The sequence below is a fragment of the Ruditapes philippinarum genome, unplaced genomic scaffold (assembly GCF_026571515.1).
Source record: "Ruditapes philippinarum isolate M1 unplaced genomic scaffold, ASM2657151v2 ctg3510_1_1_1_1, whole genome shotgun sequence".
Classification (NCBI taxonomy): domain Eukaryota; kingdom Metazoa; phylum Mollusca; class Bivalvia; order Venerida; family Veneridae; genus Ruditapes; species Ruditapes philippinarum.
The window spans coordinates 133,973-185,699 of NW_026853379.1; the positions used below are offsets into that span (position 1 = coordinate 133,973).

At 32.9% G+C, this 51,727-nt stretch overlaps 2 protein-coding genes across 2 annotated transcripts; both read left to right on the plus strand.

The window, feature by feature from the left end:
- Window positions 1–1,679: 1,679 nt before the first annotated feature.
- On the plus strand, window positions 1,680–6,569 carry LOC132736703 (uncharacterized). Its single transcript, XM_060723894.1, has 3 exons — window positions 1,680–1,864; window positions 4,302–4,490; window positions 6,169–6,569. Exons 1-3 carry the CDS (start codon window positions 1,738–1,740, stop codon window positions 6,567–6,569), a joined length of 717 nt encoding a protein of 238 aa, XP_060579877.1. The 5' UTR covers window positions 1,680–1,737.
- A 222-nt stretch (window positions 6,570–6,791) lies between these two features.
- On the plus strand, window positions 6,792–27,919 carry LOC132736702 (exonuclease mut-7 homolog). Its single transcript, XM_060723892.1, has 13 exons — window positions 6,792–7,509; window positions 8,332–8,405; window positions 8,784–8,980; window positions 10,092–10,355; window positions 15,161–15,297; window positions 15,775–15,884; window positions 17,344–17,449; window positions 18,086–18,217; window positions 18,548–18,726; window positions 19,118–19,276; window positions 23,384–23,437; window positions 25,278–25,406; window positions 26,060–27,919. The coding sequence occupies exons 1-13, from the start codon at window positions 6,801–6,803 to the stop codon at window positions 26,483–26,485; spliced, it is 2,676 nt and encodes an 891-aa protein (XP_060579875.1). The 5' UTR covers window positions 6,792–6,800; the 3' UTR covers window positions 26,486–27,919.
- Window positions 27,920–51,727: the final 23,808 nt, after the last annotated feature.

Sequence of the window (51,727 nt, forward strand, 5' to 3'; positions counted from 1 at the left end):
CAAGAAAATTTTGGACTTGTAAGAGGCTAAAATGACAACAGGTCGATTATAAGGTAACGTGTAACCAACACTGAAAAGCCTTTGACTCCATCTCAATCCATTGACAAGTTGTAGCACTTTAAAATCAATTTTGATGGAAAAAATGAACGCAAAATACTGATTTTTTTGACAATTTTGAGATGTCCCCTCGTTGCCATGGTAAAAGGAAATAAGACTTAGCATGTTGTTACAAAGGCAATGGTCCAGTCAACATTTGTGCCATGTTTGATTAGTATTGAAGCAGTTTTTATAGTTTTATATAGCAATTTGAACTTGTAACGGGAGACTTTTCAATTAAAACAGCCATTTTTCACAAAATGCTGAATGCACTGATGGGTAAATCACGGTCCGCATCGTCTGGAGTCACGGCAATCGCAACTTTTCGGCCCTTTCCGTCCGTCTTCGGATAAGGACCTCGAACACAATTAAAGTGTAATAGATGACCAAATTTACTTTATATAAGTACTATATACATCTATTTATTTTTTGATATCTTAATTTCCATCATGGTAGTACTAATACTATAGATACAATCACTTTTGAAACACCATACGATCACTTTCGAAACACTATGCGATCACTTTTCCTGTTTAAAGTTAGGTAATATTATTACGCTGCTTAACACAGAAGTACTTGGAATTATTTGGCATTTTTGCCAACGTAAATTTATCCCATTCTGTATGTTAATTGCTATTAACAAGTGTTCTGTCAACGGACACGTTTATGACGTCACTTTATGACGTCAAACTTAAACGAACTTTTGGACGTGAAGGTTGACATGATAAAAGACCAAAAGCGCTCTGACCACCATTATTGCGGTAAGCCGTTGTTTTTATTTCTAGAAAGTTTTCAGATTTTCTTTTATTTCCCCTATCTTATTTATTTTACTGTATATGTAATTATAAACTAAAATAACTTAAATATTTAATACAATTCATAAAAGTTACATTTGCCTTTATTCTCATTTCTTTTGTTTAATTTACACAAACAGTCCTGTAATATCGAACCAAAAGACTGTTCCCCGTTTACAATAGTATGAATACACAGAACGAATGCGGTATTTCGGCCAAACCTACGCTTAGAAACAAAACATGTAAACAAATAGTAATTTAATGCTGGGGGTTGTTGACAAGTGTATTTCCAATATATGCAGTGAAAGTCCACCTAAAATAAGCGAATTCATAGCTACAAAAGCAAACAATACATTATTTATATATTTATTATTATGGTACGTTGTAGAAACCGAATGTACAAAAAACCAACCTGTTGACATTTAGTCGGGTGTGTTTAAACCTGTACTGTACATCAGTGGGCATATCTAAATTACAAATTGGTTTCAGACATATTTTCAATCATAAGAGTACCGAAACAGACATTACTTTTCTTTTGGATGTCAAATATATACATTCGTTTTGTATTATCTCTGTTTCTGTTTACATCTGAAACCACTTGGTAGTACTTTCAATCCGTATTGTTTCCGAGGTTATTATAGATTATAGCCGATGATGTTCCGATTGGGGTCAACGGCCCGCCCTGTCCCAAAATATGGTCCGACCTGTCTTAGTCACGGTTCGCTCCTGTGTCACGCCCGCCCGACGGTCCTTCTTGTCCGTTATTCGCTATTATGTGGGTAACTTAATTTAGGTCCATGCAACCTAAAGAACAACAACAACAAATTTTCGGGAATTGTGGCCCGAAATGATCGTTTTTTTCCATTTGCTTCTAGCATTTGTAAAAGAGTTTGTTACATTTAAAAAGGATAAAAAAGATCAAGCGGTTCAAGTGTCGGAGAAGTATTTCATCAGGATCGAAACTCTTTTAAATGGTACAGCTCCGATTGTGAAGTATTTGTAGAAGTCGGATGTACATTTTTGGATAGATTCCATTTAATTCTTATTTGCTCCAGTGTTTCTTTGCTTGATTTGGAATTGTTGTAAACGGATCTGTCTGCCAATTTATATTCATTTTAATCAAGAAATAATTTAATCAGGCTTCAAAAACTTTAAAATCGGCTGTTTAACATTTCACATTGGAAGTGGCTAGCCACATGCAGACACGGGCAAATGTTCTACTTCTAGCCGTACGTGACTCGTGACAATTGCTTTTTCTTGGTTAAAATCCTCGTTTAATGACATGTTTAAAGACATAAACAGTGTTCAATCTAGAGCGCGCCATTGCGCCATTGACCCCCTGAAAAGGCCGCCGGCGCAAAACAAAATCAACTGTGGGCCCGACGGGCGCACTCATAGAAAATGCCCCAAATGACATTAAAATGCTTTCTTAAACCTGATTAAGTACATAAAAGAAGTTTCTTGTGAATAATATTAATAAATACTGAATTCAAAACTGAAGTTAATGTATTGAAAAACAAGAGCATGTTGGTAAGATAGTTTACCGCACTCGGTAACCCATTTAAAACCTTTATCGCTACGCTCTCTCGGTCCGCGTCTGTAAATAGTATGTAGACTTGTTCTTCGTTGTACCGTAACTATTACTTACTTTTGAGTCACAGTTTTTATAAGCAAAACAAATCGTCACAGATAATCCGATACGTGCGTGTAGTTATAGTTTTTCCACGGTCAAAACAAATAATTATGTAATAACTTTCCAAAGGAAAAAAAAATATATACCGTATATATTTGTGAAAAGTGCGAGTTAATTATAGAGAAGTGTGCATAAATTACTACGAACACGCCTTCATCCAATTAAAAAAGTCTTAAAGATGGAGCAATCAAACACGATTGGCTTAGGGAGTGTCTGACAATCGAGTAAATTAACTTTGATTGGTCTTTGGCTGGTCGGCGCTAAAACATTGTGCATATCATTAATCAATACAGACATCTTAAGCGTGACGTAAGAACTGCTGCCCTGACAAAAGATCAAAGGTACCGGTATGTCAATATACATTGTCTTAGCACCTGTTGACACTTTGTTTTTCGCTTGGATATATTGAGAAGAGTAAATGTTTTTACCGACTTTTGTAAGTTTATATTCTTCATAAACTAAGCTAATTTCAAATATGATTTTCCTATATATATCGGGCGCTGATTAAAAAACTGAACATTATTATCAAATATCCCTGGTAACATTAAAATAAGATTCATATTTTTCTTTGAACATTATGTAATCGCGTTTCTTTACCAATCAGTTCTTAAAATTGAGCCTGTATCAACGCTAATTAATGTCATTTTTTTTAGTTGAGTTATTTTGGAATTTTGCAACCGTTTTTGGTCTAAATATGGTACGTGAACAAGTAACTTAAAAGATACAATACCTTATTTGAATTTGATGTTCATTGTGTGGGCCCCCTTTTTTCTCAAATGACCCCCTTTTGAAAAGTTTATGGGCCCGAAGGGCCCCCTGGGAATTTGTTCTAGATTGAACACTGCATAAAATAGCATATGCATTTTCGACTCATAATAAAATCACAGACTCCATGCGTATTGGTTGGACAGAACGCAAAATTATTTTGGTTTTAATTAAATGTTGATTTTCATATTAAAAAGAGATGTTTAAATGTTTATTCTGATTGCATCTAGGAGATAATTTTATTTTCTATTGATTTACACCGGAAAAGTCATTGTAAGTTTTATTTAATAATAATTTATAAAGGTTTTATTATACTAGGGTAATCGTGTTTACATTTTGGAGTCTGCAATCTTTACTTTATTGATACTTGATGGTATACGGTATTTTTCATATATGTAAAAATTGTTTGAAAACCATTTTTATCGTTGTAATAGATGTATTATTCGTGTTTAAATATTAAAATAGTTTTGATAGAGTGTTTACAGGGGCGTATCACGTTGGGGGCAGGATCTGACCCCCCCCCCCCCAAGTGTCTATGAATAAAATAGCATATGCATTTTCGACTTTCATATAATTTTGAAAATGCTGTACGGCTAGACAATAAGTATGCCCTAGCTAGCTGTACATGAGTCATGACTCGGGTAAAGCAAGAATTTTTGGTTTTTGGCCAGCCACTTCCTTTCACATGATAGTTATATGGGGATATATGCTTCACTTTACACAATGGAGTGCTTCATGGATGAATATGAGCGTGCCAGATTCCTGGCAACTATATCGGTGGACTTTCCCAACAGTGTCAGCATACCTATCCTGTCACAGTATAAAATAAGGGTGCTGAAAACCTTACGACAGCCTACAAGATCTTGACATTTAGTGTTGGACAGTGTTTTGAGTCTTGCTTCATTTGAAGTGCTAAATATATTTTGTAAAGTATAAATGATATATTTTTTCAGCTATAAGAAAGCACAATAAGGATCAGCGACATTCTAGTAAAGGTCATCATACAAGAAGAATAATGTACCAGGATCTCTATTCAGACTCAGACTCTGATGATGGTTTTGTGCTGTCCTCAGAAACTAGTTCTGGCTTGTTGGAAGATAATACAACATTTATACCTGAACCTCATCATGTAAACATTCCAGGTAAGGCCAACAAAAGTAATACTTCTACTCTAGTTCCAGTCTGAGGCCAAGAAAAAGGCAAGTAGGTAACGGATAGTTAGTGATGAATTGTAAATCACAGCTGTTACTATACAATTATATATTGACAATCTATCCAATATTCAATCAGTTAAGTCGTTTTTAGCCAATAATAAATGGAAGAGGAAATTGTACTTTAAATTTATTTTAGCTATTAATGCTTATTCATTTTAAGGTTGGTACATTTTCAACAAGTCTTGATCTTTCTTAGAAATTCAATAAAAACGATATGACCCACTGGGGTCACTCCCAGGAATATTTTAACCTAAATTCAAACAGCAGGGTAATCACCATGGAAAATTTGTTCAAGATAAATCAGGGCTACTTAAAATTGTAGCAAATTTCACAACAGTCTATTCAACGTTTTTCAACAGTTTTTTCAAGATTTTAAAAAAACTTACACTAAATGTTATAACATATGTACAGTACAATACATTGGTATGATTACTGTTTATGTGTATAAAAAGGGCAGTTAAAGGTGTCACTTCTTAGTACCCTATTTGTGGTGCAAAATCATAAATGCGTCCAATCTTTACAGCCATTTTATATTCCCCACTATATAATATTAGCAAATATGGAAACTTGTCTAGATCTGCCAGCTGGTAACGCTTACAAAAAAGTTATCCTACAGTCATCACATGAAACAAATTGAGCAATAAGATTTTATTAATAAGGACCCCCATGTAAGGTCTGATGAATATTTAGTGGTACATCATATAAATAAATGTGTTAAATACACCTAGAGCTGACGTAAATGGTAAAACTCTGTAGCCAATACTTTATAGAAAAAATAACGTGCTTAAAAAAAATTTTACCACTATTTTAAACAAGTGACTATTTTGATATAGTTAAAGTTGGACAATTTATATTGTGTCACTTAAAACAAACAGTTTCTCATTGTTTTTGTGATAACATCTGACAATTAATCAAGTATGGCATTCCTGCAAGTGTTGAAGTTAATACAACAAGTGACTTTATGTACTTAAGTTAGACATGACATCAGCGCCACAGAATTAAGAATGTGTTTGAATAAAGGTTGTGATTGAAAATTGTTTGGGGATATTTACTAAATATTGTTAAAGACTAGTTTTTTAACAGTCTTTCGGTGTGTTGAATTTGAATCAGATGATGATCATAAGATTACAAAATGTCAACAATTTGTTTTGTCAGACTACACACACGTGTAGGCATGTCCAAGCAACAAATGTATATACATGTATCACATCTGAAGATGTGCCTAGCTTTTTACATGCACCACATGTGTAGCCATGCCCAGCTATATACATATTCCACATCTGTAGCCCTGCTTAGCTATACATGTTTTGTGTTTGCATCTATATATAGGCTATTCATTTTACAAGTATTCCTTTCTATTATAATATATTTTCACCCTATTTTGATTTGAAATTACCCAATAAAAATGTTGAGTAAACAGAATTTTGTGAGTATTTGATTTGCAAAATAAAGACACAAATATTTCTACTCCATATTTGATAATCTAAAGATTTATAGTATCCCTCTTTTACTATATATGTGAGTATAATATTCAGTTTTGAAATATCCCAAAAAGCATTATTAAAAACTACATAGCATATGAAATTTCTGACATTGTTACTTACAGAGGAGGTTGATAGACCTGGTGCCGGAAAGAATCTAGTTCCAACTACTGTAAAACAAGGTTTGGAGAAACAGTCACTGAGTCATCATCTTGCAGCTCAAGCCACACAACATAAACCCGTTGGCCGGGGTTTTGGAAAGGGCCTTGTGTCAACGAAACCCCAGCATGAAATTGGTGCATGCAAGACAAAAGGGACACCAGATACTGAAGGAAATGTTAAGCAAAGAACTGCTTCTTCTAAACCCAGTACCGGATCTTACGGAAGAGGTCGCGCAAGAAAATTACAAGCAAATATTTCTCAGGGAAAAGACAGTGTAGGACATTTTTCTAGTAAAGTTCAAGATAGGGATGATACAAATATACATGGTAAAGTTGTTGAAGAACAAAGTGTTGGAAATAGTTAAGATAATGTATTAACAGAGCCCAGTAGTCATCAGTCTGGTCAATATTCAGAGTGGGTAGAGGAGACAGTACAAAGTTCAGAACAATATACAATAAAACCACGGTATGTTCCTAAACAGTTTAAAGCAGAGACCGTTAGTTTTCAAGATGTAAGGCAAGCCAATCCTGATGTGTCAGTCAAATGGTTGGCTCAAAAACTCGCCCAGAAACCAGTGCAACAGAGTGAACAAGAAATGCAGCAAATCATCACTAACTTAGAACACATGTGGACAGATGATACTAGAAAAGACAAATCTAACAGAGATATTGCACAATATCTGTCCAACATGCTTTTCAGATCATGTAACCCATTCGCGTTAGTTTTATTTCTGATTGACAAAGCTAAAGACACTCACACTGCCAAGACTACAACCCTGTCTTTTTTCATGATGAAGGAGTTTGATAAATGGTGTAAAATGAATAATAGTAAACTAGACATAGAAAAACTTATCTCTAAAGATATACAAATGAAAATCTATGATATTTGTACTAGAAATCACATGACCATGTTCGATATGGCCGTCCGATGTTTTCATTTGTGTTACCATGGAAATGATCATTTTCTTCCAAGGATTCGAAAATTCATAGAGAATAAGAAATTCAAAGAGGCAGCCCATTGTGCAGGTAAACTTGGATTGCAGCACCATTTTGATATGAGTGAGATAGTTCTACCACTGATTCTACAGGACAAAGTTAATTTACTTGAGGTTTATGTCAGCGGCTTTCCAGAGCATCAAGAGATGCTCGTCCGATATTTAGATCATCTTTGTGACAGGGAAACTGATTTAGATCTGGTACAAAGCTCTATACCGAAGGTGTCCGGGGTGAAGATGGACAAATTTCAACGGAAACCTCTTAGTAAACTTGCTGTGAGGCTGCTTAAACTGTATAAAATACCACAAGGTAGGAAACATTTTTGTTCATGATTGTAATATATGTCATTATGTGTATGGGGCATCACTGACTACAAACGATTTGCCCCTCACATCAGATTCTGTGAGTTCGAATCCTAACATGGACTTTTGATATTTGTGTGAAGAAGCTATCAAGTAGCTTACAAGAAATCAGAGGTTCTACTTAGGTATCTATTCTTGCCTGAAATAATGCATGGAAGAGCAGCTTCTGAGCTATTCCGCTTCCAGTAAAGCTGGAAAGTCACCTTATGACCTTTACTGTAAATACAGTGTTGGTTCAACTTAAATCCCAACCAAATAATAAATAAAAAGTTGTATATATATTGTTAATAGCAGGGATTGAAAATTCCACTCCTTGGCTTGTATTTACACATACAATTTGTAGCAGGATAAGTAGAAAAATTTTCTTGCAAATAGAGTTTAGCATTTACTCATCAGGCAGAATGAGTGGCTATAAAAATATTTTTCGATCTCTTAATAGACTTGTATTTACATTTTTAAAACTTGTCTTTTCAGTATCATTTTTACAATATGACTTCAGTGTAAATTATAGCAAATATGATTTTATTTCACATGTTGGAAAAATCACTGGGTTTTACTATGAACAAAACTTTCTTGTATTTAAAAATGCACGAGATTTCAAATATTTTACTTAACAGGTTCAAAAAGAAAAGTAAAACTTATTTCTTGTGACTTTAGAAAAGACTATTACATGTACTTGAAATTAACTTGCATGGAAAATAGACCTGAATACTTACTTGTACATTTAACTTTTAAAATGTCACCCCGTAATTAAGACTTCTACTTTCAGACATGTGTCCAAATATTTCCAATGTTAGAGGTCTTGGTGCCTTGAGATATCTACTTCACAAGAGATTTATTGAGGTAAGACAAGAGGTTTATTGAAGGTAGTTATGAACTACCCAAAACCTTAGCTTGCACTACCATAGATTAAGGTTTCATTACTCATAGACTAAGCTTTCACTACCCTAGACTAAGGTTTTATCACATATAAACTAAGCTTTCAATATATATAGACTGAGCTTTCATAACACATAGCTTTTATTTCATAAAAAATAAGCTTTTATAACAAATAGACTCAGTTTTTGTAACCATAACTTGAGCAATAATTATACATAGACTAAGCTTTTATGGCACATAGACTTAAGCTTTCATTACACATAGATTAAGCTTTCATAAAGATGAAAGATTTCTTCTTATTTACTGTGATGCTAAATTTAGAATAAATGTGTGTTAATACAGAAAGGAATGGGTGCAGGGAGCTGGGAGGAGATGGTGAGAGGAGCTGTGGGGGATAATGACTTCATGAAGGAACAATTAGTGGAGCAACTTGCACTCTATAATGAGTTGGAGGAGGCAGCTAAATGGGCGAGTGTTTATAATCTCAGTGATTCTGTGATCCCAGAGGCTGTCTGCAGTGTTAGAGATGACCTGATCAGGTATACTTTCCTGTATTTAAAGCAGCGTATCTCCAGAAGTGTTAAATTATCTTTTTTGAAAAAAAGACATGTTCATGGTAAGGTATTGTGAGTAGGCTTCGTCCATCATACTTTGCCTGCTGGGTGTTGTGCATCATCAAATTCAAGCCTACTCTATAAAAATTGCTCAAATGGTTCTGGTCTGTTGAACAAGATGGCTTGCAGAGCTAAAAATAGAAATTTGCTTTAAAATACATCTTCTCCTCAGAGGCTTGATAGATTTTGATGAAAATTACAGGAATTATTTTAAGGTGGTCCATTATTAAAATGCAGAAATGATTCAGGTATGCTGATAAATATGGCTGTCGAAGTATAACACCTTTAAATGACATCTTTTTCTCAACCACTGGGTAGATTTTGCTGAAACTGTACAGCAATGATTTGTAGGTTTAAATAAATATTGCTTAAATCATACCAAACAAGGAATTTTCTAAAAAAGTCAAATCTTATCCATGTAGACGGTAGACCATACACTCTGCTCAGGAATCAATGGCCCTCTTTTTAGTTTTCGTTAGTTTCTCAATTTTAGCTTCACTCAAAGAAAAATGGAGAGCAATTGGACTTACCCAAGTGTTGGTGCTCCCGTCACATTTCAGTTAGTTTTCGGGTGCAAGTTAGTATCTTTATAACTACAGAAGGGAATGGGTTGAAACTTCCCACTTATTTAAGAGGAAAGTAAAAGGTCACTGTCCAAGGCGCATCACTCTAACTTTGATTTTGACAGAATTGTTGCCCTTTTTTTAGCTTTGAACATTCTACATTATCCAGTCTTGTTTTACTATCAGGCACTATGAATAGTTGAGTATTTTGCCTTACTGCCAGCTCTTGTTTATTTTGAAATATTCGACAAAACCAACATAATGGGTTTGCGACCAGCATGGATCCAGACCAGCGCAGTCTGATCAGGATCCATGCTGTTCGCTATCAGTTTCTCTACTTGTTATAGGGTCTGTAAGCGAACAGCATGGATCCTGATCAGACTTTGCGGATGCGCAGGCTGGTCTGGATCCATGCTGGTCGCAAACCCATTATGTTGGTTTTGTCATGGCGCGGCTAATATTTTTTTTTATAGTAATAAAGCCAACAATTCAGAGAACAACATTTCTATGCAACAAGATTCTGCTTGTGGTGACACGGAAGAGGATTGGGAAAACTCATGTTATACTGAAGCAGAGATAAACTTGAGCTATTATCAGCTTAATCTACCATTGGAGAACATAGAAATTGTAGACACACTGGAAAAATATGACAGCTGTATGACGCGCCTGACACAGCCGGGTAGTGTGGTGGGAATAGATTCCGAGTGGCGGCCAGCATTCTGTGGACAGATACAGAAGTATGACTTTTCTTTTGTTTGGTTTTGAGTATATCGGGGACCAAAGCCATGTGTTAACATAGTCACACCCTCTTGTTATAGCCCTGTTTTCGAAATTTTGTTAGGTTCTGAGCATTTGTATTTCCCAAATTGTTGGCCCTGGAAAAATAAAACACATATGTAAAACATGTAGAATTGGATAAATACCATCCAAGCACAATGATTTATTGCATGTATTCTGTATCAAATATATCATATCATGAATATGTTTTAAAATTTCATGCTATAATAGCGTCAACGCATGTTTATTTCGTGTTATAAAGTCTGCAGAGTCCTTCAGAACGTCCTACCGGGCTCTGGCACCAACTGTTCCTCGGGACACTGCAGATGTTATAACACGGAAAAACGTGCATTAAGCCTATATTAATTCAAAGTGTGTCATCATGCAATCTTAAAACTAATTAAATACAGAATGAATAAGTTTATATTGATATAGATTCAATACAATTGACTTGCACAATTCATCTTTCTCCTGGCACAGAAAAGCAGGAAGGTGGCGCAATCTAAATATATGGTATTCCTGGGTGGCATTATTAACAGAGAAACTGTTTATGTATTACAGGGTGGCATAAAATATATATTAAGGAGAGAAACTGTTTATATATTACAGGGTGTCATAAATTACATTTAGACCAGTAACTGTTTTTATAATTATGGTTAATGTGGCTTATTTACATTGTACAAAAACTGTTTATATAATACAGTGTGGCACAATATTTACTAAGGAATTTTTGTTATATACTGGTATATGAATGTGTGGCACAATATATATTAAGGAGAGAAACTGTTTGTATATTACAGGGTGGCACAATATATACTAAGGAGAAAAACTGTTTGTATATTACAGGGTGGTACAATATATACTAAGGGGAGAAACTGTTTGTATATTACAGGGTGGCACAATATATACTAAGGGGAGAAACTGTTTGTATATTACAGGGTGGCACAATATATACTAAGGAGAGAAACTGTTTATAAATTACAGGGTGGAACAATATATACTAAGGAGAGAAACTGTTTATATATTACAGGGTGGAACAATATATACTAAGGGGAGAAACTGTTTGTATATTACAGGGTGGCACAATATATACTAAGGAGAGAAACTGTTTATATATTACAGGGTGGCACAATATTTACTAAGGAGAGAAACTGTTTATAAATTACAGGGTGGAACAATATATACTAAGGAGAGAAACTGTTTATATATTACAGGGTGGAACAATATATACTAAGGGGAGAAACTGTTTGTATATACAGGGTGGCACAATATATACTAAGGGGAGAAACTGTTTGTATATTACAGGGTGGCACAATATATACTAAGGAGAAAAACTGTTTATATATTACAGGGTGGCACAATATATACTAAGGAGAAAAACTGTTTATATATTACAGGGTGGCACAATATATATACTAAGGAGAAAAACTGTTTGTATATTACAGGGTGGTACAATATATACTAAGGGAGAAACTGTTTGTATATATTACAGGGGGTGGCACAATACTGTTTATAAACTAAGGGGAAATAATTAAGGAGAGAAACTGTTTGTATATTACAGGGTGGCACAATATATACTAAGGGAGAAACTGTTTATAAATTACAGGGTGGAACAATATATACTAAGGAGAGAAACTGTTTATATATTACAGGGTGGCACAATATATACTAAGGAGAGAAACTGTTTATAAATTACAGGGTGGAACAATATATACTAAGAGAGAGAAACTGTTTAGGGAAACTGTTATATTACAGGGTGGAACAATATATACTAAGGGAGAAACTGTTTATAAATTACAGGGGAACAATATATACTGGAAACTGTTTATATATTACAGGGTGGAACAATATATACTAAGGGGAAACTGTTTATAGATTAACTGTATACTGAAACTATATTACAGGGTGGTACAATATATACTAAGGGGAGAAACTGTTTGTATATTACAGGGTGGCACAATATATACTAAGGAGAGAAACTGTTTATATATTACAGGGTGGAACAATATATACTAAGGAGAAAACTGTTTGTATATTACAGGGTGGAACAATATATACTAAGGAGAGAAACTGTTTGTAATATTACAGGGTGGCACAATATATACTAAGGAGAAAAACTGTTTATAAATTACAGGGTGGCACAATATATACTAAGGAGAAAAACTGTTTATAAATTACAGGGTGGAAACAATATATACTAAGGAGAAAAACTGTTTATAAATTACAGGGTGGAACAATATATACTAAGGAGAAAAACTGTTTATAAATTACAGGGTGGAACAATATATACTAAGGAGAAAAACTGTTTATAAATTACAGGGTGGCACAATATATACTAAGGAGAAAAACTGTTTATAAATTACAGGGTGGCACAATATATACTAAGGAGAAAAAACTGTTTATAAATTACAGGGTGGCACAATATATACTAAGGAGAAAAACTGTTTATAAATTACAGGGTGGCACAATATATACTAAGGAGAAAAACTGTTAATATATTACAGGGTGGCACAATATATACTAAGGAGAAAAAATGTTTGTATATTACAGGGTGGAACAATATATACTAAGGAGAGAAATTGTATATATATTACAGGGTGGCACAATATATACTAAGGAGAGAAATTGTATATATATTACAGGGTGGCACAATATATACTAAGGAGAAAAAATGTTTATAAATTACAGGGTGGCACAATATATACTAAGGAGAAAAAATGTTTATATATTACAGGGTGGCACAATATATACTAAGGAGAAAAAACTGTTTATAAATTACAGGGTGGCACAATATATACTAAGGAGAGAAATTGTTTATAAATTACAGGGTGGCACAATATATACTAAGGAGAAAAACTGTTTATAAATTACAGGGTGGCACAATATATACTAAGGAGAAAAAATGTTTATAAATTACAGTGTGGCACAATATTTACTAAGGAGAGAAATTGCATATACAGTACAGGGTGGCACATTATATACTAAGGAGAAAAACTGTTTATATATTACAGGGTGGCACAATATATACTAAGGAGAGAAACTGTTTATATATTACAGGGTGGCACAATATATACTAAGGAGAAAAACTGTTTATATATTACAGGGTGGCACTATATATACTAAGGAGAGAAACTGTTTATATATTACAGGGTGGCACAATATTTACTAAGGAGAAAAACTGTTTATAAATTACAGGGTGGCACAATATATACTAAGGAGAAAAAACTGTTTATAAATTACAGGGTGGCACAATATATACTAAGGAGAAAAAATGTTTATAAATTACAGGGTGGCACAATATATACTAAGGAGAAAAAATGTTTATAAATTACAGGGTGGCACATATATATACTAAGGAGAAAAAATGTTTATAAATTACAGGGTGGCACAATATATACTAAGGAGAAAAATGTTTATAAATTACAGGGTGGCACAATATATACTAAGGAGAAAAAATGTTTATATATTACAGGGTGGCACAATATATACTAAGGAGAAAAAATGTTTATAAATTACAGGGTGGCACAATATATACTAAGGAGAAAAAATGTTTATAAATTACAGGGTGGCACAATATATACTAAGGAGAAAAATGTTTATAAATTACAGGGTGGCACAATATATACTAAGGAGAAAAAATGTTTATAAATTACAGGGTGGCACAATATATACTAAGGAGAAAAAATGTTTATATATTACAGGGTGGCACAATATATACTAAGGAGAAAAAATGTTTATAAATTACAGGGTGGCACAATATATACTAAGGAGAAAAAAATGTTTATAAATTACAGGGTGGCACAATATATACTAAGGAGAAAAAATGTTTATAAATTACAGGGTGGCACAATATATACTAAGGAGAAAAAATGTTTATAAATTACAGGGTGGCACAATATATACTAAGGAGAAAAAATGTTTATAAATTACAGGGTGGCACAATATATACTAAGGAGAAAAAATGTTTATAAAATTACAGGGTGGCACAATATATACTAAGGAGAAAAAAATGTTTATATATTACAGGGTGGCACAATATATACTAAGGAGAAAAAAAACTGTTTATAAATTACAGGGTGGCACAATATATACTAAGGAGAAAAAAATGTTTATAAATTACAGGGTGGCACAATATATACTAAGGAGAAAAACTGTTTATATATTACAGGGTGGCACAATATATACTAAGGAGAAAAAACTGTTTATAAATTACAGGGTGGTACAATATATACTAAGGAGAAAAAACTGTTTATAAATTACAGGGTGGCACAATATATACTAAGGAGAAAAAATGTTTATATATTACAGGGTGGCACAATATATACTAAGGAGAAAAAATGTTTATAAATTACAGGGTGGCACAATATATACTAAGGAGCAAAAATGTTTATATATTAAAGGGTGGCACAATATATACTAAGGAGGAAAACTGTTTATATATTAAAGGGTGGCACAATATATACTAAGGAGGAAAACTGTTTATATATTAAAGGGTGGCACAATATATACTAAGGAGAAAAAATGTTTATAAATTACAGGGTGGCACAATATATACTAAGGAGAAAAAATGTTTATATATTAAAGGGTGGTACAATATATACTAAGGAGGAAAACTGTTTATATATTAAAGGGTGGTACAATATAAACTAAGGAGAAAACTGTTTATATATTAAAGGGTGGTACAATATAAACTAAGGAGAAAACTGTTTATATATTACAGCTCGGCACAATATACTAAGGAGAAAAAACTGTTTATATATTACAGGGTAGCATTATTACAGTTGGCAGTGAAGGACAGAGTATTCCTCCTGGACTTGGTATCCCTGGACAAATTATTTACAGAGAAGATGTGGCAAGAATTTGCTCAGTCTTTCTTCTGTTCAAGTGATGTACTCAAATTGGGTAGGAAGTTAATTTTTTATGAGTTCACACTTTCATTTCAACATTTCTTTTGTTAAAAATACAACTTTATTAGAGCAACAATCCTCCATATTTGATAAGTTATGTGACTTATGTCCTTTGATTACTGTCTCAGTCTCTTAGTTTTGTAGTTAGGAAACGGTTTTGCAGTATTAAAAATTAATTTATTGAGAAAAAACAGCAAAAATACATTTTAATTAGTTATACAGCCAAAACATTTTATATCTTTATGTAAAATGTTCATGTGTTTACAATATCATAGGACATTCTGTATTACAACTCTTTTGAGAGCTGATCTTAAGGTTATGGAAAAAGCATAATTTTACCTTTCATAAATTTTGTAAAAAAGGAATGCTACATTACTTAGATATAGCTTTATACATTTTAAAAGTGATTTCTTTTTTAATAAGTCCATTTTATTTTTATCGTATTTTATCATACAATTTCATTTCATTTCAGGTTATGGGATAGAATCAGATTTGAAGATGATACTTAGAACATTTCCATGTATTAAAGAGAACATGTTAGGCGTGAAGAGGATTATTAATTTGGAACTCCTTGCAAAAAAGGTTATATTTATATTAATTTTCGTTTTAGCTCACCTGTCACAAAGTGTCAGGGTGAGCTTTTGTGATCGCTTTTCCTCCGGTGTCCATCTGGCCTCCATCCGTCCGTAAACTTTTACTTTAAATGACACCTCCTCATAAACCACTAAGCCAATTTCATCCAAACTTTACAGGAATGTTCCTTTGGTGGTCACCTTTAAAAATTGTTCAAAGAATTTAATTCCATGCAGAACTCTGGTTGCCATGGCAACCGAAAGAAAAAACTTTAAATATCTTCTTTTAAAGACCCAAAGAGCTAGAGCTTAGATATTTGGCATGGAACATCTTCTAGTGAGTGTCTACCAAGTTTGTTCAAATAAAAGCCCTGGGGTCAAAATTAGCCCCACCCCAGGGGGTCATTGATTTTCCCTATATGCATATAGTAAAAACTTAAAATAAAATTCTTTTAGTTTTAAAGAAGCTAAGATATTTAGCATGAAACATGTTCTAATGGGTGTCTACCAAGTTTGTTCAAATAAAAGCCCTGGGGTAAACATTGGCCCCGCCCTGGGGAGGAAGGTCATTGTTTTTCATTATATGTGTGCAGTAAAAACTTAAAAACTTAACATCATGAAACATCTTCTAATGGGTGTCTTCCAAGTTTGTTCAAATAAAAGCCCTGGGATTTAAACTGGCCCGGCTCCGGGGGCCTATATACAGGTGAGTGACCTCAGGGCCATCATGGCCCTTTTGTTTATCAAGTTATGTTTTGTCAAGTCAAATGACTGGTTATAAATTAGTACATGTAGGTTGATTGCTTAGACGTGGAAATCTGTGAAATGGATTTTCCAATGCATTTAAAATGATATAGCCAGGTTGTGAATGATCTTGAAAAGTAAACATATTCCTGGAAATATAGGACACATGGGTTATTTTTTCATTTTTTTGTATAGTAAAATTAAGAAATAATATATCAAAAACAGTGATTTTATTGCTCAATAACATCACTGTTTGGAGTTTTGATGAGAGGAATAATATCACGAGGGCGTAGCCCGAGTGATATAATGATGCGCATCTGAACGACAAACAGTGATTTTACCAAGCGATAAAATCACTGTTTCGGATATATTATTTCAATTTTAACACATCAACAAAAAAAATAATAAAATGCTGCTGTACCTGATATTAACCTATATTGCGCCTGATTTGTTTCCAAACTTATTTTCAGCGCGTCACATTTTTAGGGGTTACGTATTTGTATAATGATTATATCACATGTGTAAATATTACACGTCAAACTGTTATTTTATTGCATAATAACACACACTTTCGGTTCTTCTTTGTTCAATGGGGAAAAATGCGGGTGGTGTTAGAATATAAATTTATAAACAAATATGGGAAACTATAGTTAATGTTACCTTTACCTGTTCACTGAGGATATTTCAGTGACAGATAAAGTTTTGATACTTTTTGTACGCCACAGTTTGTGTTGAAAGATATATCCCCCGTGTTTGATGAGGACGATGACAGCGATAAAGTACGTAAACCAGACGGTGCCGCTGTCGATGATGACAACAGTGACTCTACAGGTAAGTACTTACAAATATTTGTTGTTTTAATTAAAGCCTTATATGTCAAGAATCAGGGGAAAGGTTTTAAATTATTGTATGAGATGTTTTAAGAGAATTATGAAATGATTGTAAGTTTATAGAACCTGAGCGGTTCTAGTCGCTAGACAAGAGTTAAATTGATGTTCTTAATTAAATGTGAATTAAAAGAAATAATGTTGGTTTAAGCAGTGAATATCTACTATTGACACTGATTTTGAGTTTTGATGCGTAAGAATATAATTTGACACGAAGATTTCAAACTCTTCAAATATTTCGATTAAAACAGCATTGAAGAAACTGGAACTGGTCCTATAGTTGAACTTGTTACTTGAGTGTATTGTGAAACAATCTGAAAGATTCTAATTGAAACATAAATTTGATTACTATTTGTATCAGAATACACAATGATAGATGTGCTCACTGAACAATTTGTGTCAGAGATGTTAAAAGTCTGAGGCATTGACTTAAACTTTTCTCTTAGAGTCTATATATTATTATCTTCTTGAAAGTGTATATTAAGTTAAACTCCTGTCACATTATAAAAAAAACATATTGAGGGTAATGATTTTCATTGAAAACTGTCAAAAAATGTGATATTGCTGTTTATATTGTCAGGTTTTAGTGCAACTGCAGAGAAAGGTCTGAGTGAGGTTGTAAGAAAGTGTTTTGGTAAACCATTAAATAAGTCTGAACAAATGTCAGATTGGGAGCGAAGGCCACTTCGTGTGCAGCAAATACGTTATGCTGGTAAGTTGAATGTTTGATACAAGATAGTATATCTATCATAAGCATTTGAAAGACTCAGAGTATCATTTTCCATGTGTTCTAGAGAATAAATAAGCTTCTCTTGACAAGGAGCATGTGAAAACATAATGCTCAGATGGAAGACAGGTTTTCCCATTATATTAAACCTTGGAAGATGGCCATATCACTTTTAAAATTTCAGAGTGGCTCAGGACAGTGTAACACCTTTCTTTAAGCACTAAATATGACAACAAAAATAGATTTATTAAATTTAGTTCAGTTAAGTACAAAAGATTTACGAGAAAATATATTTTTTGTTTAATGTTATTCCAGCACTAGATGCTTACGTTCTTTTGGAACTATATGAGGTATTGCTGCAGTTGTCAAAGCAACAAAATTCTAATATTGATATGGAGCCTATGATTTCTATGAAATGGTTAAAACCAAGTAAAAACGAGAAACGTCGTGCCAAGCAGAGAGGTGACCATAAACAAAAAGCACCAAAAAAATTGGTAAATGTATAGCAAATATATTATCAGTCAGTATTTATGAGGACATTTTTTTGTGATTTTCCTCTAGAAATTTTAATGACTTTTGAAAACATTGTTGAATTAATTTTATTCAATTGTTGCACTTAACAGACAAGCATTCCACCCACAAAACAACTGGCACAAAGATAAAATCTAGTTCTGGCCTTATGAGGTCTTGACACTAGCGTGAATCGATTTTGATAACAAACATGGCAACATTTTTATTCTGAAAATTTCACTTTAAATAAAAAACAACAACAAAAACAAAAAATGAATGTAAATAATTGAAAACTTGTCATGACTTTGAGATTTTTTGTTAATAATTTTTCAGCCAGTGCAACATGACTGAGATTTTTTGTTCGTAATTTTTCAGCCAGCGCGGCAAACTCCTGTATCAGGTGAACCAAGTTCTCCAAAGTCACTTAGAGTGGTTGTTGACACCATGTTATCTGGACTTGGAAAGCAGTTAAGAAGTTGTGGGGTAGATGTGTACATAGTAGAACCATATGCTGATCATGACAGGGCTGTTCAGGTGATTTTTTAATTTATATGGGTATTTATTGGCTAAATTATGCTAAATCTAGTAATAAATATGGTACCTGATAAGTGTAATAAAATCAAAACTAGACAGTAAAAGTGTTTCATATCTTACAAGATCAACCAATATACTTCTTTAAAAATCAAGGAAATTTTGAAAACAGGCACTCATGTGGCTAAATTTTAAGGATTGTTTTAATTAGGCTCCCTAAGTAGAAAGATGGTCAGACACGTAAAAATGGGTGGGGTAGGGTAACATTTTTATACAGATTTCATAAATTTTAAGTAGAAACCATAATTTTGTTTTATGTGGATTGTTAGCTGAATGGTACTATTTATATCTTACCAAAAATTAATGGGAAAACATTTTTCATTAGAATGTTATTGCATATTATTTAAAGGTTTCTTATTTCTAAAAAGGGCCCTCATAACATCCTAGCTTGAGTTCAGAAAAGTGGCCATAACTTGATTCCCGTACGGTAAACTTTGTTTAAATTTTGCATACAGGTGTACTTTAAGGTATATATCTGACCTATGATGCCATTTTTTTAGTTCCTTATAGTGCCCATTAGGGTGGTAATACCTTATGTAAAGCCTCTTGCTCAAAGAAACAACAGCTTGCCCCTGGCAGGGTTGAACCTATGCGATCAGCAATCTTTAGATTTCTAGTACGATGTGTTAACCACTTAGCCAGACGGCCACTTCACCACTCGGCACGCCGCCACTTCACCACTCCGCCTTGCCGCCACTTCACCACATGGCCTTGTCATCTTTAAAGCGACAATCCAAGTATAAACTGTGAATGAACTGGAATAGGACACAATAACTTTAATTTTGTCATTTTTATTATTTTCAATTTATTATTTTCTTTTTACATTAACTATTGAAAATTCACATGGGCCATGGTTATTTCTATTAATATCCTATCTAAGTTTATGTTGACGTTCATTTGGTAAAAATCAGTAAGGCAGTCTTTAATGATTTTAAGCAATTTTAGTCTGATTTTTTTCCAAAAATGTCCATATTTTGCATTTTTTTGCTGATTTTTGCTATTAGTGGCTATAAATTTGCTATAATGAATGGATTGCCTTCAAACTTGAACATAATTATCTTTTAGGATAGAAAGTTTACTAGACAAATCTTTGTAATATTTTATACTTATCATTTGTCATTATCAAGTTGGGGTCAATCCCCATTTCCATAATCAGTTTTTAGCTCGTCTTTTTTTTTATTTAAGAAAAAAAATGGAGGTATTGTTAGAGATGTTTGCGTTCCTGTTGTTGTCCGCATAATTTAACCTGATCATAACTTTTTATAAACTAGTATTGTCAACACTGGAATAATTGTATTTGCCAACCATGTAGGAGTAGGGAGTAGGGTCATATAGACTCTCCTTTGTCTGTCTGTTTGTTGGTAGGCTGACAAAATACTGAAATGTGAGGGCATATGTGTCCTATGCAACATAGTTTATTATTTTCTACTTTACATAACTACAAGGAATTGTTATGCTTCCCAAAGGCTGAGCATATAGTCGCCGCTTTGTCCGTCTTTCCGTCTGTCTGCTATTTCTGACCCAAACATTACTTTGAAACAACAAGAGGCATCAATACGAAACTTTGTAGGTAGATAGATCTCATGTAGTAGAAGTGCAGTGCAAAAGAACCATAACTCTGTCTTGCCTAATTTTGGAATTATTGCCCTTTGTTCATTTTTACACTTTGAACATTGTCCGGGACATAACTCTAAAAGTATAAGAGGTATCAACATAAATTCTTGTAGGTAGATAGATCTCATTGGATAGAAGTGCAGTGCATAACTTTGCCTTGCCTAATTATGAAGTTATTGCCCTTTGTTTATTTTTACACTTTGAAAGGGACATAGAGAAGTATCAAACTGAAACTTTGTAGGTTGATTGATCTCATTAAATAGAATTGCAGTGCAAAAGAACCTTTACTCTGCCTTGCCTAATTTTGGAGTTATTGCCCTTTGTTCATTTTTAAACTTTGAACTTTGTCTGTGACAAAACTCTTACACTACAATAGGAATACTTTCCTGTGTCCAAAACCACTACAAAAGGTATACTTTCCTGTGTCCAAAACCACTACAAAAAGTATACTTTCCTGTGTCCAAAACCACTACAAAAGTTATACTTTCCTGTGTCCAAAACCACTACAAAAGGTATACTTTCCTGTGTCCAAAACCACTACAAAAGGTATACTTTTTTGTGTCCAAAACCACTACAAAAGGTATACTTTCCTGTGTCCAAAACCACTACAAAAGGTATACTTTCCTGTAGGGGTGTGGATCGTCGGATAAGTGACGATCCGATCCGAACCATGATTCAGCACTTACGATTCACAAATCGAACCACAAATCTTTTGTTATCAAGACACCCATAAAAACATGTACATAAGTTATAAATTTATAAAAACATGTTTATTTAAAAAAAAACAAAAAAACAATACTTACAATTAAACATATAAAATATAAACTAGATTTATGTTTTTTTATTCTTTGGATGAGTACTTTTTTTAAACCAATAACTTCCTAGCTCAGCATTATGGTTCGTGGTCTTTAACCGGCAAATTGTATTTAGGTAAACTTCATATAATTTATACTCAAATCGTATTTTTCTCGATTTTATGAGTGTGAGAAACAGTGAATGTATATAAAAAAATTAGATCGCGATCCATGATCTCTGGGCTTACGAATATTCAAACTCGATTTTTCACTTTGATTCGTGATTATCCGAGTACTCGGATACTCGCCCCAGCCCTACTTTCCTGTGTCCAAAACCACTACAAAAGGTATACTTTCCTGTGTCCAAAACCACTACAAAAGGTATACTTTTTTGTGTCCAAAACCACTACAAAAGGTATACTTTCCTGTGTCCAAAACCACTACAAAAGGTATACTTTCCTGTGTCCAAAACCACTACAAAAGGTATACTTTCCTGTGTCCAAAACCACTACAAAAGGTATACTTTCCTGTGTCCAAAACCACTACAAAAGGTATACTTTCCTGTGTCCAAAACCACTACAAAAGGTATACTTTCCTGTGTCCAAAACCACTACAAAAGGTATACTTTCCTGTGTCCAAAACCACTACAAAAGGTATACTTTCCTGTGTCCAAAACCACTACAAAAGGTATACTTTCCTGTGTCCAAAACCACTACAAAAGGTATACTTTCCTGTGTCCAAAACCACTACAAAAGGTATACTTTCCTGTGTCCAAAACCACTACAAAAGGTATACTTTCCTGTGTCCAAAACCACTACAAAAGGTATACTTTCCTGTGTCCAAAACCACTACAAAAGGTATACTTTCCTGTGTCCAAAACCACTACAAAAGGTATACTTTCCTGTGTCCAAAACCACTACAATAGGTATACTTTCCTGTGTCCAAAACCACTACAAAAGGTATACTTTCCTGTTTCCAAAACCACTACAAAAGGTATACTTTCCTGTGTCCAAAACCACTACAAAAGGTATACTTTCCTGTGTCCAAAACCACTACAAAAGGTATACTTTCCTGTGTCCAAAACCACTACAAAAGGTATACTTTCCTGTGTCCAAAACCACTACAATAGGTATACTTTCCTGTGTCCAAAACCACTACAAAAGGTATACTTTCCTGTGTCCAAAACCACTACAAAAGGTATACTTTCCTGTGTCCAAAACCACTACAAAAGGTATACTTTCCTGTGTCCAAAACCACTACAATAGGTATACTTTCCTGTGTCCAAAACCACTACAAAAGGTATACTTTCCTGTGTCCAAAACCACTACAATAGGTATACTTTCCTGTGTCCAAAAACCACTACAAAAGGTATACTTTCCTGTGTCCAAAACCACTACAAAAGGTATACTTTCCTGTGTCCAAAACCACTACAAAAGGTATACTTTCCTGTGTCCAAAACCACTACAAAAGGTATACTTTCCTGTGTCCAAAACCACTACAAAAGGTATACTTTCCTGTGTCCAAAACCACTACAAAAGGTATACTTTTTTGTGTCATAAACCTATTCGGGGAGCATCACCCTGTTCAACCGGTTCTTGTTAATGCAGCTTTGATATTCATGATTTAACTTTTATCTTTACAGATATCCAGGAAAGAAAATAGAATTGTTCTTACAAGTGGATTACCCTATGATATGGTAAAATATCTTCTTATTGTAAGATTAATACAATAAAATATTGATATAGCATGACACAGGTTTTATTCTATGATTTTAGTGTATTTACAGTTGAAATTCTATACGGAATATATGAGCTGCGTCATGACAAAACCAATATAGTGCGTTTGCGACCAGCATGGATCCGGACAAGATCCAAGTAGTCTGATCAGTATCTATGCTGTTCGCTTACAAATTGTATAACAAGTAGAGAAACTGATAGCAAACAGCATGTATCCTGATCTAAGTGCGCAGATGCGCAAGCTGGTCTGGATCCATGCTGGTCGCAAACCCATTATGTTGGTTTTGTCATGACCCAGCTCAATTATTAAGTTTGTTTGTTTGAGTTTTAAATAAATGAACAAAGATAACTATTGAGTGTGGCAGATAGCATTCTATATCACAGATAATTTTATTAAAGCAATGATAAATAAATCTGTTTAAACTTAATGAATCTCTAACATAACTTTGAGTAAGGTATAGATTTAGCTTGAGGACCACGTATAAATGTGCTTATACCGATATAAACTCAAATGATTTCAAACTATGATGTCTGTAGATTGAGTTATCTTAAGGGTTACAATGATAATTTCTACTTTGCAAATGTTTCTTATTTCACCAGGAATCTTTGAAATGAAGAAAATATTTAACTGGCTATATGAATAGATCATTTCGGTGTTTGTTTTACTTTGAATCCAACCTTGTATATATAATTCTCAGACAAGCAACTGGCGATTAGAGCTGCGTTTTGAAAGCGTGGACATGCACATCCATTTTGTCATTTTGATATGTTTTTGTTCATAAAATCATCAAAGATAAGAGATAAATAAGTCAACATGTGTAGGCATTTAGTTTTAACAGTCTTTTTGTATCTAAACATGAGACTATAGAAATGTATGAATATAATTATTTACAATATTAGAATTAATATATGATTTAAGCACCGGGGATTAACAATCTGCATCAATTCACGAATTCGAAAACCTTGCTCAACACAGTATTCCGGTACTTTCTGTACATAGCTCTGGGAAATTCACCTAATTGAGTGTAATAACGAACTTTATGTTTTCGGCCTGTTTTTAATTAAATTGAAATAAAAAAAGTTATTTTTTTGAAAGAAAATAATTAAATATGAATGAATGAATAATTCTGTACAAAAAATAAAGTTAATACATAAGTTTACGCAGAAAATATCTATTTATTATGGAAATATCACTATGACTGTTTTAATTTTATTGATTTTCATTATAAACCATTAATATTTTGAAAACAATTGGCAATAAATATTAAGGAACATTGATTATTTCCAAACACATCAAGTTGTTTCACCTTAAACGGTAAAGTAATGATAGAAAAATAGAAATATCATGTAGCTGTGTTATGTACTTCATTTGGTATAAATTTCCCCAGAGCTAAATCCGTAACATACCGGAAAACAGTGTCTAGCTAGGTTTTCGAAAAGGTCAATTGGACGCCAACACAAGATTGTTTATCTTGTCAGTAGCTGCTTATCATATATATTATGTCCAGGATCACACAACTGAATGGATAAAGAACAATATGAGCCGCGTCAGGACAAAACCAACATAATGCGTTTGCGATCAGCATGGATCCAGACCAGCCTGCGCATCCGCGCAGTCTGATCAGGATCCATGCTGTTCGCTTACCAACCCTATTACAAGTAGTGAAACTAGTAGCGAACAGTATGGATCCTGATCAGACTGCGCGGATGCGCAAGCTGGTCTGGATCCATGCTGGTCGCAAACCCACAATGTTGGTTTTGTCATGATGCGGCTCAGATTATGGTTGATAACTTTTACAGATTGTTGGTCAAGTAGGTTATGAGATGTGCTACAATGTAATGTGTGATACAGCCAAAGACCAGGTCATAGAAGTTTTAAACCATTTCAACATCAGGGTACAACAACACGATATCTTTAGCAGATGTCAGGTCAGTTCTTTTTCTGTCTGCTTTCTTATCATTCCCATGTGCCTTTTATAATTAAATTTTGTTTTTAGAATAACATCATTTTGTCATTATGATTGAAGTTGTAAATTCATAAGCTACTTTAAGAATGAAAGTGCTTAAATGAAAATATTAGTTTTGTTATTTCTTTTCGTAATAACATTAATTTGTAATATGCAAGACAAAGAGACACATGCTGTCGTGACAGACTGGAATATCTAGCAATCGGGTAACTGTTTAGCGGAAACTCAGCAGAGCCTTGTTACTGGCATAAACAGATACCCTCATGCTAGATATTCCGGTTTGTAACGGCAGCCGACGTAATATCCTTGTAATAGTACAGTACAGTTCATAATATTTGGGGAGATTTGGATTCTTTTATGTGAGGATGCTAACAAGCTAGCTTATGCAACATCCGTGGTTATACTAACATGTCCGTTTGTGCCTGAAATAGTGCAGGGTGGGAACTTGAGTTCTTCCTCCACCAATAAAGCTAGAAAGTCACCATATGGCCTTAACAGTGTTTGTGCAATTTGAAACCTAAACAAACAAATAATAAAAAATATAATATAATGATTATTCCTTTAGTTGCATTACATTGAAGTATTCAATAATCAAACAATTAATAATCTTTACAGGTGTGTAATGGAGATGTCTACCTGACCATACCTTCCAAAGACATGGAGCTGTTAGCCCAGCGTAAAGTCCAAATGATCTCAGGTCAGTCTTCAAACAGCTCGGACCAAACTGTACATGAAAAAGTCCAGCTTCCGGAACTTGTGACCGATTTACCAAAGAACTCAGAATTGGAGACAAAATTTGCTGAATATGGAATAGACTGGACCACTGTCACAGTATTAGGAAATGGTGCTTCAATACAGACAGAAACAGTGATACAGTCTATTTTCAGTAAAGTGGACACATTTTATTGTTGCGCGACCTGTGGCAAGGTATTCTGGGAAGGGACACATTTTGATCGTGTGTGTGAGCAGTTTTCACATGTGCTAGGCACACAAGCAAAAGGACCAACTGTTTATGAAAAGTTAAATGAGAATTTCTCTTGATTATTTTAATTTGAAAATGTCCAAAAATGATGAATTTATAGATGCAAAACTATTGGACCAAAAGAAACATCATAGGATAGTTACAACTGTTTCGTACCAAGTGTTAACATGTTTATCTGTCGAAATTGAAATGACTTAATCTGATGCGATCTGTTTATAGAATTTGTTTTTATACAAAAATATTGACTGCAAAATCCCAATTTTTAGCGTTGTTTTCACTGTGATTAACTATGAAAATCAGTATTCTCCACTTTCTTGAAATTGTAGAAATTTTCTCAAAATAACAGAAATATCAATAAGTAAATCAAGTAGTGCTGAATTTATATCATTGTGTCGCCTTGAAAAGGTGACATATAGGGGTTACTTTTGTCGGCGGCGTCTGTGTCGGCGGCGTCGTTGTCGGCGTCCCCTAAAGCTTGTCCGGAGCATAACTCAGTCACTATAAGTCTGATTGACTTCAAACTTTGTATGCATGCTTCTTTCAATAACCCGAAGTGCAGTGCACAAAGACCGGTACTCTGCAGTTCTTAATTTTTGAGTTATTGCCCTTTGTTAATTTTCATACTTTAATTTTGTCCGGGCCATTTCTCTTCAACTAAAAAAGCTATGGACTTGAAACTTCATAGGATGATAGATCTCATTAAGAAAAAGTGCAGTGCACAAGAACAGGTACTCTGCATTTCTTATTTTTTGAGTTATTGCCCTTTGTTTATTTTCATACTTTATTTTGTCCGGGCCATTTCGCCTTAAGTATAAAAGCTATGGACTTGAAACTTCATAGGATGATAGATTTCATTAAGAAGAAGTGCAGTGCACAAGAATCGGTACTCTGCATTTCTTATTTTTTGAGTTATGGCCCTTTGTTAATTTTCATACTTAATTTTTGTCTAGGCCATTTCTCCGAAAGTATAAAAGTTATGGACTTGAAACTTCATAGGATGATGGATCTCATTAAGAAAAAGTGCAGTGCATAAGAACTGATACTCTACATTTTTTATTTTTTTAGTTATTGCCCTTTGTTGATTTTCTTACTTTATTTTTGTCGTGGTCATTTCTCCTCAAGTATGAAAGCTATGGACTAGGATGATAGATCTCATTTAGAAAAAGTGCAGTGTACAAGAACCGGTACTCTGCACTTATTATTTGTGTGTGATTACCCTTTATTAATTTTCATACTTTATTTTTGTCCAGGCTATTTCTCATAAATTATAAAAAATATGGACTTGAAACATCATAGAATGATAGATCTTATTAATAAGAAGTGCAGTGCACAGAAACTGCTGCTCTGCACTTATTAATTTATTAGTTATTGCCCTTTGTTATTTTTCATATTTCATTTTTCTCCTGGCCATTTCTCCTAAACTATATTGTTCACAAGGCAACACATCCGACTCGCGGAGTTCTAGTTATTTCATTAAAATAGTGTACACTGTCTATGTTTTCAAGAGTTGTGGCCCCTGAAATGGTCAAAATATTCTACCTTACAGCAGTATCATTTTTGGGGCGTCCGAGGCCGATTGGTTAAGGTTGTCGACTTCAAACCACTTGCCCTTCACCGCTATTGGTTTGAATCCCAACAGGGACTTTGGATTCTTTCATGTGAGAAAGCTATCCAGCTAGCTCATGGAGCGTTGGTGGTTCAACTCAACTGCCCGTTTGTGCCTGAAATAATGCACGAAAATGCAACTGAGGTCTTCTATCACCAGTAAAGCTGGAACGTTGCCATATGACACATACTGTTTTGTCGTGACGTAAAACCCAATCAAACAAACAAACAAGTATCATTTTCAGCTCTAATTTTAATCTATCACAGGCCCATACATCTTTCCTGAATGATAATTGAATTATGACCTTGTGTGAAGTTGTGCATGTAACAATCTTCAAATCTTCGAAACTAAAAAAAAACTTGTCAGACTTCTTGATCATAATTGAAAGAATTTGACAGTCCACAAAAATTGTATGTTTAATTTTCTGGTTTTCATTTTTTTGGTGTAATTAATACCATATTGAATAATGACCCATTGAATGGCTGCCACTTTTGTCAAGGGAGCTAAATATGGTTTACATGTTCCTATCACTTCTTTGCAGACATACTCGTGTTTGCAGGCCACTATTTTAGCTGTCTGCAGTACGAAAATACTTCTATACCAACACAATCTTTTTTAATAATGACTAAAAATCAATACTATTTTATCATTTATTTTATATACATTACAATGCATATTGAATATATTAATTTTGAATATTCTATAAACATTCAAAAATAATAAAAAAATCAGTAAAATGTGCTAGTAACATTTTCTTATTGTTTAACAAATTTATTTCCTGTTTACAAGAAAAAGACACAATATTGTAAAGTCCCTTGCTCATATTATACTGTAAAATTAAAGGAATCTTGGTTCTTATTTATGATATTCTCTAATACTTGAAATGTTTATGGATGATTGAATTTAAAACATAAGTTGTTTCTACATTTCAATTTATTATGTGTTTAATAAATATGACGCTGTTTGCCAACAACTTTTATAAATCTTATTTGAATTTTTCTTGTAAATCATAACATTACTGGTATACTATGTAATTTAACTACAGTAAATTCTCTCTATTAAGACCACTAACGGGACTGACTCAAAGTGGTCTTAATAGTGAACTGGTCTTAATAGTGAATAAGTCACTTTAACAGCTAACGAAGTCCAACTTAACTAAATGTATACCTTGTATAGTTTTGTGCACATAGTAAATGTACTTAATTAAATGAGTAACAAGAAACACATTTTTTTTTAAACAAAAACATTTTTAATGTATGATAATATGATACATCATTAATACATGTATAATGAAAATATTAATTTACGGCTAGTGTTTCAAGTTTCCCCTTCAGAAGAAAAAATATGAGGTATTAAATACAGTTATGACTCTCATTATAATTAGTATATCAATTACATATCGAAATAAAGCACACATGAACTGATAATTTGGTGTAATTACCAATTTTTACCATACTTGACATAAATTGTGATGCACAACAAACAATTTTAAATGCTATTCACCTGTTTATTACATCCTAATTACGCCGACAAATTAATCGTTTCTCACACCATAGCTGCTTAGATTAATTAGCCAGAAGTGGTTTAAACTGATCATGTTGACGCTTGAATGCTAAAGATACATCGTAAAGCAAGCGTCTAATCAATCGATATATATTAATGACCTCATTTGACCCGGTGTATTTGTTTACGCCAGAGGGAAGATTACGACAATTAATTGGGGGCAATAAACACCAAGTGATGTCTGGCCATTATGTTGCATGGTCGTATTACAGGTTAATGTTTTGATAAGAAATACACACAAATGTCTGACAGAAGTGGTCGTTATGCCGGATTAGAGACGTGGTCGGTATACTGGTCATTTTTCTCAATGAATAAAGAAGGCAAATATTTTGTACTTTTAAAAAGTGCCCGTAATAGTGGCGTGGTCCTATTTGTGGCGTGGTCGTTAGATGGCATTTTACTGTATTGTGTATTTCTTTACACATATTTAATCTAATATTGGCATACATATTGCGCGTAAAATATTCAATCATGTGATAAAAAGAATAACAATGATTGTCATTACTATATATAATGTGAAATTTTATTACATGCATAAGAATTTGTTATAAAGCTCCCAAGATACTGGTTTTATAAAAATTTCTTGAGAAAATCATTAATAAAATTGTATGTAAAATCAAAGCATAATTAACTATCCAAAATTATAAGCATAAAGTTGGATGTCAAAGCTGCATGTCTCCAGACAAGATAAATATTTCAAGAAAATCTGATTTTACAAAATGTACTAAGATTTTAAGAAAAGTAAAACGATTCAAGATTCAAGTAATAATTTACACGTTATGTGCAATTAATGACTGATTTTACAATATTCATTACCATATCTTTACTGCCTGATGAAAGCATTAAGGGCTGCTTTTGCATACTTGACTCTTGTTCGCTAATTGTATAATTATTCCTATGTTAAGTCTCCATATCTTGGTTTTTATTATGTTTTCATGATTTACATGAAAATTAACATGAATCTGGAGGCATATTGCCTTAAAAAAGGATAAGTTGTAAAGCATAGCATCAATATATAATGTATACACTATGTAATATGTACAAAATCTAAGAAGTAGATATAAAACAGTGGGTGAAAAACATAGAACACTCTAAAACTCATTGCTTAATTTTTATGAACTTAAAATTTTTCAAAATTATGAAATATAAATCAAATTATTCATTTCTAGAATTCTGATAATTACATTCTTTTGCAAAAAATAAGCGAACTATGTAAATACAAATGTCAATGAAAAACTTTGAAATTTTCATTTTACTACAACATAATACTAGTACTTCCTTGATAAATATAACATGTCTGCTATAAATTATATGTTCTCTTCAAAGTATGAAACAAAAAATACTTTTTGACAAGAAAAATGTTTGATTACTTAATCTTTTTTTAAAGTTATAATATTAAATATAGATACATATGGCTTAATTAAACACCTAAAAAGATTAACTTTTTAGTACATAAAAAGTTTATTGAATGCAACAGTAAATGTCTTAAGCTCAATAAATATAAAATGATAAAACATATATAAATTAATCTAGAATTATTAAAGCAGCATGCCTGCAGATTTATAAAAATTAAGAGGAAATACATGATCCAGTAGTTACTTCTTATAAGAGTTATACTAGCTTAAGTCATAGAAAATGTGCAGCTATTGAAAATGTGAACCAAAACCTTTTTATTAATAACACTGTGAGGGACATGAAAAATGCGCTGTATGCATAGTGAATATTTATAATAATATATTTTTAGATTCTAGGTGGTTTTATTTTTGGAAAATTTGTTTACTTATCTGTAGGTGTGCCAATTTAACGTTTTGAAGAATAACAAAAAAATATACAATTATCGTCACCACTGACATTATCTGCATGTATATCAATACACTTTTACCTTAAAATCACTTTGATTGCTTAAACATACTAAGATACTGGGATATTGTACAATTTGGAGTTTGAATTTATTACATCAGCAAAATTGCATCATTATTTTCAAACAACAAACTGTGCAATACAAAATAGTGCTATAGAAAAACTAAATATTGCTAATATATACATCGTAAGTGATAATTAATTTATTTACATGCATGCTACTATAATGACATCAATTACCTTATGATGTCAAACGACTTGTCAAAGTTATCTACTTCTAGATTATTTTTAAATCTTTTCTCTGAGTTAAGGTATAATAACATGTATTTTTATTGGGCACAATTGATAAAATATACAACTGCTCCATTAAAAATAGAAAAAACAATAACACAAATTAGTCACTTACATAATCTACATGTATATCAATAAACTTTCACTCTGAAAAACACTTTAAGTGCTTAAACATACTAAGATACCGGGGTATTGTACAATTTGGAGTTTGAATATATTACATCAGCAAATTTGCGTCATTACTTCCAAACAACAAACTGTACAATACCAATCAGTACTATAGAAAACTAAATATTTCTAATATATACATCACTAGTGATAATGAAATTATTTACATGTAACCAAAATGACATAACTATCCATATGGCGTCAGATGACTTGTTTAAGTTCTCTACTTCATTGTTATTTACAAATCTGTTCTCTTAGTTGAAAGATAATAACAATGCAATTTTTTTTAGACAAAATTCATAAAATATACAACTGTGCTCAGAATTAGAATTGAAGTTTGACAACTTTGAGCAAAACTTCTAAATTATGCATAAATAGGCCTAAATTATAATAAATAGGTCTATATTCATATGTGTTTTGTTTAAATAAGGAATACTCAAAATCCAAACACAATTCCACGTGCAATGCTTCATTTCGATTGTATTCTTTATCTTTATTGTATTCTTTAACATTTGAACTGGAGAATATTCTTTATTTTTCACTTTAAAGTCGTTAAGGTAATTTACTATTATACCGCTCATAAAAAAACAAAGCATTTTAAATATTCAACAGCGGTCCTTGAATGTAAATTTTCTGGTAGATGCAAGCATTTCCCACGTTTATTGTGATACAACAGTTAAATGTTTTTGTTTAGTATGTGGCTGCTTCTGTTCTTTTAACTGAAGATGTCATTCTTTTCTGAAAAATAAGATTGAGACAGCATTAAACGCTTAACAAAAATTTATTGTGTAGGAAAATGGTGCAAAACATTTGTATCTTTAGAGTAATTTTGTTTGATTGTCAGTCACAGCAAAACCAACACTACCTAAATCTTGCTGCAAAATTCAAAACTTAGTTTTATGATTCTGGAAGCAAACTCTACCAGTAATCTATAGTTTAAAGAAGTTGATATGCATGGCTGCTTAATGTAAAAGTGGATAGTTTCTGGTTTTAAACCTGCTGAGCTCTGCTTTGTGCAATCTTATAACCTAACAGTTATTATGCAAAACAAGTATCGGATGTTTCAGATAAAAAGTATCTCATCTGTTTAGCAAACACCATTATAAGACTTAAATTTAAAAGATAGTCCTTATGTTAATAAAATACAGTGCTTAATAATGTGACATATATCTATATGTTTAGAGTAATTCCATTTCCATTTCATATGTCGTGGAAAATAAAGTCTTGTTAAGACACATTGGAGGAGAATTAAGACGCATAAAAATTACAACTTCCTTTGATAAATCAAATGCACCATGTTAATTGCCTGTTTTCATATTTTCATCATGGGCTTTATTTTACTTTTTTTTATATACCGTTAAACTAATCTGGCAGATAAATATAGAAGATAATTTACCTTCACAAGACAAGAACATTCTGTCATTCAAAACATTATAAATCAAGTTGGTAATATATGTCCTGTTGAACTCACTTGCAGATTCTGATTTAAAAAATATAACTATCCGCTGAAACGAGAAACAAGTTTTGTAATTATTGCATATAGTTTTTTTAAATGACGCATGTCTATATTCTCCGCCAAACATAGATAACTATGAGCGAATATTAGTAGAAATAAGACTGTATTTGATTAATGCAGTGCCATCGCATTACATGGCACAAAAAGGAGTTGGAGCAAAGATAGTTCATGGATATGACGCAGCGTCAATGGTTGCTAAGGAAGACAGTGCTTGTTACGGAAAGTCAATGTTATGAAATGTCACTGGTTGCTATGGAAAGTCAATGATTTATAAAGAAGTTACTGGTTGCTAAGCTTAAGGGAAGTCACTGGTTTAAGGAAGTAACTGGTTGCTTAGGAAAGTTCATGGTTGCTACGGAAGTAAAGGATTACTAAGGAAAGTCAATGGTTGCTACTGAAATGTATTGTTGCTTAGAAAAATAATTTATTTCTATGGAATTCTCTGCTTTCTTCAAGATAATATTGTAAAAAACACTTGGTAACAATCCTCTTACGTCAATGTTTCATTCCAAAAAACAAATCTAAAACTTGGCCTTTGTAGGTTCAAAGATAAATACAATGAAAGCCCATAACTCGACCCCCCCCCCCCTCCTGATAGATGAATTAATATGAAGGGGTCTGCTAGACAATGTTTATGCCAAATATCTAAGCTATAGACTATAGCCTATATGAATAAGTGACGAGTTTTTTTTTGTTTTTGTTTTTTTAAAAGTTTTACATTGTATCCCGTGATACTGCTTGTTTTCATTGCAATACAACTTATATGGCAAGTCGATGAAAAATCCTATGCACATATGTTAGGCAAAATATATGATTTAATCAAATTAGATAATTTATATTTGTATTGGATAAATAAACAAATAATCAGGAAAGGAAAAATTAAAATCATAAATTTTAAAATCTCTTACCTGTGAAGTATAGCCGCATTTCCATGTTCTATTTCCACTTTGTATGATTATCCAAATTATTCTTTAATCAAAGCACATCTGAATATCTCCTCCATTTAATGTTTGAAATATCTAAGAAATCATTTAATTAATTGCACTTTCAATTAAGGTTATTGTTTATAATTGATTTAAATGACTTATTAACTCCCCTATAAATGTCCACAAAATATAAAAGTTAACATACATAAGTCGCCATTTTGTTTTTCTAAGTTTCCATTTTTAATTGAAGTAATTTCTTCAGTTCATTGTACAATGTTATTTTCTTGTTTATTCTTTACTTGGTTTCCTTGTTTCAAACCAAAACCAAATGTCGTCGTCTTCTATCACATCAAAAGTTTGTGAACTCCGAATATTTTGTCTAAAAAGTTCAAATTCTGTTTCTGGTTTTATGTTTTGAATAATTACTGTAACTGACTGAGGCAGATTTTCCAGCCGCCTCATAAAGTTCTGAAAACTTCTTGCAGACATTTCTGGACACGACAACGACACATGTTCAATATTCATCATATCACGTGACAATAACAATGAACTTTCATCTAGATTGATGTCATGCAACCTAACATATTCTAATGACGGTGTTGTTATATTTAATTGTAGCCTCCCAGGTAACCCCTGCAACTCTAACGCTGATAGAGTTGAATGTTGAGACAAGTCCAAGTTCCATCTTTTACAATCATGGCGGCCATGTTCTTTACAGTATAACTCCTCCAATATTAACTCTTTCATTGATTTTTGACCGGAGATAAAATTGAAAAATGTTTCCAGTATTTTGTGAGATAACGTGAATCTTTCAATATTTAAATATTGTAAGTTTTGTAATCGCGCAAAATTGTCACTCAGATTTATTTCTTGATGTGTGAATGTATCATTCAACAAAGTAACGGCCTGTAAACTGGGAAACAAAATCCGACTTATATCTATAACAGCCTCCTCAACCCTGTAAACACTAAAGTAAAGTTTCTGTATATGGCTGAGATCTGTGAGAGAGAATAAACCTAAAATTTCATGTAAACTGCTGGAACTATATATGGTGTCTATAAAAAGTGATTTTATGTTGTTTTTATTTTGTTTTAATAAACGTTGTAACTGCTTACTGTGCTCGGTCTCGTAAATTGTGAAATCTTGTAAACAAAATTGATTATTTTCACTTTCAGGCATTTCTTCTAAACACGACATGAACATTTTCTGTATGGCATACAAAGGATTACATGGCGGGTACTTATCGTCACCTATCATAGTTCTATAGCAGCGTGTTTTCTCCTCTTCATTTATCACAGACATCAAATCATTTGATATTGCATACATCAGGTCAGCATTCATTCCACTTATAAATTCCAAAATTATTGACATGTCTAGAATGTCTTGAATATTTCTACATTTTTCTAGAGCAATTGTCAGAGCCTCTTTCTCAGAACTTATAAATATGGCGGTGAAGAATTCTTGAACTGTCTTGTGGGAAAATGACACTTTACTAACCTTTTTAGTTAATTTTGTTGTTGTACTTTGAGACAATATTCCCGAGTGAAGAGTGAATTTCATCTCTTTTGTTGTTAGATATTTCTCAGTAACTGAGCCATCAAATACCAGCGTGTTTTCTCTTGTTTCATTTGATAATGTATGATAAGCTAAATGTCCTAAATTCACGAGGAGTGGGAAGTATTCCTTACATTTATCATTTTCAGCAAAGCATGCTGGGATACCACTGGAAGGAAAGGTTTGTGAAATATCTCTGTATTTCTGTGTCGTTCTTAGTAAGAGGAGTTCGACTATTTTTACATATAGTTCACATTTTGAATTTCCTATTTTGAATCCTTCACATCTTAAGCAAATCATATACATTAGAAGTAAAGGCACGTATGCAAGGTGAGCAACACGGCTATTGAAGATTTCATCAACTAAAGTAAAGTAATAAAATTCTATTGACATGTTATGAGGAGGAGATTCCAATCTTAGTAATGTTCGTCTTATAAGTGTTTCTGCTGAGTCGCGGCTTAGTTTGGTAAGTTCTACGGTTTTCCCTGATTCATTTGAACTTAAATTCAAATCTCCTAATTTCCATGGTCTCGTTGTTGTTAGAATTGTACAATTTTCTCGATCATTCCTGTGGGGGATTGATCGTGGTCCTCTCTCACATTGCTTATTCGGGTGAGTCCATTCATCAAGGCCATCAAGAATCACTAGGCATTTCTCATGACTCATTAGTTTCTCCAAAAATTCTTCCTTAAATGATTTTGAGTTGGCCAGCTTTGAAACAATAAGTTTGAAAATGAGTTCATCAACAGAACATGAAGTGTTCGAATCTCGCAATAACACTAGAAATACGAAGTCAAAGTCACGCATACAATCTATATCATTCTTTTCAAAATATTGCAAATCTTTTTCAACTGAACAATGCGCCTGGTACCAAGATGTTGCTAGATATTTTGAAAATGTTGTTTTTCCTAGTCCAGCATCAGCCTTTAAATATATTTCTCGGTTAGCCACACCTTCAGTTTTGAACATCTCCTGCAAAGTGTTAACGGTTAATTCAGGCCTGATATAGAAAGAAGCCAATGGTGTATCCTTCTCTTCAAAAAGCGGGGAAAGGAGAACTTTGCTGTGTCTCAATTTGTAGAATCTCATCAGATCTTCTTTAAGATCTGAAAAGTAATGTAAGAAACATGTCAGTGCAATAGGTATTAATTTCTTAACAGGAATGGCACTTGAACAGAACACAAAGGTAAGCTGTAATATACTGGTGGGTAATCAAGATGATAATTATGTCTCAGATATTTTTCTGAAATGTTGAACATGTGTTTAATTAAGTTTCAATAATAAATTTAAAGTCAGATACATGTTTAAATTACTGAAGGAAGTAGCACTGAACGTGCAGTATTGTATCATAAAGGTAGAAAAATGTAAACAAAGTAGTATTTTGACTTATTTTGGATTCCATTTAAAATAATAATCATTATAAGTATATCGATTGCCTTGAGAGCAAAAGCAGGAAAGGGTAGTCATGGAAAAATAGTATAATTTTGGAAACTTTAACAAGATACCAAAAATAAAAAATAAAATTATGAGAAATGAAATTGATAGCATTTCTGAGACATAATAGGCCTTTAAGCTTTACATCTCCTTTTATTGAAAGTACATTTGAACTTAGTCGTTCACTGTTCTGTATATCCTTGTGTTATACTCAAAAACTATCATATTAAAAGAAAGGAATATGCTATAAATTGTATAGATATATATGACGAAATTTACAGAATGAAAACTCAAACTATATAATAAAACTTAATAAATATTTCTCTTGACCATATAAAATGTAGATAAAATGTGAAAACTGTAGCATACAGTACATTCAGTAAATTGCTATATCATATATTATAACGCTGTTTGTTTAACCATTTCGTGTCTATTTAAATAATGATTGGTTGACATTACTTTCTATGTTATATGCCCATTACTTAACTTAACATTTTATATTACAAACAAGTAAAGTAACGACTGTATTTGTTATTGATTGATTTGGTTAATATATTTGAATGAATTTGATAAAAAAAATATCTGGCATAGATCGTAGTTGTCATTTGATATACAGTAAGTAATAGAAAGAGCACCGAAACACGAGGCTATCTGATTTGTAAGAGGGGGGCGTAGCCCCCGAGTATTAATCAGATTGCCGAGTGTTTTGGTGTTCTTTCTCTTTTGTATCATAGTCAAACATAAGAAACACGTTCCCTGTTGTCACAATATGAAACCCCAAATAAAAGTAACCCATGAACGAGCATCTGACTATCATATTTCTGTCGCGTTTCCTTTCTCTGCCGTCACAATATGTAAACCCCAGCAAAAATGAATCAATCAATAGGCGTGCTCAGGAGTGCGGGTAACTAATACCTGCACTCCAGTTAACGCACTGTGCATGTATATGTATACGATTTAACTCTGGCACATTTTCAACAGAAAGGTCCCCAAACTATGATACAATTTATAATTAAAAAAGAGAAAGAACATCAAAACACTCGGCAATCTGACTTATACTCGGGGGCTACGCCCCCTCGTACAAATCAGATAGGCTCGTGTTTCGATGCTCTTTCTATTACATAACTCGTCCAGGAAAAATAGTTATTAAGCAGGCCATAGGCTTGCTTAATTTCATTTCCGACCTTATGGCTTATATAAAAGCATGTCAGGTACTACAGTTATCAAAATAGCTGTACCTTCGTTATACTTACTGGTTGCTTGGTTGGTTCGAATCCCGCAACGGAATTTCGAATGATCCAATGTTACCTACTTTTTGAGTATGCACGATGTTTAAGCAATAATGCAGAGGTATGAAATCTAACGAACTATTGAACAATTCTAATTTGTTTGCTATTATTAAACATGTTACCAGTATTAAAATTTTGTTTACGAAACCCAAACAGAGGAAATCAAAACAAAACAAAAATCTTGCAATCCTTACAATCGTATAATACAGACATCTGCAGTCGTTGATTTTCAGTTCCCGTCTGCTTTCTAACTGCGCAGGATGAAATGTAACATACGTATTTTGATGGCTATTTCACATGACAGCTACCTTGAAATGAATCAAAGTGCTGAAGGCTCTTCAGTTAGGATATGTATGTGCACTTACATTTTTGACAATTTCGGTAGGAGATAATTCAATGAATTAAGGGTGTTACGAGTTGAAAAATAGAATGTGCACATGTTCAGGTCATAGGATTGATTTAAGTACAATATGGCGTATATTGTACTTGTGCCTAGTTCATAACAAACACATATATATGTTGCTGTTTCCGCAACAAGGGCAATAACTTTTAATATTTGATCTGACGCATAAATCTAAACACTTCAAGAAATTCACTGTGTATCCTCCTCATTTATTGCGGTAATATATGATTATTAGACCTTGTTTATGCTATGGTTTTTTAAAGGTACCAAAGCGGACACGAAATTCTGAACTTGACCTTGAGGCATCACTACGGCGAGAATGCCAAGCAATTCCACTCTCACAACGTTTGTCTACTGAGGCATTTACCTTTCGAAACTATTCCCACCTAGAGGTTCTTCTACTTTTTTTCATATGCCAACTTGATACAACCGTTTCACTCTCTGTTATTTTATTTGATATGTTAATAAGAAGAAAAAAATATTTGTAAATCTTTCATTTTAATTTTTATTGATATTGATCTGAATAATTAATTATTCACATGCTTTCAATCGTTCGTACGTTTTTTATGTCATTATTCAGAACTGTCACTATTCAGGGGAGAAGATGTGTCAGCGGCCGGATAGCTTAGTCGATAGAGCAGCGGTACGTATTCCGAGTGTCCTGGGGTCGAGTCCCTGTCTGTGTCAGGCTGCACATTTTTCTCACCCTGTGACATTTGGCGTCCAACGTGGGGCCGTGATTGAATATAGCTCATAGTTTAATTGTTATGTAACTTTGTGAAATTCGAGGACGAATTTCAATATAGTAGGGGAGTATGTCACGGTTCAGAACTGACTATTTAGAGGAGAAGATGTGCAAGCGGCCGAATAGCTCCGTCGGTAGAGCCGCGGTCGGTATTCCAAGGGTCCAGTTCAGGCTGCTAATTTTTCTCAACCTGTGACACTTACATTTTCCTTCTTTATTGTTACCTTCCTAATTCTCCATTTGTTTCTACCAAAACCTCTTAAAACTTCATTATACATGTTCTTGAAGTTCTCCAGACAACCAGAGCAGCCGGAACAGCCGGAATAAATGTTTGTCTAGTCCGGCTGTGCAGGATTCCAGTCCCGGATGAATCGGCCAAACAAAGAAGAAATGTAAAACCTCTGCAAAAGGTCATTGGTTTGTTTCATTATGTTATCTCATATAAGTTTCAACCACGAGCTTTTGCTATTCCAGCTAACCAGAACAACCAGAATAAAGGCTGTTACTGATGAAAAAATCCGACGCCAAATTTAAAGATATACCATGCTCATCCTTGGATAACATATTTTTATCACAGAACTTTATTGAAATTTATAAAATTCTCATTCACTGCGGATGATCATGTGACCAAAATCGTACAATGGGCTCATAAAATGGCGGCTTAAACGCTCGGTAAAAGCAGTGAAATTGAGGTAAGCATACAGTTAACGTTAAATTTATATGTAAAACAAGGCCGTACGGAACACCTATATAATCAAAGAGCTGCAAGCTCTGTGGTATTTTCTGATCTTTGCAATCTAAATCGTACTGTATATCTGTATGTGTTGTCCTGTATAAGTTTATTTTTGGCGTCCGCGCCGAAGCGCGGCACCTCTTATGGAATGGGAAAGGGCGACAGCAACTTCTCGAGCCTTTTAGTCGGACATAATAACAGCCGATCATTCCGATCAGTATGAGGGTGCTTGATTATCAATTAAAAATGAAATGTCGCGATATATACAATTAATAGCGAACTGGAGAATTTCGCAATGCAAACATTTTCAAATGAAATAACCTTTTTCCGTCAATAAATCGCGCTCTTCGGGGTATTTTTATTTATCATTTTGTAGTACACAGTGGGTTATTAGGGTACATGTATCCGAAAGCTGAATAGAATGATGAGTTGATGACCTAAATATTCCGAAAATCTATTTATAGCGGGATGTACTCCTATCGGCAATTCCCGGTCTCTCCTGGTCTATTTTGACCGGAATTTACTAGTGACGGCGAATAGTACCGAAGGTTTATTGTCCGGTCTCTTCCGGTTTTGGAGTAGATGTTTGATATCGTTACAGAACAGAACAAATATTTTACAGTTATATAAGTTTTTTTTCAAAATGAATGTTTTTCACTTAGTTTGGTTACAATAATTAATAAACACAGATCAACTCTCAAATTTATTGATTATTATTATACATAAACATACAATTAAAAAAAAACCCAACAACAACAATAGCATGTTTTATTTTATCTATATGAGATAAAAACAATAAATATGTACAATAATTGAGAAAAAAATACATTTTTATGGTATTAATATGACACTGTCAACTTTGAAACATTTAATTTAATTTGTTATTCGTGTTTAGTAAAGATGCCGAGGAATTATTCAAAGTTACAAATAAGATTTTATGAATTATTAAATTGATTGATAATTTATTAAATGATAAAGAAAAATACAAATGTACATGTATATGGTTTAAGAATAAACAATATTATGTATTGAAAGATTAACCATAATTTACTGACTTTTTCCAGTTACGTTTTTACTTATAATCGTCGGTCAATATGACAATTGAATTCTTAAAATAGTAGTAAACGTAAAAACTCAGTATTATCATAGCACAAAAAACACAAAAAGGAAAAGAAAACAATATTCATAAAATCTGTATTTTTTTTATTAAAATAGATATTACAATTATTGTATAATAAACAATTTTGCTCAACATGATCAACATGGTAATGTAACCAGTGTCATATTGTTAGTAAGTGTGAACAGATACCTTTAGAGGGGGTCTTTGCTAATAGCGATAACATAATAAGGGATATTTACACAAGTGTGGTGTTGATTATGCATTGCACATATGGATTATAAATGATTGTATACATGTATATCCGTTGCTATTAATAACCACGATCATAAAGAATTCTAATCTCTAGCATGCCAATCAAAGTTAATAATGAACAATGTCTTTCGTCCGTTCATTCATAAGTGATATACAATTCTGGTAAAAACCAATCAACCATTGAAAAGTTTATAATCATATATCTACTATTTACTTCACCTGCTTTTTTTCTTGCTGGACGCCTTTGATGCTTTGCATCATTATTTTATTAAAGGGCCCCAATTTTTTGAAATACGGAATTTTGCAAAAACTAGAGTTGCTAAAAAAATTCATTTATGTACTTTTTTTTATATAGCCACATTTTTACCCTTGCATATCGTGGCTATTTCCTTAAAAAAAACCCAAAAAGAATTAACAAAAAATTTTCATAGAAAGCAAGAATCCCTAATCCCCTTTTGAAACCCCCGCAACATTCTGAGGGCTTGCCATTCCTTATGTTTCTATATTAAATAAAAATTTTTTGAAAAAATTTTTAAAAATGACAAAAAGGAAAAAGTTTTTATGTAAAAGACAGAAGACGGACTGAAGGACATCTAAAGTTTTTTTTTAAACATCCCGTTATCAAAATATAACATTTTTAAAAGCAAATTTTAAAAAAGGAGATAATTCTTGAAATAAAGATGCAAGATGTCATACATGATGTGAGTGTAACAAAGAACAATTAGTAATGAAGGTATGAATAATGAATGTTCATTTTGAATTTGAAGTAAATGAAAGTTAAAAGAACCATATATTAAGTTTCATAAAAATATTTTCAGTACTTTTTGCGTTATCACGGGATCCAGGTTATGTGTAAAAGTTGCCATATTTTCAGTCTATTTGTTGCCATAGCAACCACAATTTTCAGCATAGGAAAAAAAGAAAAGGCATGCATAATCTCCATACTGCCATCTATCCATATATTAAGTTTCATAAAACTATTTTCAGTACTCTTTGTGTTATCGCGGGATCCAGGTTATGTGTAAATTTGCCATATTTTCAGTCTATTTGTTGCCAAAGCAACCAGAATTTTCAACATAAGAAGAAAAAAAAGACGTGCATAATCTCCATACTGCCATCTTTTCATATATCAAGTTTCATTAAAATATTTTCAGTAATTTTTGCGTTATCGCGGGATCCAGTTTTGTGGACTGACGGACGGACAGACGGACGGACTGACGGACAGACGGACGGAGAGTAAACCTAAAGTCCCCTCCGGTAAACCGGTAGGGGACTAAAAAAATGTTGACTCTACTGGGATTTGAACTCCAGACCTCTCGCACACTAAACGAGCGCGTTACCCCTGCACCACGGAGAAGTTATAAAAAAAGAGGCTGAATAAAATCAAGTCATTCTAAATTTAGAATTTCCATTGCATTTCGGGTTTTTAAAGCAGCACAGGCTGAATAAAATCAAGTCATTCTAAATTTAGAATTTCCATTGCATTTCGGGTTAGGGTAATTTCGAGGTATTATGTTCATGGTAAACCTGTTGTTTAAAATTGAAGTAAATAATTTGGCAAAAAATATTCTCGCCCAAACAGTCCAACAAGTAGGAACTATATATTCAACTACTCGGCATTCAGATTTATTTGTGTAGTATCTGGTAATCGACATCGCTAAAAATAGCATTTTCATTGATTAAAATCATATTCATCCGCTTAATTTGTGAGTGTGCAATTATTGACAATTCTATAAGCCAACGCTACTTTTAAAGTTTGAATGTGTAGTAATTTGTTGGACACTTGTAACAAAAAATTGTTCTTTCTTTTAAATTGCTGGTTTTAAGCAGTTTTGAGTGAGAACTACTTTGCGTTATTAGGTCTGTTAGGAAATTTGTGTTAGACCGTGGATGTTAGCTATGTATTTACTGATCTGCGATCAGAAAATACAAAAACAGGTACTAAAATGCGTTGTTTTCAGTAAAAGAAACGCATTTTGAGCAAAAATAGCAATGACATCTTGTGCACAATTGCAAATTTGCCCGTCATGAACAATTTCCATCCTTTGTAAAGTTGCATAACGAAGTTGTGCATCTTTTAAAAAAACGAGTACAATGGTCGAATCAAAGTTAATGAGTACAATGGCAGAACGATTTTATTGCCTGTCCTATTTCGTCAATTTTTTTATTTAATTGGGCTTGTTTCTCGCTTCCTGTCTTTGACATCATACAAATATGATATTTGAAAGTGAAAAGTAGAAAAAGAAGTATTAAATTAAATGAATTAAGTTTGCTTGCTATAAATTCTCATCTTAAAAGTATTTACAATACAGAAATAAAATACAAATATGTACATACTATAGAATTTATGTCACCAGCAAAATGTATGTTTCAATTACATACATAAAATGTCATACCATTTTGACAATTATTTTGGAAATAAAGTCAGTTGTTGTTGTTGTTTTGTTTTTGTATGATGTTGTATGACATCAACAACAACAAAAAGAAGAAAAAACTAACTTTATTTCCAAAATAATTGACAATTTTATGTATGTAATTGAAACATATATTTTGCTGGTGAAATAAATTCTATGTAATGTACATGTTTGTAATTTATTTTTTGTATTGTAAATAATATTACGCTGATGTACACGTATGTCAGATGGAGACCTAAGTTTAATTCCGTATCGTTTTGAATTATAATATTTTCTTTCTTTTCATTATTACATTTAAAGGCATTTGTGTGACATTGAAGTTCGGGTAAAGGTTTTTCTGAACAAACATGGCGCATACATATGTAATTATAAGTGATTATAGGGTGCATCAATTTTTAGAAACCCGTATTACAATGTATTGCATAACATACAACCCATACTGCAATACATATATATAACGATACATTGATTGTGACCTTTTTGTTAGGTTTAACGTCACAACAACACAGTACACATCATATGGCTATTTTCCAGCTTTAGTGCAAACTCCTCACAGCGGTTACGTCACGCTTTGCTACTTTAACCACTGCCACCACTGAAATCACGTGATGATAGTTGTATCATGTGACAAAAACATGGCGGCCAGTTTCAGAACGCCAGGGATCCCATATCAAACGGGCAGATTTATAATTACATCCTTACCAGACAAAATAAGTTCAAGACACACAATTTGTTATCACTTTAAAACAAGTGCCGGATCAAATCTTTTTGTGCAATCGTTCAATAACTGTTTATTGGAGAGGTCATCAGACCTCTCCATAGTGTTCAGACTGATTGCTGGCGGCATCCATTTTTGCGTATCTGATTGTAGTAAATGAATGTCATTTACAGCTTAAAACCATTAGGAGCAGTCTACAAAATTTGTTTTGCGCATGCTCCGTTTCAAAATACGACTTAACTTAAACGAAAAATTGACCTTTTTGAAAACCTAGCTAAACACCGTTTTCCGGTACGTTACGGAACATCGAAGTGAACGAATCGATCGGTACAAAGAAAAATCGGAAAATATTACTATTTACGTTGTGGATGTTTCATTCCGTTTTAATCTTTTAAACTGTATAAATCGATTACAGTATTGTTTTCTTAATAGCGTTTTACTATTTCTTGTTCCGATAAATTGTACCGCTTGTACAAAGTTCTTTTTGAGCTTGTATGACTAAGTAACGCAACGAGGATTTTTTGGCGCAAGTGGCACAAATTTGACAAACGTTTGATTTTCTTAAAATATTGTGGTTGGAGGCATGCAGCTTTATATTCTGTTTATTCCAATCAAATGATATAAAACATTTTTATGTAAATCCTGGACTTAAAATTATCTGATTAACATACTTTATGCCCGTTTTGGAAAACGTAGAGGAAATGTTTTCATATACTTACCAAAACATAAACCGAAAATTTGCTGATTGAATTTTACAAGAAACTTTATTTTGATACTACTTTTAATATACATATCATTTATTTTAAATTTAGTTCCTTTGTATAAAAAGTATCCCTAATGCGTCAAGGAAAAAAATCCATTTCTCCAGCATATAATCTTTCAAAACATTAAAAAATGAAGTGTAAACAAACTTTCATTATGATACTATATATTCAATTTATATAATAAATTATATTTTGTTAAATAATTGTAATTTATAACCATTCGTTGTGTCTTATTTCCAAATATTTTTAAATTAAACAAATCTTCCACAGCAGCAAAAAGACCTCTCGCATGCTTCTTTTTAAAGAAGCAAACTTGTATTCTACCATTGTTTACTATGCATACGGTGTCACAGTGAAAATATCTTTCGTTATGTTTACAAAATAATTTTTATACGTATATTTTTTTACTTTCTTGTACATTAAGCATAAGTATTTAACGAAAGAAAACTAAAATGATATAAAGTATTCTATTTTTAAATTAAAAGTGAAAAAAATATATCCGGCTATATTCGACCGAATTTACTTGTGGTGGCAGTGGTTACTGTACAGATCAGGGGAAGTAACCGCTGCGAGGAGTTTGGCTTTAGTGTTGAAGGAATACCACATCCAGTACCCGTTCGTGAATAACATCAGGCTCGAACGGGCAAGTGAATAGAACTGCCGACGCGTTCCGTAATCTACCTGGATCGCATCCTCACATAGAAGAATCCAAAGTCCCTGTCGTTATTCGAACCCACAACGGTGACAAAAAAGTTTTTAACCTCCCAGTCAAGAATGATGACTTAATTTGCTAATTTTGAATAAATCATAAAAAGATTTCAAAATCTTTCTGTCGATCATTTTTTTAATTATTTTTCTTTTGGCTAGAATATGAAATAGTTTTACCTCTATTATCCATAATCATATTTCTAAGAAAGATTTCATCATTTAATTTTAATAACAAAGTGTATGTCAGATTTATCAATAAGATTATTTCTATCAAATAATGTAAAATAGCTTCCTTAATTTTTTTCATTAATACAAATGCAAATATTAAATGCAATAAACTATGATGTAATTGACATGTCCTTCCTAAAATATTCAAGGCGTTTTCCGATATTGTATTCTTCTAACTTTTCTTGCCTTTGTTTAACAGTTAAATACCACGAAAATATTAAACACCAGTAAACATAAGTTATTGTAATTTCAGTAAAATTTAGTAGTAAATACTGAAAAAGCTGTCATCAATCGCACATTATATTACAATATTACTAGAAACTTGAAACTTTTTTCTTTTCCTTACATCTTAGTACATGTTTCTCAAGTTTCATGGAGGCATGTAGCTTAAAATCAATGATATGCAATAAAATAAATCATTTTTTTATAGCGGAAATTAAAAAAATTATAAAATTGTAGATTGAGTTCGTAAGCATAAAACCATGAATTAATTCAAATTTTATATGAGCAAAAAAGTTTTACTCTTTCCTAGTTTCTATAGCAGAAAAGGTCTAGAAATTGTTTCGTTGAACGGGTTTTTAGTGTAATTCATTCTTGCTGATGAGATTATGTCGAAGTTATGAAATAGAGGCAAACGGTTGATGATATTACTCAAATTTTGAGGACATTCAAACTTAAAAAACATACGTAAACATTTTAGTGTCTGCCTAAGCTATACTAGTTAAAACTATGTGAATGATAAATTCAAGAGTACATATGAGTGATCTGACCTCTGCACATCAGCTGACAAACATTTAAATTTACACATAAATTGTTCATAAACATTTCAACGTGCATTCAAGCCTTCAGATTTAAGGTTAATTGTTAAATACATTCATAATTGCAGGATTGTTCAGTTTTGGAATTTTGCTAATTCACAGACAGTACAAACGATTACAGCGAAGTCACACTCCTTTAAATAACAGACACTATTACTACCTGCATAAGAAAATTAGTTTCGAATTGGCCCCACGTCAAATTTACAAATAAAAACTTTTTTTTCAAAATAAATGGATATTTGAGCTTCTAAATTATCTAAAATAGAGAAAAACAGAAACCCTAAAGAAAGTCCAACACATCAAAATAAAAAAAATGTTGCAGGATCGGTTTGATTGGGCTAATTCATGGAAGTTCCAGGGGAAAATATTGTGTTTCATTAAAAAAGATAAAAGTGAAAGAAAACCTGAAATAATTCAGAAAGCTAGCTGGAATTGGCTAGATATGAGCTTGAATGACCATTTATAGTTCGATATGCGGCTAAACGTCGGCAAAAGAGTATTCCCGACGGACACACATAAACCAGCGGACACAAGGTCAAACCGCCTAATCATCACACCATATGGGATTCTGCGTAATTGACGCTGTGCCTCACAGGGGCCAGTCGAAATTGGCGAGATATGAGCTAAAATGACCATTTATAATACGAGTTTCGTCTCAACGTCGGCAAAATACCAGAGTATTCCAGACAGGAACACCTAAACCAGCGGAAACATGGTCACACCTTGCAGGACACGAATATTCATAATTCTGTCTTCCGATTTTTTCTTCTGCAGTAGCCCTGATTTTCGATATATTAACCAGCCTAATAGCAAGATCTCGAGGTGGTAGGTAATTTGAAAGTACATAATGGTCTTTTTCACAGGTTTAACTGTATCGTCTCTGGCTAGCCGATTCAGCCGAAACCGGATTCCGGCTAGCCGGAACAGGACAAAAATGTGTTCCGGTTGTTTCAGCTGCTCCGGCTGTCTGGCTTATAAATAAACGGACTGAGGGTTCGATGGATAAAATATATAACGAATGAATGTATGAATGTAATGAACGAACGAACGAAAGAACGAGCGAATGAATAAATGAATGACAAATGAATGAAAAAATGAATGAATGCAGAACATAAATAAGATATTCTTTTTAAAAGTACAAACTATTTGGTTTTTGTATACATTGCTTGCAATGTATACAGAGTTATAGCTGCATTTCAGAAATCAATACGGTTTCACTAATTTGCTGAACAACATCCACCTTCGGATGAAACCTAGATAAAAGTAGATCCTCATTTTGCAGGATTAATTGTCACGTTAAGATCACTTTTTATTAAAATATTGTTTGCATAGTGGTTAATAAGCTTTGAACGTTCAAAACTATGCACATTCAGTTTAAAGAAATATTTCTAAACATGAAAGCAAAAAATATGAAAATTACTATTTCATTCATAAAAGCATTGTGTAAACCTACCCTTCGAACTTCGTATCCACGCATGCGCGTGCAAGAATGAATGAATTACGAGAGACTCTGTATAAAAATATGTCAAACATTTAAAATAAATATTAAATCAAACAAGTGAAGCTTATTTACTTTTATAAATACACTTGCATAGTTTTTTTCTATTTCAAACTGTTTTAGAAAACGAGCATATACAGATATATATGTTTTATTTAGTGGTATGTAACATTGTAAGCGTCTGTATGAATGGAATAAGAAAACGTATTGTCATATATTTGAATATAATAGAACCCTATCAACTCGTAGCATCGGAGGAGTATGCAATTATTTGTTGCACACCTGCAGTGTGAGGTATTTCTGCCACTTACGTGAAATATATCGCCCAAAAGCCATTTTCGGGATGGGAAAGATTCGTACTCAATATTATTCGATTTGAAGATACGTACTCAATATTATTCGAACTAAGGATTCGTACTCAATATTTTTCAAACTTAGCCTTCGTAATCGGTATAATTCGAACTGACAATCATGGCAGAAACGTTTAGACCCCCTGGACATTTAGATGTTGAAAATGGTAACATATCACATAACTTTATCAAATGGAAGCGCCAATGGAAATTTACTTGACCAGTGTTGGCTGCCATTAGAAATGCTGAGAAAGATGAAAAAGATACAAGTAAATATCCTATTACACTGTGCTGGACTTCAAGTTATTAGAGATTTATGATCAATTTTACATGGGCAAATGCAAAAACATAAACTGAGAGTGAAACAATTATTGAAAAATAGAGAAGCTATTGCAATCCTAAAAAAATGTAGTGCTAGAATCACACAATTTTTGGATAACCCAAATCAGATGAATATACATCATTTGACAGTTTTCTTACAGAGTTTTTGAAAGCATGTTGAGTCTTCTAATTTTGATACACAGAAAGAAAGAATGCTTAGAGATAAAATTGTGTTGAGCAGCAACGGAAAAACAACAAGAACTGCTGTTAAGAGAAGAAAATCTGAACTTTGAAAAAGGCAATCAAAAACATGCCTGACTTTACGAACAATCAAATAAGCATGTGAAAGAAGTTTGCAATACAAATGATCAACAAATCCACAAAGTTGAGAAGACATATATTCATCTAATTCTCATTCCGGCACCCGCGTCAGGTATAAACCACCAGTGGTAAAGGAAACAAAAACATCCACATCAGAATGATCACAAAGTAAATATTGTGGATAGAAATCAATGATTTTTTAGAAAAGAGAAATGTACGGCATGGGTAAATTATGTGAGTGGATGTGGGGGCAGACATCATTTTTATAGAAAAGATGTAAAAAATACACAAATTTTGGTTACAATGTGTCAAAATAGGCCAAAAAAAAAAAAAGAGCAAAAATGATTGTGAAGTTGATTTTCAAATTGATACAGGGTGCAGAGAATCAATACAATCAACAGAAAATATGTAAAGAAAAAGTCAAAGAAAGACAATTTTCTCTAAACTTAAAAATGTGGAATGGGTCAACAGTAAGTTCACTTTGGTGAAGTATAAACTGACTAACAAAAAAATCAAAAGGTGGTATTCTCAACTTACTGTAAATCAGTATATCTACATGTTAAAACAATTGAATACATTTAATTTACATGTTTATGCAGAAAAATGCTTATCTGTAATTGCATACATGCACACAGTCACTTTCAATTCTGCATGTATAATATTAACATATATTAACATTAATATTTACATATTAATATTGAAATGTCTCAGCATGTAAGGGACTCGAACACCTAGCTGACTCTCGGAATACCGTTCTCTTAACTGAGCTATCTAGCCGGTTACACATAATTATCTCCCTAAATAGTAAACAGTTTTATTTATGCATGTACATATCTTTGGACAGATAAGAAAATAATATGGTGGCTAAGAAAATAATATGGTGGCAGATTTGTGCCATGGTATTTATTTGTTTCGCAAGGCAAAAAAAAAACAACAACAACAACAAATAAACCACTTTGTCATACTTCCCTGTTTTCGCCTGACACACAGCTACATGTAACATTTAAGTATTTTGCATGGCGGGTTGGCTCTTTCTGAAACCTGGTGGTTCAGACCCGTGTGCCTACATTAATAAAATATGACGGGAGATGTCCTTTACAAACTATAGACACATATTATAATTAATAAAATATGTATTCAGTATTTGATATTTTTGAGACCTGATATTCTTTCTAGACCTTCTCTTCCCTTTATTTAAGGACCTATAATGTTGGTGTTGTAGTTAAGATTTTCTGTTTGCTGCCCTGTGTGTGTAAAATTCCATCATGGGCCCTGTCACACTAGAAATGTACACACAATTTAACCTCAGTACTGAATAGGTCTGTCACAAGTTCAGAAATATTTTGAAATATGTTATTTACAATCAAATCACTCAGTCAGGCTGAGCCACCCTTAACATTTTCCATAACTCTTTACACTATTGATATATATAAGGTAAAATTATTAGCCATATATGAGGCTTATGATTGCATGGGCAGTTAATTAAAGCCATTAGTAAAAAGGGTTTACCTGGGATAAAGTGAATAGTGAAATTGACACTAAAACACCTACAGATACATTCTAAACATTTAGATTGGTGTTTATGATCAGATTTAGCACACATAGTAATTTAATTTCCCCTGATACCACAAATATGAATTTATTTAGAGTCCTGAATTCAAAAACATAAAACCAGGTGTAACTGAAAAGTTTATTAAAATA

Excerpts from the sequence above, each read along its gene's own strand:
- LOC132736703 (XM_060723894.1), top strand. The coding sequence starts at position 1,738 with ATGATCGTTTTTTTCCATTTGCTTCTAGCATTTGTAAAAGAGTTTGTT. Across the intron at positions 1,865-4,301 it reads GATCGAAACTCTTTTAAATG|CTATAAGAAAGCACAATAAG; the intron begins GTACAGCTCCGA and ends ATATTTTTTCAG. Across the intron at positions 4,491-6,168 it reads TCATCATGTAAACATTCCAG|AGGAGGTTGATAGACCTGGT; the intron begins GTAAGGCCAACA and ends TGTTACTTACAG.
- LOC132736702 (XM_060723892.1), top strand. The coding sequence starts at position 6,801 with ATGCAGCAAATCATCACTAACTTAGAACACATGTGGACAGATGATACT. Across the intron at positions 8,981-10,091 it reads GTTAGAGATGACCTGATCAG|TAATAAAGCCAACAATTCAG; the intron begins GTATACTTTCCT and ends TTTTTTTTATAG. Across the intron at positions 15,885-17,343 it reads TGGAACTCCTTGCAAAAAAG|TTTGTGTTGAAAGATATATC; the intron begins GTTATATTTATA and ends TGTACGCCACAG.